General features: G+C 41.2%; 1 protein-coding gene across 3 annotated transcripts; it reads right to left on the reverse strand.

The window, feature by feature from the left end:
* Positions 1 to 4,335: 4,335 nt before the first annotated feature.
* On the reverse strand, positions 4,336 to 53,723 carry LOC121857171 (phenylacetaldehyde reductase-like). 3 transcript variants are annotated; one of them, XM_042353088.1, is made up of 9 exons: positions 53,333 to 53,723; positions 22,122 to 22,326; positions 19,914 to 20,071; positions 17,530 to 17,667; positions 16,482 to 16,669; positions 16,032 to 16,262; positions 14,132 to 14,242; positions 12,452 to 12,578; positions 4,336 to 7,705 (listed from the first exon to the last, which is right to left on the reverse strand). In XM_042353088.1, exons 1-9 carry the CDS (start codon positions 53,343 to 53,345, stop codon positions 7,590 to 7,592), a joined length of 1,287 nt encoding a protein of 428 aa, XP_042209022.1. In that variant the 5' UTR covers positions 53,346 to 53,723; the 3' UTR covers positions 4,336 to 7,589. The 3 variants fall into 3 exon arrangements, with proteins under 3 accessions (XP_042209022.1, XP_042209021.1, XP_042209020.1); XM_042353087.1 differs by lacking the exon at positions 19,914 to 20,071 and adding an exon at positions 19,476 to 19,666 and having other exon boundaries at positions 22,122 to 22,323; positions 53,333 to 53,722; XM_042353086.1 differs by lacking the exon at positions 19,914 to 20,071 and adding an exon at positions 19,476 to 19,666 and having other exon boundaries at positions 53,333 to 53,721.
* Positions 53,724 to 72,089: the final 18,366 nt, after the last annotated feature.

Raw genomic sequence — 72,089 nt, forward strand, 5'->3', positions numbered from 1 at the left:
TCGTCTATATGAGAAAGGAATATAATTAAAAATTTCCTTGGAGAGCAAGGCAGCCTTTGGGAGGGGCAAGCCAGGTAGGCAGGCAGACTCCACATCACAGGGAGAGGTGGGCAGGCAAGCTCCACGTCACAGGGAGAGGTGGGCAGGCAGGCTCCACGTCACAGGGAGAGGTGGGCAGGCAGGCTCCACGTCACAGGGAGAGGTGGGCAGGCAGGCTCCACGTCACAGGGAGAGGTGGGCAGGCAGGCTCACGTCACAGGAGAGGTGGGCAGGCAGGCTCCAGGGGGAGGTGGGCAGGCAGGCTCCACGTCTGGGCAGGCAGGCTCCGTCACAGGGAGAGGTGGCAGGCAGGCTCCACGTCTGGGAGAGGTGGGCAGGCAGGCTCCACACAGGAGAGGTGCAGGCAGGCTCCACGTCAGAGGGAGAGGTGGCAGGCTCCCACGTCACAGGGAGAGGTAGGCAGGCAGGCTCCACGTCAGAGGAGAGTAGGCAGGCAGGCTCCACGTCACAGGGAGAGGTGGGCAGGCAGGCTCCCGGAGGTGGCTCCAGAGAGGTGGGCAGGCAGGCTCCACGTCAGAGGGAGAGGTAGGCAGGTAAGCAGGCAGACAGGCTCCATATCACAGGGAGAGGTGGGCAGGCTGGCTCCACGTCACAGGGAGAGGTAGGCAGGCTGGCTCTATGTCACAGGGAGGAGGCAGGCAGGCAGGCTCTATGTCTGGGAGAGACAGGCAGGCAGGCAGACTCCACATCACAGGGAGAGTTGGGCAGGCAGGCTCCACGTCACAGGGAGAGGTAGGCAGGCTGGCTCTATGTCACAGGGAGAGGCAGGCAGGCAGGCAGACTCCACTGCGGAGGGAGAAGTAGGCAAGCAGGCAGGCTCCACATCACAGGGAGAGGCAGGCAGGCAGGCTCCACATCACAGGAAGAAGTAGACAGACAGGTTCCATGTCAGAGGGAGAGGTAGGCAGGCACCCCAGACCCTGCATTAAGCTTGACTGAATCTCTGGAGGTAACATGCATTACACACCCAGAACCACTGAGAGTTGACCGACCTCTGTGCCGGCAAGTGAGTGAGTAACATGCTCCTGGTGGCCAGAGCACTCCACACCAAATATTGCCTCAGTCACTCGAACATACATGAAGTGCTTCACTTACACACTTGAACACCCATGAATCAAATGCAGTGTTTATCTATTACATGTTAATACGAACTTTCCTGACAGATGACCAGGCCTGTCCTTTAGGGGGGGGGCGACCGCCTGGGGCCCCGCGGGACCCAGCACTAGACCCAGTGACCCCGGACACATTACCTGTTGACTGGTTAATCTGACCTGACGGCTTACGCCACCATTGCAACCGTGACCTTACCATCCATAGCGACAGTCCCATGAGGGTTGGTGGGGGGTGGGTTCCTCTGACCGCAAAATCTGACACTAGCTAGAGAAGGTACAGAAAAGGGCCTGCAGAATCATGCTCGGCGCAGAATACTCCGGCTACACCAACGCTCTCTCCATCCTGGAAATGCCATCCCTCAGTGACCTCCACCACCAAGCACTGGAAAGGTTTGGCCATGGACTACTGCACCACCCTCGCCATCGCCACCTCCTGCCACCCCCCACCCAACTCGCGCAGTCCGCCACTACAACAAAATTCAGCCCATAAGAGACCGCACCGATAGATATAAGAACAGCACCATCCCATCTATTCTTAAAATTATAAACAACTCCTGATTTATGTACTGTACAGCCCTGTAAATGTATTCAATGCATATTATATCATTATGTCTAAATCAAATGTAAGTCTGTATATTTTCAGCCACCGGCTGCAACTCTATTAATAAACCGTTTATTATTATTATTATTATTTTAGTGTGGGGCCCCGCAGTGACTGAGTTGCCCCAGGCCCCGCACCCTCCTAGGGACGGCCCTGCAGATGACATTAACAAATTCGGCTGTTTGTACATTTTGTTGGTACTGTACCTTGTCCAGGTGAGTACTGGGGTAGTCTGTGGTGGTGGTTGTTGGAGGATTTCAATGAGATCACATGAAGGGATGCAAAAACCTCTCTCATATTTCTGTGGGGTGGATTTGAGGGGCAGCTCCTAGCCTTTATTTGTCCTGCACCAAAATTAGTGTTACGTATTGAATATAAATAACCATACCATATTTCAGCCCTCTTTTTTCAGAACTGTAGCCATGAATACAAAACAAATGGGTGTGAATAAATACTGTACCTGTAACTTGTACTTTATACCTAAACCTGTATACATCTTTTTGTTGTCACTATGAGCTGAGGATTCTTGTGGTTATGAAAGGGAGCATCTTTTGGCTGTGGAAGAAGTTTTTGTTCCTCAGTGTAGAAGAGGCTGTGGAGGGTTTTTTTTGTGGGAGACTCTGTGTATATATCTTATCAATGCATTATCTGGTGTTGTTTTAGAGTTAAAAAAGTACTTGCTGCAACCTGTCATTGTGTCGGAGGCAAGTGACGTGAAGCATGTAATTAGTGTGCATCCGGACATAATGTTAACAAATATAAATGCGATTCAATGAAATTTGGTATGTGAATGTACACTCACTCCAAAAAAGAATCTTTATGATTTTGTGAGACAATACGACACAATAGGTAGAGGATTTTGACGACCCTACCGAGACAACAGGAGTCATGGTGTTCATTTTGAAATTCCCCAGGCCCTTCCGTAAAAGTGTCTTTTGGAACAAATGATCTCAGTAATATCTCTAAGTTGGATTGCCAATATTTTTTCTTGCAGCCAACTATTACTATGCCCCCTCCAATATTTAGAAAAGAGGTATATACAGTAATTATTATAAATCTGTCTGTGCTACAGTTTGTTAGTACTGTACTGGTACATCTGTGTGGCTGTTCGTGGCTACTATTTTCTTCAAAACTGTTATTCTGGAGAGCTGAAAATGTACAGACCAGTTTCCTTTTCTATAAATCTGAGAGTGAGCCAGAGTGACTTTTAACAGTCTCACCAGTGAGTAGATGTTGTGTAACTTTGTCATAAGTGCGTGTATGTGGTAGCCTGCATGCAGGAGTCTTCAGGTAGAATCCTACCCATGAAAAAGTTGAACTGGATGTGCAGTTTATTGTAGCCCCCACCCTCCCTGCTGCCACCCATTGTCCCATCAGTATTTTTTTTTCGAGTGAAAGGCACAGCAAGTGAAAAACAAAAACAAAAGTAAACTGTTTGAATTGTCCTGCAAACTTTGGAGAAAACTATTTAAGGCACTCCAGAATGTCAAGCCAGAAAAAGTGTACAGTACAGTACTAAGTCCTTGTTTAACGTTGCTCCCGACAACATTGTTTCGTTATAACTTTGCTACTCTTTAGAAACCCATGATTTTTTTACTGGGATTAGCCCACCCGGGCACAGGTCATTGACCCACATCGGGGCCTGGTGAGCGAAAATGTAATAATAATAACAATTCAGATAAGTAAAATTTATAATAAAAAATAAAAAATAATAAAATAATGATGATAACAATAATAATAATAATAATAATAATAATAATAATAATAATAAAGAACCATAAAGAAATACAAAAATAAAAAAAAGATCAAAAGTGAGAAACAATATACGTATGTTGTGTTGTCAATGGTAAGAGAAACAATTGAGACCCTGCAATTGTGTGTAAATGAGGCAGAAAGTCAGATCAGCAACCTGGGACTTGGTCACAATTTTCGTGATGCCATATGGCAGCAGGGTCTACCATTAGACAACACATTATGCTTCCAATATCTTCCCAGGCGGTAGTACCTCCCTGTTTGGTAGCTGCCTACTACCTACTACCTAAGAAGCCTCCTAGAAGTTTCCCTAAGAAACATTCTCAAACCAGAGCAAAAAACATTTTAGGCCCGTGGGCGCTGCTTGACCTGTCAGTTGCTTGGACACCGATGCCCGAGGAGGTGGGAAACAAACAGAGTTGACAATTGTTATTGGTGGGAATATTATAGGTAAATGCATAGTTAATATATGGTAATTTGTTTATCACTACATAAGTACTGTATTTTGGGTGTGCCCAGGTGTGCTAATCCCCATTAAAAAAAATAATAATAATAATAATTGCAGGGAAATTCGGACAATCGGCTTTTCCGGACAGGTGGTCCCCCCCCTTTTAGTCCGGATCTTCGAGGGTTCATTTTACAGCAATTCAGAGAGGGGAAGAGAAAAGTTGACCACATACATTAGTAGAATCTAAAATGTATGCAATATTTTATCAACCTATCAAAATTTATTAGTACAATACTGACATATATTAATATGCAACACAGTGTACAGTACTTTGTTTATTTCAGGATTAAAAATACAACAGGTTACAGACTCAGCCTTTACTGTCCTTGATGCATCACAAAGCCATCACAACCACTGCAAACCTTGGCCATCACTTCACTTTTTCAGCCTCTGCATTCTTGTAACATGCATAGAAATAACAATTCACTACTTGTAATACTATCTTTACTGGGGAGCTTCATATATTAATATCCATGTGATCACTTTTAGCTTCTTAATCTGGCTCCAGCCAAGCTTACACCAACTCTTAACAATGAACTTTTCTGGCCTTTGCATAATAATCATCCAGCTGCAATCTAAATTACATTCATTCAATACTTAATCATTCTAATGGAGGAGCAGAGGGATGAGTTATCAGATGGACGTTGTCATGAATTAACTCCTAAATCACATTTATATATCTTAGGGCCATCTATAATTACATTATCATTAGCATACCCTAGTGACAGTTGCTTCTATCACATATACACATTTGTAGCAGTAAATGAATAGTGGAGTGGAAATTTATCATTGTCTGCTGTACTCTAAGCTGGGAGAAGGGAAGTGAGAAGATAAATAGAACTTTGTGTATGCCAGTATAAAGACTTTATAATTAAAGATGGCCCTTTACCAGTTTGTGCATTTAACTAGTTTCTGCTGACTGAAGGGAATGATATTCATAATCAATCCTAAAATAAACCCATCAAGCATGGAGTATGATCCATTACAGTATCTGCCTTGAACATATACGTACTTTGATTGTATATCATATACTGACACTGTAGAATTGGCCCCACAAGATTTGGCAGTAATGGCAGGGTGAAGGTGGCCTTTACTTAAATACAGTATATATCAAAAACCTACCTACCTTTGGATATATATCATTGAAGCGACAAGTTTTGGCTTATGATGGAAGTTATAAAGGTTAACATTCTCTTAGTACAAGATAAACATCCACTTTACTTGTCCCTCACAGTTTAGCAACACTCAGCATCCCATAAGCCATCTTATCAAACATACCAGGAGGCTATATTTTTTTTTTTTTTACATATTTCTATTTTTGTAGTTACAAGTGTTATGAAGAGAAATGGGAACACGAGAAGAACTTTCAAGAGACTGCCTAGAAGTGTCTGTACACTCCCCGCAAACTATCTTTAACATAATGAAACAATGCATAAGGATAGGCCTAGTGTGCACTACCCATTTACGAGGAATAAATCTTCTGTATAAAATAAATGAAGGAATGCTAGCCAGTGGATGAAGTGAACAGCCTCAAAAGCTACACACATTAAGTCATGACTGACATTAAATGCATTAACTCAGTGTTACCTCCATCAAGGTACAATCCAGCCAACATGTATTCACCTTACTGATCCCACATTATGGTAGCAACAAACATGAGTCTCCATCATATCAAAGACTTATATTTGTGATTCTGGTAATGCTTAACATGGACCTGTCGGATTTTCCTTGTATTGTTTTTTTGGGGTTATGTTTTATGCAAATAATATAGAACTTCAATGATTTTAAAAACACTTTCACTCTAGAATATACAGTATAACATAAATTTTTCATTTCTATCACCCATCAGAGGGAACTCTTTCCAATTCTATGACTTTTAAATCTCAAATATTTACCATATCAGTGTCATGGTGAGAAAACTCCCTGGAGTTATAAAATAATTTGGACTTACAAGCTATTGCAGCAGCAGAGAAAATAATGCTCCAACATTTAGAGAAATAATGAAAATGTGCCTTCACTACAATTTCCTGTTATACAAGAATCAATGTTAGGGTTATAAGAATATTATAGCTGGTACAAAAGCTACCAGAGTTTCTACGTGTGTGTTTTTTTGTGCAAGATGCACACATTCTATTGCAGAAACTTTTCATCAGATAAGAATTTCATTCTACTGCAAACTAAATTGAGCAATAACAAAAATATCACATCATTTGACATTTCATACAAGTGCATACAAAATTAAGAAATAGTAAAAATATATACATTCATAAGAAAATGCTACTACAAATTGTAAGCATGGAGAACATTGTAAGGGTTTCTTGTCACCACCAATTACTTAATCACAGATAAAAGGTAAACCCCCAAAACCTCAACACCAAGAAACACATAGTAATTGTCTAGTGCCTGGACTATCCTCTTTGTAGTACTTGGTAAATAAAACTCCTGTGAAGAGAAAGAAGAGGAAGACAAGTTCCAGACATTTATGCTAAGTGAACTGCAAGTCATCTTGTTAATTTCTGAGCATCTAGATTTTGATGATTCACCTTGTTAGATAAATATTACCACTAATAACTTGACATTCCATCATGGAATACGATGGCAATTTGCAAAGTTTCATGACAAATATTTGCCTTAAATAATTCTAAAGATTTGCTGTAAACACAGTCATTAACCTTTCTTCCTTGATATAATACCTTCTAACCCCCACTGCTTATTCACTATTTGGATAATAAAGCCAATACTGTCTCACACTACTCCCTTAGCAGTGATAGTAATTCCAGCCAATCTTTGTTTAAGGATCTTGAGGAGTTTGAGTTATGGGAGTATTAAACAGGCTAATAGAATACGATAATCAAGCCTTCTGTGTATAAAAGTCTGTAATAAATATCAGATGCACTTGAGTAAGGCAGAGTAAATTAAATGCCAGTGTGGATGTGCAATTCCCAAAAGTTTTAAGGAGAACATCCCTCTTGTCTGGCCTGACTATTATCACATCAAGGTTTCAAAAAATCAAGGCACCTCAATTAATCAAATGGAATATCCTGTTTGAAGCTGCTAAAATTGTGACTTTAGGTAAGTTATTGTCAAATCATGAGGAAAATAAAATCTTATATTCTCAGCCTATTCATTTGCATTAGCGATTCCATGCTACTTTGAAAAGTCATTATAATCTGTCACTTCAATATTTTGTTCAAACTGCTGATTACTGTAGTAACACACAAATCCTCTCAGACTTCACACTGACTCAGTACAGTACATACATTTATAAGTAGATATGGTAAAAAATTAATACTGAACACAAACCTGATAAAAAAAAAATTAAAACTACACATGAAGTATTGAAGAACATAAAACACTGAGCACCTTTCAACAGACAAAACAATAATAGACTCCACATATAGACATTCTTCCCCAAAAGTTTTGTGACCACTCGCCTCTACTTATACGTTTGCACCATCCCCCCACACTCAGTCGGACTATCAAAACTCAAACTGATCCAGATACGAAATTTGGAGAGGTCAGAATAGTCTTCACTCTTACTCCTCCTTTTCAACTTTCATTTCTCAGACTCGGTTTCTTCCTTCTTTTCTTCCTTTGCAGCTTCTTCTTTGTCTTTATTGTCTTCCTTCTGTTCCGGTTTGTCCTCTTTTATTTCTTTACCCTCCTTCTTTTCTGCAATCATTAAGTTTGAGAGTGTTAGGTGTGGTTGATTACATTACTAATGATAACAGTATAAACTGCTTTCCTAAAAACTTCATTGTAGTAGTCTTCATGTGAACTGTTATGGTGAAAAAATATCAAGAGCCTCATTAAGATATACAGCACTATACCTGTACAAGCAATATCACGAGTTTATCATTACATCCCAGTGATCGTATAACAAAAATAAAACAAAAGTTAACCACGAGGGTCCACAAAAACAAAATAGGTATTAATTCACCTGAATAAGGTGACAATATATTGATTATCAAATTTCTGAGATCTTCTTGAGTTCCGTCCACATACCTGATTCAATCAAACTTCATTCTAATTTGTTCCATGAGTTCAAATTCACAAGATGCCTATACAAATGTGCACACTCATATACAAACATATTTTTTCCACATTCCCTAACACCTGATTCCAGCACAAAGGGGAAGAATTATACTGTACAGGACACAGGTTATCCTTCGCTACTTATATGAATTTGAGTCCCAGCAGGCACCTAGCTTATTCAGATACATTTGTGGCTACTACATTGTTTGCATGCCATGATGTCACACGGCTGTCGACATAAGGCAGGAACAATGAAATAGTTATTTTAAACTTAGCATAAATGTAACCAAGTTTAACTTGACAATCGGTGGTGAAGAGCATAAAGTAAACTTACAGTACAGATGCATGTGTTTAAAGTGAAATAGGCCTCCATATATGTGTTCACCTCCCATATAGAATAAACAACCATGCTCTTCAATTTTCTTAATCTAAAGTTTATATTACATCATTCTTGGGTAGTGAATGGTTAGGCAGTAAGTAAACTGTCACAAACCACTAGTCAAAATGCTGGTGAGAGAGTGTGAGGAGAATCAACCATCATGACAAACAAACAAAGACTATGGCGATGCATTGTTGGAGCGAAAAAAAATTCTTTTCGACTTTCCATTAGCAAGTGGATTTTTTGTATCCTTTTAAATATGTTAATAGATGATGATGATATAAATTGTGGTAAATAACCACAAAAAGTTGAGAGCAGCAAGTAAACACAGACATCAGTCGGATGGTTAAAACTGAGGCGAGTGCCATCGTGGCATTACCAATTTCATAACTAACTAGATTCAAAAACAACCAATTTTCAGGTAAATTTAGTTTCTTGGAAGTCAGAAAAATGGTCTGTTACTGTAATATTTAGTCTTAAAGGTTTCAAAAGTGAAATACTGTAATCATAATGCCTCTTACTCAGAAACTCTCTTTTCACTGTACAGTACCGTATTCTCATATGAGCTATAAAATAGACCGTGTACAAGAAAAGAGCATCTTCACTTGGCTTATACACTAATGTACACATTCTAGCAGTAAGTACTTTAAGATTTTTTTGGGGGTGTTTTGACATCTGGAGTACAAGCAAAATGTGACTACTGTACTTGGCTTGTGTAACAATTAAACTATAATAGGAATACTCTTCCAACAAACATTTTAAGATATGAATATGTAATGAGGAGAAGGGGAGATAAAAAAGGAGATGGAAGGATGAGATGAAGGAAGTACTACACTAGAACACAGGAGGACATCTTGGAGGCAACAGTGTGTCAGTGAATAACAGAAGAGGGTGGTATTGAGTGATTATGAACTATCACAGCAGTTAGAATAAATGGATGAAGGAGAGTGAAATGAGAATTTGTTTTTGATAGTTGAGAAGAATGGCTGCCAAAAGCACTTGGTCATTATTGTATCCGACTTTGATCTTTCTTTCTTTAAAAAAAGAGAAAAAAAGGAAAAAAAAGGAGGGGTGGGGGCACCTGGGATGTTGCCCGAAAAAACGAGAAAACAATCAAACGGAGCAACCTCTGAGTACCCTCTTTACTCGTATGTGCTTCACATAGTACCTAGAGATGGGATGGGGAAAGGAGCGGTGAACAGAAGATGCTGGTTAGAGAAATTTATGTCACACATTAACAGACAGACACAGAAAACAAGCAGGACAAACACTTAACACTGTGGTAATATCGTTGTGGTGATGCATAAAACAGATAAAAGGTATGGGGTATGTTACATAGAACCTGTGTATGTATGTCAGTTTTTTGCTGCCCACACCCACCAACTTAAACACATTGATAATAAATGCTCAATTCTGTTTGATTCACGTACTGAAAATGACCTCTGAATTATGTACCTGTAACTCTTTTTCTTATATTGTTGTATAAGAAAAAAGATTAGACAACATGAAAAATTGTATGAAGAAAAGGGATTTTACACTTGATATATATAAACACCATATATGGCAATGTCTGCCTTCATATCTAACAATGCTTCTTTAAAAACCTTAAATTGTCTCATCCCATTGATTTTATTCTCTGTAGTTATAGATACTAACTGTTTACTACACTAAATTGTATATCACCCAAAGTAAAACCATGAGGACCTGTGAAAAGAACAAATCATACAGAGAAAAATCTTAACCCATGGATACCATAACAGATGACAGGTCATTTCTTGAGGGAACATCTGCCTTTAATTAGAGGAGAAAACATGTATACGTAACTTGTGTATATAGGGAGTATTTCTATTTGTACTTTTACCTCATTCCTGTTACAGTACTTTCATAATTTTCCATTTCTTTCCCTTTATTTGAAACTTCTGATGATGATATGAAAAAGAGAGAGAGATTTGACCAACATAATCAAAGGAATAATACGGAGGACACACAGATAAGTGGTGAGACAACATTTACAATATGGACAGTAAAGACATGCAATTATAGTACAAAAAAGGAGAAAAGAAATCACAGTTATTCATCCAGCAGGACAGGTCAGCAGAAGGAGGGAACTGAGATGCACTGTACAATAACACACAGACACAGTTCAGCCAATGAATTTGAGGGGTGATACTCATGATACTTAGTGTTGATGAAACAGAAATACTCAGCAAGAATAAGAAAATTCATAGATAGTAGAACCTCTGAAATCTGGGAATCAGTTACAGCAGTACATTAATGCTTCAGAATTTCACTATTGAATGCAATTAAAGGTAAGTTCTAGTTATAAGATACTGTAGAAGTGTGTGCCAGCCTCCAAAAATCAGCCATGTTGTTTGTCATCAGACATCACAAATATAAAATTAAATTAAAAAAAGAACTTAAAGTTCTGTTTAAATTAAAATTACATTAACAATAAAAGGACCAAGTAAATTATAAGAAAAACTAATGTTACCCTGAGTGAGATGTCTACTACCTCTTAACTCGACTGGCATATTTGTGGACAAGTTACAGTGCAGTGTATTTCAGGAACTTAAAAAAAAAAAAGTGGTTCCAAGGGGAAGGGGTGTATAGGGAGAATGATCTTATTTGTAAAACCGGAAAATATAAAAATCTTGGATTCTAGTGGTTCCAACATTTATGGATTTCCGAGGCTGTACTGAAGACAAGTTGAATCTTAACTGCAGTACAGTACTGTACTGTACAACACATATACCCCCAGCTTCCCTTGAATGCCATTAAAGTGCCCAGCCTGGTGCCAGAGTCATGAAGAGAATAAATAATTACACCAACAATTAATCGCACGTATAAATAACTGAATACATACACCACATAAATGGTAATTTATATATTCACACCCACGCTGAGGTAACAGAGCCAGGCACCACTAGAAAAGAAAATTTTTAATTAATTCAGGAATTTCTGACAAATGGTATTTAAAATAAATACATTATGATAAATGATGTTCAGAAAAAATTATAATTCTGTCAGTTTCATCATGAAAAGTTCAGAGGAAAGTAAATGAATGAAGAAATTATATAGATGTGAATATTATTCAAAATGGCATATTATTAGGTTAAGTTAGGTTAAAGGATCAGTTGATAGCCATAAGGTAATAACATTCTGGGAATAAGTGAAGGGTGGACATAAAGGGAAAAAGTGAAATGATAACCCAGGTGTAGATGAAATGGAAATAAACCGAGGAAAGCATCCATGAAGCAGCAGTGCACATAAATGATTAGAAAGCATGGAATCAAGTGGTTTATGTGGATGCCACAGCAGTTAGACTCAGAGTGATGACAAGTGAAAGGATCTTCTGTACTTCCTCTTTATTCCAACCACCCTATATCATCATGGGAAAATCCTTGGAAGGTTTATAATAATAATAATAAAACGCCCTGATCACGTGTTAAACCATTTCTGTTGATATGTATCCAAGTACTGTACTAAGAATTATACAAACCTCCACTGTCATATGTTTATCATGTCTTCCCTGTCAATTTGGAAAGTACTGCATAGTATACACAGGAGATGGTCAAATGAATTCTGAGTTAGAGTCTGAGTTCCAACAGAACCTATAGTAACCCCAATTCCTTGGAGACAATGTTGAAAGTTTTGAGCTGAGAAGGTGTACAACAGAAAGATGACAGGCAGTGAAGATGACAAATACAGTAATGACAATGACCATTACAACAACTTACTCTACTGATGACCGAAGGTCGGTAGTAAAATTTGAATTTATGATTAATTTCATTATGCATTATGAAACAAAAATAACCTAATTATTGGAGAAAAAGAGATATTGGTTAAAGAATACTTTCTCAGTGTTAGATGTGGTGATGAACCTGGGAAAAAAAAATTACTGTATTATGTAAAGAAAGTTTTGTAACTTCTTTTAGAACTATATTTAATAGTAAAAAAATGTAATAAATTTAAAGGAAAACCTTCAACAAGGTCCCATTGTTTACCTTTATCTTCAGGCTCAAGTTCTTTCTTTTCTCCTTCCTCTTCAGGTTTATCTTCACTCTCTTTCTCCTCTTTCTTGTCTTCTTCAACTTCTCCATTTACAGCTGGCACCTCTGCTCGTGAACCAGCCTGCAAAGTTGTTATAAATGAAATAAACAATAAGTAGACAACATTAATTTGATCTGAAACAAGAGCAGTTTGAATGACAATGAACCTATGTTTGGTGCTACCCACAAAGACACTTCATAAAGCCAATGTAAAGTACAGACTGAAGAGTCTGGGTTGTCTTATGACCACTGTAAAAGTGTGAATTAATTCTGCACAATTGTGGATCCCTGTTGGCAGTCAGTAAGTGTAGCTGACATAGTACTTGCTAGGACTAATAGTCTCTGACTTTAGAAACCCTTTCTCCTGTATAGTTTGGAATTCTGATTAACAATAAAAGCAATATATTTCATGGCACCTCAGCTTACCCTTTCATCCAAAATGAAGCAAACATTTCTTTCTGTTTTAATCAGATTGACTCAAAAGTGTGAAAACTTAAATCATATGGGATTTAAATTTCTGTATTTAAAAATCAGTCAAATGTTTGCTTCATTTTACTTCTAAAGGGTCAGGTGCTTCTCTTGTTTCAGTTAGTGAAACTCTTACAATCACTCCAGGAACGTCAACACATAAATTACAATGAATTATAAAATGAGAATTGACCAGTTTTTATGGCTGTGAACAACAATTATATATACAGTATCACAGGGCTGAGCAAGTCTCTTAGATTTTTATGTAACTACTACTGTATTGGTTTTATATAGCTTAACTTGCACACAATAGGGAAAAAATTGACTGCATTATTTATATATATATATATACCCTGTATATATAACCATTTCTTCACGTTCTTGCATATTTTTATTGTTTGAAACTGCACGGAAAAATTATTACACTGGGTGGTTTCTCTCATCATTGTGCCCTAGGTTTAAATCTTGGCCCAGGACAAACATGGGAAGGGTGTTATCTAGTGTGATCCTACTAAACATCGCAAGTTTACTCTGGATACTCCACTTTCCGCCTTCTTTGTAATGATTATGGCTTATTTTAATCTTTAGGGTTCCCAATGTTCTCTATTTATTATAAACGTGATCCACATGATTCTTAGTCTTTACAAAATTACTGTTTTTTATGACACTACTTTGTTACGGTCTTCATTGTCCAGTGTTAGTACAAGAGTAAACCTGCAATGTTTGGTAGGGTTACACTGGATAATATCCTTCTTGCCTCTGTCCCTGTCCCATGGCACACAACTAAAATTCTACAAATATTATTCAGTTCAATGTTCATAAGCAGTTGAACTACTAAACTTGGTAATTAGTGTCACTGATATGGTGCTCTAGCTGAGGTAAGGAATCAGAGGGTGAGATGTCATAGAAAATAGTTCCTCTAGGATAATAATTTTTCACATAAGTTAATGTGCATCAACCTAATTTGTTTAGAATTTATATCCCCCACCTAAATTAGCTTAGAAAAAAAATTAACTAGGGTCAGAGTATCTGGTCTCTAAGACATAACACAGGGAAAGTGGTCAGGCTTGGCAAATGGAATAGCTGTACTGTACATATATTACTAGAGTACTTGCTTACAATGATATAAATGCACCACCACAATTTCATACAATATATAATACTCACTTGCTTGTATTTCTTTGCTTTGCGTGCAATGCCAAGATCAACGAGGGAGTAGACCATATCATTTATGGTACAGTCAATGGCTGTTGGTTCTACACCCAATACCTCTACCATCTGTAAACAAAAAGTTGAGGGTAAAATACTGTCTTTTGTCTCTGACACTGCAATTTTAAACTGCAATATTTAAAGAAAGGGATTAAAGAGTTTCTCTTTATGTCACCAGTGTGCTGAATACTGTACAGCTACATATACCCTGTATTTATAAACCCAAGAGGAGTTGTCATTCAGAACAAATATAAGGAAGTGCTTCATCAGGTGGTACACTTATGGAACAGTCTATCAGCAAAGCTGTGTAAATAATAATGGGACTGTACTGAGCTTAAAAATGATCCTGACCATTAGGTAAGTTGGTAAATACAGTATACTTCAGCAGAAAAGTGTACCTGTACACTGAGAGAGTTTAAATACACAAAGTGTATCCAGAAAAAATATACAGTCATACCCCGATTTATGGGGTTCCCGTTTACGCGTTTCCACATTTACGCGGTACCCCACCAGAACCGGAATTCCCACTTTACGCGGTGCATCTACTCATATATGCGGGAAGCGGCACGGGCAGGGTGCGCACAAGGTCGCCCAGTCATCAAAACATTACCAAGTTTTTCACCTGCCACCCACCACAGCCGGCCCAAGTCAGTGATAGTGAGGATATGGACTTTATGGACTTTAAGGGTTTTGACAAAGAGGCCCTGCAACCCTCTGTGGTGGATAGTGATACAATTGATACAAGTTATACAGGTGAGGGCCAATAATCTGCCCTCTGCCTTGGAACCAACCCCCATCCCCGTGTGCCCAGCCATCTTTTCTACTAATGTAAGTGTTAAAAAACCTAATATTATTGATATTTCTCTTAATTATTAATTGTGTGTGCATACCATCATAAAATTTTAATGTTATTTTTACTACAACGTAGGTATTGTGTCTGAAAAAGTGGAGTTTGGGGGTCGGCCCAGTCTCTATTTCAATTAATCCCATATGTTCTGTTGTTCCATTTACGCGTTTCCCATTTTACAAAGCCTCCACGGGTTCAATTGACCGCGTAAATCGGGGTATTACTGTAATCTTCAAAGTCATGCCAGACCTCAGGTTTATATCAAACTTCTTCCCATGTTCTTATTAGTAAACAATTATTTTCTCAGCTTATCGCCTTAGGTGTACTGTACTATCAGTGTGAGTAAAAAGATTCATTGGATTACAAAATTTCCCGATACCTGCACAATAAGATTTAGATCAAGGTACCGTATGTCATGGATATTGGATGTACTGTACTGTATATATTATTGTAGCTTTTGATGATAATTTTAGCCTATACTTACAAGGAATATGAATACGAAAATTTCCGAGGCAAGTGCTTGGTGGAAGTAATCATACTGTGTACTGTACAGTACTAAACAGTTTTGCACTACAGTATTAGCAAGGTCAGGAAAATACTACAGTACTGTATAGTATACTTAAATGTCAAAAGTAGTTACAAAATATCTATCAAGAATCATCACATTTACCACAACCTACAATCACTGCAAAACCTTAACATTCATCTGATAAAGAAACTTCTATGCTTGTTACTGATTTGTTCCAACTTTATTTCTTAGTTTCAATGTTTACATTGCAATCTAACATTTATATTTTTCTTAAGGTTCTGAAAAATTCAATCTAATTGGGGGGAGGGGGTCTTAAACTCATTCCTCAGAGGGATTCATAAATATATATACAGTACTGTATGTCATAATGGATATTGGAAATATATTCGAAACTATGAAATAGTAGTAAGTATAATCATTTCACCACAATGTATAACTCAATATAAAACATACAAGATCACTGCTCCTTCAGTGGTTCTTACCCTCTTATTATCAATCTTGATAGTTTTTCCAATGCGGGGCAAGATAGTATTTTTCATGCCCTTATTGAAGAGTCCAAGCAACCAACAGGCAAAGTAAGGGAATTGGCCAGTAGCAATAGAGTATCCCTGGGGCTTAAATTCCTTTGCTACTGCCATTGATATGTCTTTCACCCAAACAGAGTCTGTGCAGATGATGTGGCGATTGTTTACTGCTTCAGGCATTGTTAAGGCCTAAATAATTGAAAAAGAAGGTAATTTTAACAACAGATTACACTGATGGGATATTTCAATAATATATCTTTCAATAATGTATACTGTGGTATACTGTACTTTAAAAGTCTTTGAAAATACTACTCTAAACAGTACATGCTGTCTGATGCTTGGGTGAGAAATATTTATAAGTGGTTTTTCATAAAGAAAGGAAAAAGAAAAAAATAATAATATACAAACCTTTAGATGTGCCTTTGCTACATCACGTACATCACAAATTGGCATTTGTACGCGAGGAACACCGGGGTATACCTTATTTACTATCTGTACCATAAAACTGACAGATGTGGCATTCTTATGCCCTTCTGTAAGTGCTGGTCCCAGGATAAGAGTTGGGTTGATCACTGCTAATTCAAACTTCTGGTCATCTGAAATTATGATACAGTATTGTCTTAACAATTTTGAAAAAAAAGAAGATTTTGTTGAGTGAATAATAAAGTTGTTCAAAATGTTTACCATAACTTATCGATAGTTCATGGAACAGAGCCAAAAACTTTTGTACAGTCAACATAGACCGTTGTAGTGCTGCTTCCTTTGAGGAATTTCAGCTGCTACTCACTACTTATGCAGTGCTTTATTTATGGCAGTGCATTCTTTAGCAAATGATGTAACAACTTGCTATAACTTGTCTGCTTCCCTCTGCAGTCTATAATTATGTGGAAACATGTACAGTTTTTGTGTGTTTTGATACCCATTCCCCTATTGGCAACTGAGTCAAACCCTCTCCCCTTTAGTACCTCTCTCACCTTATTCCACCATCTCCTTCTTGGTCTTTCTGCTCACCCTCCTACCATTCACCTCTGAATCATACAATATCATTTGCTTCCCATTCTCTAAATACATCCATACCACCTTAACAAACCCTGATCAGCTCTGTATAACCCAACTTCCTCTTCTGCTGTCTTTTCTGATACAGTAATTGTGTTCCTTATTTTTTTTTCTTATTCAACCCACATGTTACTCTCAAGCATATTTCTAATGTTTTCAGTTTTCTCCTTCTCTTTGCTCTAAAGGCCATGATTCATACCAACAAAATATAATTGGCTCAAATTTTCCCTTTTGTTTACTTTACTATAATATTACAGCAGTTGCTCTTCTCGCTCATAATAGATACAGTGTACATTTTACAGTACGAGTATGTTTAAAATCTAAACGTGTCTTACCTAAATTCCTTACTTATCTCATTTAAAATCCATAATTATCTTACTTGTTATTAATATACACTCACCTGGTAGTTCTTTAACAAAGTCCCATGCTGCCTTTTCTGCAATGGCTTTAGACTTTGTGTATGCATCAATAGTGGGAGACTCCGCATCAGTCCAGCTTTCTTCATTGTACTCTTTATCGGGCTCTGGGACAGGTTCACCTAGATCAAGAGATGATTAAGTTGCGGCAACTGTTAAAATTTACGGTAATTCTATACACTGCAATAATATTACTGTAATTGGAATTAAAATTGCAGTTCAGTACTAAGCAATAGATGAATTCATTAAATACTGATAAAGTGATATGGATAATAGGTAATGACTAAGAAAATTAAAAGATTCATCAATAAATCATGAATATTTATACGAAAGTCAGGATCATCATCATCACCATAAAAAGTCATTTTCCACATTTGGGTGAGTTAGCTGTGATAACCTAAATGCATTTCTCCCAGTTGAATAGTCTCTTGCAGCCTCTATATCTGGAACTCTTTATAAAATCAGTAGCTCTACCAGTAACATCAGGAGCACTCTACATGAAATCAGGAATCCTCTTAACAGAATCTGGAGCTCCTCAATAAAGTCAGGAGACCCTCAATAAAACTGGGAATTCCCTCAATAAAATCAAATACCCCTTTCATAATACCAGGAATCCCCACAGCGAAATTAGGAGCCAACTCAATCAAATTTTGGAATCCAGCAATAATTCATTTGATCCCAAGCATGCTCCAGTTATCTGTCATCATACAGACTGACTACAGAATTCATCTCTACTACTGCAGCTACTGACCGTCTTCACATAAAGAATTATTAAAATATACTGTATATTTCAATAACCTCTGCACATTAATGGCAACAATTCCTAAATTTTACTCATGAATAATAATTTACCCACATAAAGTTTGATGACTTCGTAAGTAAATAGTATACTCATACAGTACACTAACAGTAAAGGGAAAGATTGAGTTCATGAATAGTAAAAATATAGTTTAAATTTAGCACAATATTTGACAGGCAGCAGCGGATATAAAAGAATGTGTTATACTCAACGGGCTGCAGTGCGAGAGTAGGTGATGAACACTCCGTAAAGGGATCATGGCTCTCCTCTCCCTTGGATACATTTCTATGTATGTATACTGCTGAGGGCATGAGATCTATTTGGTAATTCTTCTATTACATCAAAACTTACTTTACTGTAGTTCTTATTACTGTACAATACTATAATATGACTTGAATGATTGAAGAAAAAACGTTGGTAAAGCTACAGCCATATTTGTTTGGGGATGGATTTAGGAATCTGCATAGTATACACTCTTCAAATTTTTAATGTGATATTTTTCTTGAATTGTGAAGGAAACTGTGATGAGAAATACCTGTAGCTTGAATATAATTCACAGTAAGTATATACTGTAATATCAATTAAATTTGTATTGTACTGTACAGTATCAAAAAACTTGTCCATGCACAATTATCAAAATACTAAGTCACTGTCCTTGCAAATTCTAGCAATAACACATGCAACTTTGGAAAAAACATTTACATCATATTTAAATTTCCATAAAGCATAAGTTTTATATGATTGCAATTACCGTATAAGTATGAAGGTAATGAGGTACAAAACAGTTATACAGCACAGGATAAGGCATAATAAACAAGATCACATACAATGTACACCATAAGAACGACATTAACTCTATGAGTACCCCTGCATATAAACTTACAATAAATGAGGAAACAGTATCAATAACTGCAATCTAGGCCAGATTAAAGCAAGGGCTATATTTCATGGGCCTTATAATAAAGGGATTGCCAAAAATGAAAATAAGTTTTGTCTAAATTCTGTTATTGTACTGTATTTTCCTTTTGTGACACTAAAATTCATTATATTTACTGGGGCTACAACCCAAGTGCCCAATAATTTATTTTTTTAATCTGGCAAAGACTGCACTATACACCATGAGAAATGTACCGCAAACAGATGCAAAAGAAGAGGTGAGGACAACTCGCTTGACAGTGTTGGCATGAGCAGCAGCAGCTTTGAGGAGTCTTAAGCTTCCATCTTTAGCTGGTCCGATCAATTCCTCTTCTGCCACAACCTTGTTGGTCACATCAGGGAAAGGACTTGCAACATGCATGATGCCCGAGCAACCTTCTACAGCCCTACAAAACAGTAACATACAAAAGGGACTAGAAATAAAAGCTACATCCTAAAAAATCAAGGGAGGTAAAAAAAATAAAATACAAATACTGTACTGTACTGTAGATGAAAAATTCTGAAAATAGAGGACAACATAATATAAAATAACAATGATGTACACATAAACTACCAAGTTCCTGTAAGGCTGCAAAGCATAGCTAGTTTTCATGCATACAATAATTATTAAGTAGAGTTAAAGTGGTGGAGTACCAAAGACAGCATTAGCACAGCTGGTTAAAACAACTCTGGTGATGGTCTTGGCAGCAGCACAGGCAGTCAGGAACTTTTTAGTGGCTTCTGACAAACCCTCAGCTTGGGTCCCCTTCAGAGTGGCAGTATGGACAACTTTTGTACAGTCCAACACAGCCCTTGATTAAAAATAATTAGGTTCATTATAACCTTGAAAATGCTGGCAGTTTAGATGCTTCCAAAAACTATTTATGTAAATTGGTTATGACAGCTTAGATGCTATTAAAATTATGGATGTTACTTGATTATGTACAGCTTACATGCAACCTAAACTTGTATGTTAATTGGTGATGACAGCAGCTTTGATGTGACCTAAACTAAACTTATTTAACTCACACTTATACCTGTAGCACCTTTGGACTCTGAATACCGGTATGCTATACAGTACATGTACTACTTCTAGTGTAAATTCAACTGACTTAAAATAATGTGAGTAAAACAAATTCGTCTCTGACGTAGTATAAAGAAGCTTGACAAAAAGTGGGCAAAACTGCATCGTCTTTATTAATGTCTACAGCATCTCTAACAACTCAAGGATATCATATACAGCATACAACAAATTAGTTCCTGCTAAAAGAACTTGTGATCTGCACCCTAAAACTAGCCTGAAACACACCACATCCCACTAGAAAAAACAGCAAAATCACAAAATCTTTATTAATATCTAGACTATTCCTAAAGCTCTTGGAAGTCATAAAATAAACAACTTGGTTCTTCTCTGGTCAAAACAGCCTCTATACTGCCTCCTCAAACGAGTTAACTTTAGGCTTAAAACACACCAAGTTTTGCATCTCATATCTCCCATCTGGCATTTAACAAGTGACACATGGCATATACTAGTAAAATAGAGTTACACTCCTGACAGACAGCATGACACACCAGATCTGCACCACTGTCATCCATCCTTACTGTACTGTACAGTACATCCATCCCTCACATGAGTTTCAATCTTTCAAGGACAGCAACAATAACATTTCAAATAAATTTTGAAGTGTAATTTAAAATCAACAACTGGAAAAAGGAAAAAAAACAGTTGATTACACAGTACTGTACTGTAATATTTAATTTGAAAGTACAGTAATGTATGTTTGAAATTCTAAATACAGAATGTTCCCAAGAAATTTTCATCTACTCACAAAGACCTGTATAGTTACAGACAAAAGTTATCTCCCATGGTGAAACTGAGTCATGGGAAAGAGTCTCCGGTTACTTAACCTGACTCTCAATTGGTGCTGGTGTGCCTTTTTATCTCATTAAGGGTTGATGCTGCTTCATATTGGGAAGGAGCAAACTTTTAACCCCAACTGTACTGAAACACACTATTGTATGTAGTCGTGAACAAAGTTTGCTCCCTCCTAAATTGAAGCAGTACAAAGTATTGACCCCAAATAAAATGAAGCAGCACACTCACACAAGACAACAGTCGGGGTAAGGGTGCTTTCACACTGAGGTTGGATTAGACATATCCTGATGTAAATTGTCTGATTGGGTGAGTCAAGTTTACAACACATATCTCACACTAGATTCAAATCACATCTAATTCAAATCTTTCAAATTTTATCCTCGAGGAAGACAGTTTCCTTCTCCCTAGGAAGAAAGTGAGTCGTGTAACAGGTGCCTGTATCAACTAGGCCGAAGAAATCGTAATACCCAGAGTGGTGTTGCATATCATCTGTCTACAGACAATTTGCATCCTTTGTCAGTTCAGAGACTCATTCCTGTGACCCACCACAATGGGGGGGACATTTGTTCAACCTGTACTCAGATTACCACCAACATGTTCTTAAAATAGAAAACACTACAAAGCTCCACCCCTCTGATGTGTAAAAAAAATTATAAATAAACCTACAAGTATTTAGAGATGTGTTTGATGTGAAACTACAAAATTTATGTTCATCAAAAAAGTAGAAAATTCATATATAGAGAACAAATTCTTTTACTTTAAATACGACTAATTTATTTGCAAATAAAATGTATAAAGTACTGAAGAAATAAGTTGACAAAATACAAATTTTGTTACAGTACCATCTATTACTGATGAGAAGTTACAGCCATCTGCACACATTCACAGAAACACACAATCTCCCACTAAATTTACAACATACAAAGAATAAACAAACAAATGCCCAAATTAAAGCACCATAATGTATACATCACAGTATCACTTACTTGTCCCATCCTTCATCTTTGGTTAAGTCGGCTGCAACCAATTCAAGAGGAAACTTAGCATCAGGGACGAGGTTCTTCAGGGGTTCGAGTTTGGCTTCATTTTCCAGGCTACGGACGGTTCCTCGGACCTTGTAGCCCTCCTCCAGGAGCAGCTTGGCGACATGTGACCCCAAGTAGCCACTCACTCCCGTTACAAGGACCACTGCTGGGGAGAGGAAAAGTCTCTTAGATGTTGAGTTTTTACAGATGAGGTGAAAGATGAGTAGATTTCTGTTGGTGTTGCCAATTTAACAGATGATATGGGGGCAATACTGGCATAACCCTCAAACACCGGAATAAATTACAACAAGCAATTCAACACCAAAATAAAATAAAAATATATATATATAAAACTAAAACAATAAAACAATGACCTGGCGTAACCTAATCTATGCTTATATTAAGCATGATTGGCCAGCACTTCTGATTCGTAGACTTATAAGTCACAAATAAAAATTTCCACAAAACATGAGTTTCACATTTAAAATCAGCACAAAAAAATGGTATCTTTAATGGAAGCTTCAAAATTTGGAATACAGTCCAAATTCTTAATAAGATCCAAATTTTTCACGCATTGTACTGCCACAAGTACTGTCATCCTGTTTGGTCTACTTACCAAGATTAGAATACTTAGAGGTTAATAAGCACATCAAAAGACAAGTGTACAGTCGTGGGCAATAGTTCGCTCCCCGTTGGTTGAAACCGAGTCACGGAAATGAGTCTCTGAACTTACGTACCCTGGGTGCTCCATTTGGGGAGAGAGCGAACTTTTGACCCCAATTGTACATATTTGGTGTTGTGGCTTGCCCCCCCACTTGAGTTTCCAGCCTTAAGTTAAAGAAGTTATCAGTGCTGAAAAATGTCAGAACTACATTCTTTGATGTACAAATTGTAAACTCGTGGAATAACCTGCACGATAATGTTGTGACAGTACCCAATATGAGCTCCTGCACCAATACTTGTCAGCACTCACCAACCGACATAAACAAAACAATTACATAACAAACGTTTTTAAAAATTACTAAGTTTAGCAAAATATTGGGGAAAATAACATTTTACCGAAATAGTTTCCAAAATTCTATATTTCGTATTTCATAATTCATGATATTCAGTGTTAATGATCACCATATTTCCAGATATAGTATTAACGAAAATATTTTAAATATTTTAGAGATAGTGAGTAATGCCATCCTGAATTTTATCCACCGTAATTAAAGCACAAATAATTCAATCCTTCTATATATTCAAATCAGGGACAAAACGACTTGCCAAATCACGCATATTCATCAGAAAATCTAACGTATATAAATAATTAAAAAAAATAGTACATTATTCGGCAGACATTTATACATGATGGCCCATTACTCCTCACTGTTAATGGGATATATTTTGTGAGAAGCTGCGTGCAGTGTTATATTTCCAGGGTGCAGTCGAGGATTAATACTGTACAGCTATAAATTCCTAAGTTTTACTATTAACAAACTAAGCCGTCTTCAGTACAGCACATATACTGTATAGGTAGCCATGGCAATTAAGAAAATCCCCCCCCCCACCTCGTGAGTTCTGACGTCACGGAGTGTTTACACTTGTCCAAATATGGTGACGCTTCAATTATGTCAGTGACCCCCATAATATGTAATGTTTTACCTCACCTCTGCCAAATACACCCAAACGCCTGCCAGCTACCGTTTTTTTGGCAGTCCACTCACACATCCGGTTTATATATATATATTTATATATATTTATATATATATATATATATATATATATATATATATATATATATATATATATATATATATATATATATATATATATATATATATATAGCTGCATGATTCTGATAATACCCCAATATATTAGTCTCAGTACATTATCGACGACATATTTCCTGGTCTGAGTATCTCTCTTCGTCGTAAGTGAAGTAGATAAGATGTACTATCATATCAGTAACAGAAGACACAGGACGTATTACCAGTTGACAATCTGACTAGGCGAAATGTCAGGGTTAATTACGCTCTGCTAAACGACATCTCTGTGCCCATGATTCTCAAAGGTTAACGTAGTGCAAACTGTCTAATGTATCCTCGTAACTATCAATGTTAAAAATGGATTAAGTTTATACACGAATTGACCAGTTTTATACACCGAGCCTCTCGTTTATACTCAAATATCCCTGTGTATACATAAATGGTGATGAAGGAGGGAGGGAGAAAAACGGAAATAAGAGGAGGTTTATTCGGCATTAGTTAAGAGACAAACTCGACCTAGCGCTTCACTATCCTGGCGACCAACAATTAACCAGCGCTCCTCTATCTTCCCCACTCTCACTCACACCTCCCCTCTTCTCAGCTTACCTCTCCCTTACCTCTCCTAAGCACCACTACTTTCCTCTTACTTCTCCACCTGTACACGTGACCCTGCACCGCCCACAGGTAATTCAACACGGACAAAAAAGGAAAATTCTTAAAAATGCTTAAAACTTTTTGTTCGTTTTACTTGGGGTAATTGAACCATGGTCGAGTACTACAGCTCTCAGTTATGTGCTGGGGGGTGTTAAGAGAAGGAGGGGGAGAAGGAAGAGAAGGATGGGGAGAAGGAGAAGGGGGAGGAGGAAGAAGAGAAGGAGGGTGGAATGGAAAAAAGAGGAAGTGGATGAGGCATATGAAGGATGGAAGGAAAGAGAGGAAGGAGAAAAGTGGAATAGGTTAAGGAGATAAGAGTAAAAAAAGAGGAGAGAAGGAAGGTAAGATGGAAGGGAAGGTGGGAGGGTGAGAGAAGGAAGAAAGGGTGAAGGAAGGAAATTAGAAAGGAAGGTTAGTGAGAGGAAGAAGCAAGAAGGGTGAGAGAGGAAAGAAGGAAGTAGGGTGAAGGAGAGAAGGAAGAAGGAAAATTAAGTATTACGCCCTCTCACTCTCACCCAAAAATATAAGACTGCTTTCTCTCCCTCTCACTCACCGAAAACACAAAAGGTTCCTGACACAATGTTAAAAAGGTCTTATATTTAACATTTATTAAATTTCGAAAGTTAAAAAGTTAAATTGACCAATATCATGGCCCAATATACCCCCCCCCAAAAGTAATTTCCCTAAAAAAGTTCTCCAATCTCCCTAAAATTTAAATGTGATCCCCCTAAAAAGGTAGAAATTTACCTCCATTTAAAAACCAAAACAAAACCTTTCCTTTAAACATAACAAAAACAAAGGAAGATTCTGTTCTATAACCCCAGAGGTCAGGTCAGGTCAAAGGTTAATGGGTCCTTAACGGCTGTTGTTTGGGGAGTGAAACGTGTTTTTTTTTACCCTGGCTGGTGTTATATGACCTTGATGGTGTTATGGTTACGAGAGAGAGAGAGAGAGAGAGAGAGAGAGAGAGAGAGAGAGAGAGAGAGAGAGAGAGAGAGAGAGAGAGAGAGAGAGAGAGGCCTTCACACACACACACATACACACACACACATGCACAAAGCGAAATCGATAACCCCTTCACTCCCCTTCCCAATTACCTCCAGGTATGGGAGTGGTGGGGTAAGGGGGGGGGAGGGAGTGGAGGGTAATAATGGCAAATAATGGGTAATGACTCTCACCACCCATCCAGACTCTCTCTCTCACTACATCGTCAGGAGGTACAGTATTTATACCACACGGTCTCCCCGAGGCTTTGATTAGGTCCTCTCATTTAAACCTGGTTCTATATTAACCATTTTTCCTTTATGCCTGCCGTGGGAGAGGGAGGTGGGAGAGGGTGGGAGAGGGGTGGGTGAGTGGTGGGTGAGAAAGGTGGAAAAGTAGTGGGAGACGAATGTGGGAGAGTACCTGGGAGGGGAATGTGGTTGCAAAGTCTGGGAGAGGGAGGCGGGAATGGCACCTGGGAGAGACACCTGCGAGAGACGTGGGAGAGGGAGGGAATAACTACGCAGCACTGAGTTACCGTCTGGTAGCCCCGCCTCCCGTTGTCATGGTAACCTGTCTGCTGACCCTCTCTCATTCCCTACCTGTCACACGCTCTCTCTATCCGCCTGTCTATCTGTCTGTCTGTCTGTCTATCCGGCTGTCTGCCTGTCTCCCTCTCTATCCGGCTGTCTGTCTGTCTCCCTCTCTATCCGGATGTCTGTCTGTCTGTCTTTCTCTCTCTCTCATTCCCTCATTATCTCCCCTTACCTCTCACACACATCCTCTCCCCCTCTCTTATCCCCTCTTTTAGCCATTTCACTTCCCCCTAACTTCGTTCCTTTCCTCCCCTTTTCTCTTTCTCTCCCTTCCCCTACCCTTCCCTCCCCTATCCTACCCTTCCCTCCCCTCTCCTACACCCCCCCCCTCATCACCATCCCTCCACAACAGCAGTTTGGTAATTACCTGAGGGGTCATATTCCTCAGGTCTCTTGGGAGGTGAGGGGGGAAAAAAGGGAGTGGGGGAAACACCGGTGCGGGGAAAAAATATGGTTGAAGGGAAAAAATGAGGGGGAAAGGGGAAGTGAGAGGAAAAGGGAGGAGAGGTGAGGGGGGAGAGAGGTGAGGGGAGAAGGTGAGTTGAGGGGGCATGGGGAGGAGAGGGGGAAAAATATGAAGGAGGAAAGAGAAGGGGAAAATATGGGAAAGGGAGGCAAGGGAGACAGAGAGACAACGGAAGGGGAAATAAAAGGGGAAGGAAGAGAAAGGAAATGAGAGAGGTGGATGTGAGGGGAAAGACAGAAGGCAGAAAAAGGCGAAAGGCTGAGGGGAGACTCTGTAGCCTCGAGGAAAATGAGGAATAGGAGAAGGAGGAGGAGGAGGAGGAGGACGGAGAGGTGGAGAGGAAGAGGAGAAAAAAAATCTACTGTATAATGAAAGCAGGAAGGACACTCAAGTGAAGAAGAAAAAGGGAAACAAGAGGGGATGAAGAGGGGACAACAGCAAGATAAAGAGGGGAAGAAGCAACACCAAAAGAAGACCAGAAAAGACAAAATGACGAACAGAGGGGAAAAAGAACACGGAGAATAACGAGAGAAAGAATTAGCAACTGAATAAAGAGGGGAAAGGAGCAAGAATACGAGAAGACAGGATGAAGCAACAATAATAAAAGGAGATGAGGCAACAGGAGATAAAATGAGGGGAAGTGAGGGGAGGGAGAGTGTGTGTATGGCATATACGTGTCTAGCATTACCAATGAGGGGAGAGACGCCATACTGTACAACATGGACAATCTGCTGCTATGCCTTGTGTTGGCTATACTGCTATGGTACTGTTGCTATACTGCTATGGTACTGTTGCTATACTGCTATGGTACTGTTGCTATACTGCTATGGTACTGTTGCTATACTGCTATGGTATTGTTGCTATACTGCTATGGTACTGTTGCTATACTGCTATGGTACTGTTGCTATACTGCTATGGTACTGTTGCTATACTGCTATGGTACTGTTGCTATACTGCTATGGTACTGTTGCTATACTGAAATACTATTGTTTTACTGCTATGGTACTGTTGTTATACTGTTAATGTACTGTTGCTATATCCTCAAACTCCTATTATAAAGTTGCTCTCTCTCTCTCTCTCTCAAGCTCTCTCTCTCTCATCATTTCCTACTTTTGCTTTATTTCAATAATTAACCTTAATCATCTATTTCCTTAATTACCCTTACAGCTTCTTCCATTATCCTCTAATTCTTCTTCCTCCTCCGTTATCAATTATCTACTGTTCCCTTTGTTTATTGTCGTAAGTCTTTTAAAGGAAGGAAGAAGATGAGTGAGGGGGAAGGGGAGAGGAAAAAGAGAGGAGGAAGGGAGTGGCAGGAGGGAGAGGAAGGGAGTGACAGAAGGAAGGGAGTGGCAGCATCTGGAGTAGGAAGAGGAGGAGGAGTAAGATAAGGAGGAGGAGAGGGAAGCAGGGGAGGGGAGGGGAGGAGGAGGAGTAAGATAAGGAGGAGGAGAGGGAAGCAGGGGAGGGGAGGGGAGGAGGAGGGAATACCTAACTGTAATTAGCCAGGTGACGGCAGGTGTGTATAACGGTGGTCGACCTGCTAATTAATGCACAAACTCGGCCAGGTAACGTAACCATTTAAGTGAACCAAATATAACGATTTTATTATTTTTTCATAATGTAAAAAAATCTTATTTATTATACGTTCATTTTTTCGTTTTAGGGGCGGGGTGGAGGTGGAGGGTGGTGGGTGTGGAGGTGTGGAGGTGGGGGTGAGGTGGGGGTGTGGAGGTGGTGTGGTGGTGCCAGTGGTCTTGTGGTCTTACTGTCTCGGTCCCACTCCAAAGACCAGGACAACACGCTCTTGAAACTTAGACCCAGCCAGTGTGATTCCTTCAAGGGCTGCCGGGAGGACTGGGGGGGGGGGGTGATTATTGACACTGTTCGAGGTTATATCACGTGTTCAAATCCATGTAAACTAATATAATATAGAACCTGGTTTATGTGCACCTTTTTTTGATAATTATTGAATCACCTAGAGATTAGCCCCCCTAACTAGTTTATTTCACCTGATGATTAAACACCCTAAACCTAACCTAACCAAACTTAACCTAACCTAACTTAACCTAACCTGAGCTAACCTAACCTAACCCATCAGACAGCATTAGGGTAGTTTATCAGGTGACCTAAGCTAGGGGTGCCTAATCTTCAGGTGATCCCAATTATTTTTCCATTAAACAATTATTCTACCTCGTGTTTACAATTATATCTTAGTTTACAATACCTGTGATCACAACAGTTAACCCAATTACACAGGTAATTGGCAGGTGCACCTACAAAGAATATTTCCCTTATTACCTTCCCCAGCCACCCATTAGTTCCCATTAGGTCCTATTACCCATTAATTATGTCCATAAGGGGAAGCCTCGGTTCCTGCCTCTCCCACCGGATTACCTTAATGTTAGCTATTTTGGTCAGGTCAAGTCAGGTCAGGGAAGTTAGGTCAGGATAGGTTAGGTCAAGTAAGGTTAGGTTAGATTAAGTAAGGTAAGGTAAGGTCAGGTCAGGTCAGGTCAGATAAGGTAAGGTTAGGTCAGATAAGGTAAGGTTAGGTTAGGTAAGGTAAGGTTAGGTTAGGTCAGATAAGGTCAGGTTAGGTAAGCTGAGGTCAGGTCAGGTCAAGTTATGTCATATTGAGCTTATAATAATACCAACAATAATAATAAAAACAGATAAATAATACATGCATACATACATAAAATAAATAAATACCTTAACCTCCAGATTAACGTTCAAGTGACTAAGGAAAATGGCTAACAATATGGAGGTGTCACGAGGGGTGTCATAAGGGGAGCCATAGGAGGTGTCATAGGGGGAGCCATAGGAGGTGTCATAGGGAGGTCTGGGGGAGTGTCATGGCTCTGGGGGGTCCGCAGAGGTGTCATGGGGAGGTCTGGGGGAGTCATGAGGTGTCTGGGGGTCCAGAGGTGGGGAGGTCTGGGAGTGTCATGGCTCTGGGGGGGGAGGTGTCATGGGGAGGTCTGGGGGGATGGCTCTGGGGGTCCGCAGAGGTGTCAGGGAGGTCTGGGGAGAGTCATGGCTCTGGGGGTCCGCAGAGGTGTCATGGGAGGTCTGGGGGGTCATGGCTCTGGGGGGTTGCAGAGGTGTGGGAGGTCTGGGGGTGTCATGGCTCTGGGGTCCTGGGGAGGTCTGGGGGATGGCTCTGGGGGTCGCAGAGGTGTCATGGGAGGTCTTGGCTCTGGGGGGGAGTGGGGTGTCTGTGTGAGTTGCAGAGGTGTCATGGGGAGGTCTGGAGTGTCATGGCTCTGGGGGTTGAGGTGTCATGGGAGGTCTGGGGGTGTCATGGCTCTGTGTCAGGTCTGGGGACCAGAGGTGTCATGGGGAGGTCTGGGGTGTCATGGTTCTGGGGGAGTTGCAGAGGTGTCATGGGGAGGTCTGGGGAGTGTCATGGCTCTGGGGGGTCCTGGAGGTGTCATGGGGAGGTCTTGGGGAGTGTCATGGCTATGGGGGAGTTGCAGAGGTGTCATGGAGAGGTCTGAGAGAGAGAGAGAGAGAGAGAGAGAGAGAGAGATGAACAGTACAAACAGAAACGACTCACCCCATCCCTCCTCCCCCCTGAATGACTGGATAAACACAAGCATGTCTGCAGTCAAGGTCAACCACGTTCCCTTCATCCTCCCTCACTCTCTCATCATTACCCTTCAGTACAGGTATATATACTGAACCTACTCTATGCAGGTATATAATGCACAGTACATAGACAGTAAAGGTATACAAAGATAAAGAAACAAATTGGAGCAAAGGACAGACCATAACGGAGCCCCACCTTCACCATATCCTTATTTCCAGCGAAGGTCCCAAGCCCCCCCCCCATCCTTCCCCCACGCAACAGGTCCTTCCGGGAACCACCTGACCAACGCGATCGGATTATTCGGATTTTCAAAACCGGGTGGGATCGTATTACGCGAAATCTGAATTCCTTCCCTTCATCGGATTATTCAGACTTGAAAATCTCCAATCGGATTATTTGGATAAAAATTGGACGGATTGAGATATTATGGAAAGACTTATAAGAGCTGGTTAGGTGGGGGGAAATGTTTTAAGTTTTATTATATTTTGGGGGTGAAGGGAGGAGGGGAAGGGGAGAGGGGGGTGAAGGGAAGATAGGAGAGGAAGGGTGGAGGGGAAAAAGGTGGAAGGGGAGAAAGTAGGGGAGGAGGAATGGGAGTTAGAAGAAGGAAGAGTAAGGGAAAATATATCAATTAAAAGATGAGGAAGGGGAAAGCATATGAAAGAAAGGAGGAGGAGAAGAATAAGGGAGAGAAGGGGAGAAGAAGAGGAATACAACAATAACAAGAACGGATTAAAATATATCCGCCTGACATCTAACTTGAACGAAATATACTGAAACATAATAAAATAAAAGAAAATCAACTAATATTTAACTCAGTGAACGATATTTTACGCTCAAAGTCACATTCTAACGCTCATTTTCAATTTGTTTATATCTATGTAGTTTATTATTGTTGTTGTTATTATTTATTTTAGTAAGTGCATCTCTATCTTTTTTCTCTCTGTTACCCTAAACCCTTTCTCTCTCTCTCTCTCTTACCCTTCACCCCCCCCCTTTCTCTCTCACCCTTACCCTTCACCACCTCTCTCTCTTTCACCCTACTCTCTCTCTCTCTCACACAGGAAATAACAAAGAGTGTGGGAGGCTAACGATGACGACCAGCAGTGGCGACATAGCACCATTGAGATAAAGACTATATTACCGGATGTGTGTGTGTGTGTGTGTGTGTGTGTGTGTGTGTGTGTGTGTGTGTGTGTGCCCCCCCTCCCCTAGATAACATTTGTTGAGGTTGGTGCTTATCTTTTGGTGCGTCGTTACGGTGCATCTTTACTCTAAGCATCACCACTACCGTTCACCACCACCACCACCAGCATTACCACACCACTAGGAGCGTTCACTACCATCACCACCACTAGGAATTTTCACTATCATCCTCACCACCATTCATCATCACAAGCGTTCACCATCATCACCACCGTTCACCATCATCACCGTTCACCAGCGCCATCACGAGCGTTCACCAGCGCCTACAAGTATACGTTCTTTTTATGGTGGTGGGTTTTGTTCACATTTGGCGCACCTTAATGGACGTTATATAGCCTGTGGCACTCTGAGGCTGCTGAGAGAGAGAGAGAGAGAGAGAGAGAGAGACTTATTTCTTACCTCTCATATCCCTCTCTCTCTCTCTTCCTCCATCCTTCATCACGTTTATTCCTTTATCCAACTATCCTTTCACGTATTCCCTCTCTCTCCCCTTAGTCCCTCTCTCCCCTTAGTCCCTCTCTCTCCCCAGTCCCTCCCTCTCTCTCTCCGCTTAGGCCCTCTCTCTCCCCCAGTCCCTCTCTCTCTCTCCCCTCAATCCCTCCCTCTCCCCTCACTTTTTTCCGCTTCCTTCCAACTCCTCTTTCTCCCTCCTTCTTCTTACTTCTCTATTCTTCCTACTTCTCCCTCCTCTCCAGTCTTTCTCTACAACACCTTCCTTCCCTCTTCCTCCTCTCTCTCACACCTTCCTTCCCACTTCTCTCTCTCACTACACCTTCCTACTCCCTCTCCCCTCTCACTACACCTTCCTTCTCCCTTCCCACTCCCCCTTCCCTTCCCACTTTCCCCTCTCTCACTACACCTTCCTACTCCCTCCTCTTCCCTCTCTAACCTCCCTCTCACCCAAATAATCTACTCTCCACGATATAATCTTATCAACCCGTATCTCAATTATAAGTGATTTCTTAATTTATTCATTCCTATGCACGTTTTTCATCTAATTATCTTGATAACTTTCACAATCTTAATAATTTTGGACATGGTAACTTTGATAAACGACAAATAATTAATTATACTTTATTTTGTTATTTCCTTCTCCTCCCCATCAACCCATTCCCTCCCCTCACCCCATTTCTCCTTCTCCCTCGCTACGCCACCAACTGCATCACATTAGGTAAAGTTTTTTGGCCAGATTAAACCTGTGGAAGTCCCCCCTCCTACCCTTCTTTATGGTGCTTTTTACAGCAAGGGAACCCAGTTGACGGGGGTACAGCTGCGTAGGTGAACCTGGTATGTCTGGAAAGGGGCGTAAATCTGTCTGGATGGGCGTATATGAGAGGAGACGGGCGTAGATGAGTGTAGACAGGGGTAGAATGAGAGGAGACGGGTGTAGATGTGAGACGGGCGTAAGATGAGAGTAGACGGGCGTAGATAACAAAAAAAACGATGCTGTTGAGTCACAGTCTGACAGATGGTAGACTATAAGAAGATAATGTACAGTATGTGTAGGGGATGGTAGACGGGTATAGAAGGGTAGTAGATAAAGTTAAGAATGTAACTGGACGAAAGCACATGTTGCAAGAGGAACTGAGTCAGACTGAGATAACACTGATAAGATGTGATATAAGACCTCCACGTGTACACAGTCCTTATTGTGTAAAAGTGATTTGGGTTCCTCGTTAAGTAAAGAATTTTATGATGCTCGTATAAATTGATTTAAAAAGCATAATTAAACACAGTGGCTAAAAAAATAATTAAATTGGGATGGAAATAACACTGAGACTCTGCCTTAACTTGATAGGTTTAATTAGTATCAGGTAGGTAATTTTTTTTTTTGTAACAGATCCATAACACAACACAGTCACAGTATAACATGTTCACAATATAACACATACATTATACAACACACCCACAATGTAACACAGCCACAACAATAACAACACAACAACAAACCCACAACAACAACAAACCCACAACAACAACAAACCCACAACAACAACAACACACCCACAACAATACATACAACGTTCCAACAAAATGTCAGAGGTGAGGTGTTAATATCTTCAACAAGCCACTTCTAATATCCTGTTAAAATAATCCTCCACAAACACGGACACATTCCCCCCTCCTTGGACACTCTAGAAAAAACATGCCAACCTAACCCCCCTCTTTCCCCACCATCCTCCCCACTCATAAACCTGTCATTCTTTCCCCACCACCAAACTGTCATCCCCCCACCCAACCCCGCCATCTTTCCCCACCAGCTCCACACCCCAATCCCCACCACATATCTCTACCCCAGTCCCCCCCCTCCCCACCACCCCAAACATTCCCATCCACCACTACGCCCACCCACTTGGTCATAAGTGTTAAGTCGTGATGATATTTACTTAAGCAAGGTCACGTACAGGGGTAAGTGTGTGACCTGATGGACGAGTCTCTCACACACACACACACACACACACACACACACACACACACACACACACACACACACACACACACACACACAGTGAAATACATCTTATAAATAATATGTTAATAATTTTACTCTGGTTGTCTTAGTGATAAAATGTGAAGGTGAGGGGGAGGGGGTGGGAGGTGGGGTAGGAGGTGGAGGAGGAGGGTGGGGAGGTGGAGGTGGGGGGAGGTGTGGAGTGAGGGAGGGTGAGGGGGAGGGGTGAGGGGGGAGGGTGAGTGGGGGAGGGTGGAGGTAGGGAGGTGGAGGGGGGGGTGTATAGGTGGGGAGGGAGGTGGGGGAGGGGTGAAGGTGGGGAGGGGTGAAGGTAGGGTGAAGGAGGGAGAGGAGGGAAGGGTGAAGGTAGGGGAGAGAATAGGAAAAGGTGCACGTAGGGAGGAAGAGGAGGAGGAGGAGTTAGAGAAACGATGCACGTAAATTGGGAGGAGGGGGGACTGGGGGAGGGCTGATCATAGAGGTGGGGGGAGGCTGAACGTAAATAAGAGGGCGAGGAATGTAAGTCAAGGGAATGAACGTAAGTAGAGGGTGGGAGGTGGTGAACAAGACGCCATCCACGCCCACAACACGGTTCCTGCTGGGTGGGCGGGTGGGTGAACATGGACCAATATACAACGCAGAGTCTCGGTTTGTTATGGTTGTGTCATCAGATCACTGCCAGGAGTTATTGTGCCCCGCCCCGCCCCGCCCCGCCCCGCCCCGCCCCGCCCCGCCCCCGTCTTCAACACGTCAAAAATACATACATACATAAACACATACGTTAATGCATTCCATACATCTATACACCAAAAACATAAACATAAGCCAAGATACACACACACACACACACACACACACACACACATACATGACTTTGGTTCCAGAGTTCAGCCACAACACGACAGCTGACTCCCTCACATACCAGCACGTACATATGACCCGGAATTATTACTTATCACTAACGAGAATAAAATACAAAAGAGGTTACAACACATTATCCTGATTATCAGCTAAAAAAAGTTAATAGTTAATATTTCATCACATAATTGGTAACTTGTATTTAACAGTATTGATTATATTTAGCATTTAAGTGGATAAGTTTAGTAAATAGTAATCTAGGTGGTACAGGGTGTGTGTGTGTGTGTGTGTGTGTGTGTGTGTGTGTGTGTGTGTGTGTGTGTGTGTGTGTGTGTGTCTATGTGTGTGTGTGTGTGTGTGCTAGATAATGTGGTGCGCAGCGTCATCATACCTTGCACGTATATATACTGCACATTGTCATGGTGACGAGGCAAAAACAAAACAAAAGCTATAATAATAATAACACACTTCTTAAAAAAACACAAAACAAATTAATAAAAGCGTTTAGTCTTCTTCATTCATATGCATCATATCCTCCTGACGCAAGGTTGTCCGGGCAGGTGTTATCACGTCAAGCAGTCGGCGTCTAGTGTGCTACTCTACCCCCTTGGCAGGATGTTGGTCCACCTGTTTCACCATCGATAAGTTTATACACGATAATGTACTCCCTTTTATCGCCGAGTGTAGTACCCAACCACTCCACTCAGGCCAGGAAGGTACATTTGCTTATGAGGCCAACATTCCATCACTGTGCGCTCTCTCTCGCTCCTTCCACCACTACTATCACTACCTTCCTCATTCCCTCTCCCTTCCTCACCTTACTCCACTACTACCTCTCTCTCCCTCTCTCTTCTCTCTCCCCCTCCTACCCTCCCTCCCCCCCTCCCAAAGACGTAGGAAATAGAAGGAAGAGAAGAAGTGGAGGGGGAGGGAGAGGGGGGAAGGAAGAAGAGAGGGGGAGGGAGGGGATAATTCCACCTAGGACACCGATGGAACAAGCCCAGGGGTCGAATCCAACACAAGGGACAATCTATAATCTTGCTGAAGAGGGTAGTAAGAGAGCGAGGAGGGGGAGGAGGGTAGTAAGACAGCTAGACGTAGAGGAGAAAGCTAACCTAACCTAACCTAATCCAACTAATCCTTCAGCCAATCGAGCCAAGAATAGTCCAAACGTTTGATTAGCTGGAAAATAAAAATACTCCAATCTCTTATGACAATCTCATTTTTTCCCCCAGGACTATACTAAAATTCTTTCTACTCACATACTGGAAAATTAAATCGTATTATCATTGTTGTAATTCCCAGGATGAATGAATGAGGTTACCCCCGTGCGTCCTGGGAGAAGCTATTATTAGACTCGTCTTCTTTTTTTTCTCCAAGGACGAAAGAAAAGAACTGTAACCTCATTTATACTTCCTAGGAAGAAAAAAAAATGTTTAAATCGCCTTCATTTTTCCCCAGCACAAAAGAAAACGCTTAGCACTTACATACTGGGGAAAAAATTGTAAGAGCCTCATTTTTATCCCAGGATGGAATAGAACTTACTATGCGTATTATAAAAATAAGTTATTTTTTTCCCCAGGAGCAAAGAAAGAGTCTACGAAATGTTGACTGGGGAAAAAAATATTGTTATTAGTGTTTTTTCAAGGATGTGATAAAAGATTCACCATTTGTGCTGTGAAAAAAATTCACCGTGGGAGGAGGGGAGTGGTGAGGACGTGGGGGGGTGGTGGTAGCGAGGATTTGGTGGTTGTGGTGGTAGTGAGGACGTGGGGGTGGTAGTGAGGACGTGGTGGGTGGTGGTAGCGAGGACGTGATGGGTGGTGGTAAGGACCTGGGGGGGTAGGGAGGATCAGGTTATATCCAACTACTTGTTTACAGTGTTGGCTGACAACATAATGATCACCGGACACCAGGGAGGTAAGTGCCTCTATCACCATTATTTACTTTTCTGGTGGTCTGAAGCTGGGTGGTGGTGGTGGTGGTGGTGGTGGTGGTGGTGGTGGTGGTGGTGGTGGTGGTGGTGGTGGTGGTGGTGGGGGTGGGGTGTGGTGGTGGTGGTGGTGGGGGTGGTGGTGGTGGGGGTGGTGGTGGTGGGGGTGGTGGTGGTGGGGTGGTGGTGGTGGTGGTGGTGGTGGGGGTGGGTGGTGGTGGTGGGATGGCAGAGGTGGTGGTAGTGGTGTGGTAGTAGTGGAGGTGGCAGAGGTGGTGGTAGTGGAGGTGGTAGTAGTGGAGGTGGCAGAGGTGGTGGTAGTGGAGGTGGTGGTAGTGGAGGTGGCAGAGGTGGTGGTAGCGGAGGTGGTGATAATAGAGATTACTATTAATTATATTATAATTATTATGAAAGATAATTTTCAAGATGATTGTAGCAGAGAAAGAGACAGATAAAAGAGAATAAGAGAGAGAGAGAGAGAGAGAGATAAAGACACAAGAGACAGAAAAAGAGAAAGCAAGAGAGACAAACAGATAAAAAGAGAAGAATGAGAGAAATAAAGACAGATAAAGAGACAATGAGAGAGACATACAGATAAAGAGAGAATTAGAGAGATATAGAGAAGAGAGACAAAGATAAAGAGGTTACGAGAGGTGGTGTGTGAGAGAACAGGATATGAAAGATGAAAGACAATGATGGAGATGAATGAGGGACAGGTGGTGACCGTCCACTACCGGCCACACCAACACTGGTCATCTCCAACACTGGCCATCTCCAACACTGGTCATCTCCAACACTGGTCATCTCCAACACTGGTCATCTTCAACACTGGTCATCTCCAACACTGGTCATCCCCAACACTGGTCATCTCCAACACTGGTCATCTCCAACACTGGTCATCTTCAGCACTGGTCATCTCAACACTGGTCATCACAGCACTGGTCATCTCCAACACTGGCCATCTCCAACACTATTATCCAACCACTGGTCATCTCCAACACTGGTCATCTTCAACACTGGTCATCTCCAACACTGGTCATCCCCAACACTGGTCATCTCCAACACTGGTCATCTCCAACACTGGTCATATCCAACACTGGTCATCTCCAACACTGGCCATCTCCAACACTGGCCATCCCCAACACTGGTCATCCCCAACACTGGTCATCCCCAACACTGGTCATCCCCAACACTAACCACCCCAAACACTGACCACCCCAAACACTGACCACCCCCAACGCTGACCACCTAACCACCTCCAACACTAATCACACCTCCAACACTAATCACCCCCAACACAGAAGAATCGACTACAAATAAAGAATAACAAATAATATGGTTAATAAAACAAGTCACTCGGTATAAAATAATAAAAATTAAAACAACAATAATAATAACAATAACAACAACAACAATAATACTAATACTACTACTAATAATAATCCTTTAATTAGTGATAATATTTAGGTAATTATCAACAGTTAAAAAGAATACAAATTATACGACTCTGCAAAAGGTATCTTATATAAACCCGGTAGTTGACTCACTTAATTATATAATAACAATAATAAAAACAATTAGTTGCTGTTTAGGTCAATCAAGAGACAATTAAAGAGGTTATTGTTTGTTTGGTATGTGTAATTAGTATGTGTCTGTCTGTTTGTCTGTCTCTTTTTCTTTTGCCTTTCTCCTTCATTATTTAGTTCATTTCCTTTCCTTTCCTCCTCTCTTTGTTTTTCTCTCTCTCTTCCTTCATTCCCTTTCCTTCTTTCTCCTTCATTCTTTAGTTCCTTCCCTTCCCTTCCTCCTCTCTTTGTCTGTCTCTCTCTTCCTTCATTCCCTTTCCTTCTTTCTCCTTCATTCTTTAGTTCCTTCCCTTCCTCCTCTCTTTGTTTGTGTCTCTCTTCCTTCATTCCCTTTCCTTCTTTCTCATCTCCTTCACTCTCCTTCCTTACCTCCCCTCCATCTCCTCCTTCATCCTTCACTCCCCCTCTACCTTCACCCTTCATTCCTCCTTCCTGTTGCTTCCTCCCGTTCCTCTGTCTCGCTCCCTCCCGTGAGTCATGCGTGTGAGGGTAGAGGGAGGGAGGGGTGAGGGTGGGAGGGAAGGGGTGAGGGTGGGAGGGAAGGGGTGAGGTGTGTGTGTGAAGGGAGAATGCACGCCCCGCCCCACTGGCTGCATGAGATATCGAGGAGGGAGGGGGAACGGAGGGTGAGGGGAGAGGTGTGCATGGCGGTCACACCTTGCCTGCATGAGGGGGGAGGCAACAAGTTTAGAGAGTGGGAAGGGGAGGGTGGTAGAGGAAAGTTATCGAAGGAAGAAGTGAAGGAAAGAGAGGGAAGAGGAGAGGAGTGGCGAGGTGGAAGTGAAGGAAAAAGAAGGAAGAGGAAGAGAGGGAAGAGGAGAGAGGAGAGAGGCGAGTGCATGACGGCCCCTGCATGTTAGATCGATATTACACAGTGGAGTTAAAACCAGCTGGTCGACCACCACTCACTGTATTGATTGTGTGATTATTTAAACACCACCCCTCAACCCCTCCCCCACTCTACCCCCTCACGCCTCACTCTCACACACCCTCCCCTCACACCACCCCTCACTTCTCACACCCCTCACTCTACCCTCCCTCACGCTCCTCACCTCACACACCCCCCCACTCTACCCCTCCCTCACGCCTCACTTCACACAATCTCCCCCACGCCCCACACCACCCTCACTTCTCACACCCCCTCACTCTACCCCTCCTCACGCTCACTTCTCACACACACCCCCCTCACTTCACCCCCTCCCCACGCCTCACTTCACACACCCCCTCACTCTACTCCCCCTCCCTCACGCCTCACTTCTCACACACCTCACTCTACCTCCCTCACCTACCCACCCCTTCCTCACCTCCTCCCTCCCCCATCACTACTGACACAACTCTCACAAGTCACACCTTTTTCTGTCTGTCTGTCTGTCTGCCCGTCTGTCTGTCTGTCTGTCTGCCTGTCTGTCTGTCTGCCTGCCTGCCTGCCTCTCAGCTCTATAATACCCCCCTCGGTCTGAACTTTTAATCGCCTAATCTCCAGAAATATTAACGTTCCACCCCCTAATTCAGCTCTTCTCCTTCTCACCCTTTCACCCTCTAATCCCCCTCTCTCTCTACCCCCACCACCTTTCACCCTTAAAAAAATCACCTGTCAGCCGCTAATAATTAATTAATGGTTGACAGTTTACATTCGACCCCTGATGACGTCATACTAGTGGGTTGTCTCCCCCTGATGACGCTCACATACTAGTGGGTTGTCTCCCCCATGATGACGGCATACCAGTGAGTTTGTCTCCTGATGACGTAATACCAGTAAGTTGTCTTCCCCTGATGACGTCATACCTGTGAGCTGTCTCCCCTTTATGACATCATACCAGTGAGTTGTCTCCCCTGATGACGTAATACCAGTAAGTGTTGCTCCCCTGATGACGTCATACCTGTGAGCTGTCTCCCCTTTATGACATCATATACCTGTGAGTTGTCTCCCCTGATGATTTTCATACCAGTAAGTGTTGTCTTCCCCTGATGACGTCATACCTGTGAGCTGTCTCTTTATGACATCATACCCAGAGTTGTCTCCCCTGATGACGTAATAGTGTTGTTCTCCCCTGATGGTCATACCTGTGAGCTGTCTCCTTATGACATCATACCTGTGAGTTGTCTCCCCTGATGACGTCATACTGGTGGCTTGCTCACCCCAAATGATGTATGAATTAAATTAACGTATTTTTTTTTCTTTCTTATCTACCTATTGATCCAAATCCATCTACCCATCAATTTTCTGTAGGGTGGAATAGGCACACACACACACACACACACACACACACACACACACACACACACACACACACACACACACACACACACACACACACACACACACACACACACAGACACACACACGTCACATCATATAGTAATAACTACAGACTCGACGATATTGCCCTCTGATGAGTTTATACAACACCTCCACCTGATAAGAGAGAGAGAGAGAGAGAGAGAGAGAGAGGAGAGAGAGAGAGAGAGAGAGAGAGAGAGAGAGAGAGAGAGAGAGAGAGAGAGAGAGAGAGAGAGAGAGAGAGAGAGAGAGCATCAAAGGTCACAGTCCAGGTTCTTGACGGATGTATCAACGTGAATACATTTAAGAAATTTCCAGGAGGTGAATAAACCCAAAACCTTCTAACTGGAAGAGGAGGAGGAGGAGGAGGAGGAGGAGGAGGAGGAGGAGGAGGAGGAGGAGGTGGTAGCTGAGAAGATGGGACAAAGTTGACGAAATGATGGAGAGAGAGAGAGAGAGAGAGAGAGAGAGAGAGAGAGAGAGAGAGAGAGAGAGAGAGAGAGAGAGAGAGAGAGGTCCCCCTCCCCCATCCCTTCTTCCACTTATCTCTCTCCCCTCACTCTTCTCTCTTATCTTCATTCTTTTCCTTCCCCAAGTTCCAACCCTCAAGTACGATCCAAACCACACGTACACACTCATATACACACACACACACACGCAATGCACACACCATATACACACACACATGCCACACGTACACCTGCTATCCACACGAAGACACTTACACACACTCACACCATGTACCTCAGCAAAAGTTGGTTCACATTCCCTACATACGGACTAGGCACACAAAGAGATACACACGCACGCACACATGACTACATACGCACACGCAATGTTCTAGTCGTCATTGAGCCCTTTATGTCATCCACACACACACACACACCCACCACCCGATACGCACGCACGCACTCCTGACTTACAAAAATGTGCTGAGTCATTGGCTTTACGCCGCACCCATTAACACACGTGGACGAATACGAACACACCTCTCCTAACCACTCGTCTATCTGTACGTTGAACACATTCCCTTTAATCACCGTATCAAACTACCATATCAACATTCACTCTATAATGTATAACTAACCAACATTCACTACACATTATTACCATTACTATTACCATTACTATTACCATTACTACCAAATTTCACTATTACCATCACTATTACCATTACTACCAATTCACTATTACCATCACTACCACCACTATTACCATTACTACCAATCACTATTACTCATCACTATTACCATTACTAATTACACCACTATTACCATCACTACCACCACTATTACCATTACTACCACCACTATTACCACACTACACTTCACCATTACCACTCACTACTCACCACTATTACCATTACTACCACCCCACCTCATTACCATCAATTATTACCAATACTACCACCACTATTACCATCACCACCACCACTATCAATTCATTACCACCACCACCATCACCACACACACCACCATTACCATCACCATCACTCAATTATCACTAATACTACCACCACTATTACCACATCACTATTACCATCACTACCACCACTATTACCATTACTACCACCACTATTACCATCACTATTACCATTACTACTATTATTCACCTTTCAACTCTACGCATATAATCAAACCCAAATAATAAAACACTATGGTAATATAAAACTATCCAATGATTATGTTAAACCCCCACATGCGAGGTATACCAATCCGTCAGGTCAGTAAAGGCGGGTATCAGGCCACACAAGGAGTATAAAGGTCACTATGTACATACAGGCTCGACTTAACACCACGTATATAAAAACCTAATCATATACTGAATATTCGGATTAGATAAAATTGCACTTCCAATCTTATCAATAGTTGGGGGTTAAGCCTGATTCTCTTCCTGCCCTCCCCATCTTCCCCCACCTGAGTACATTTTTAGAGTACACTTGATTTATGCTCTTGAATACGATGATTTGGTTCCTTGAGCCGATGACTTAACACCTCGAGTAACACACACACACACTACACTCCTCCCCTTTTTCAATCTAGTCAGACGGCGAGAGAACTGTCGAGGGGAAGCCTGTTGAGTCATCCTGCCCGGGTGAGGGGGAGGAGGAGGTGGAGGGGGGAGGTGGGAGGGGGAGGGAGGGGGGGGAGGGGAGGGGAGGGGAGGGAGGGAGGAGGAGGAGGAGGAGGAGGAGGAGGAGGAGGAGGGAGGAGGAGGAGGAGAGACAGGAGAGAGAGGAGAGAGAGAGAGAGAGAGAGAGAGAGAGAGAGAGAGAGAGAGAGAGAGAGAGAGAGAGGAAACACACGAACGCAAAAAAAAATAAACAAGACAAGACACAGTGAAGAGACGAGAGGAATGACAATGTAAAAAGAAGACAAGATTGTCATCGTACATTTGGCCAAAGATGGAGGATGATGAGGGGTATGGAGGATGATGAGGGTGTGTGGAGGATGATGATGGGTGTGGAGGGGTGTGTGGATGATGGAGGATGATGGAGGGGTATGGAGGATGATGGAGGGGTGTGGGAGGGTATGGAGGGGTGTGGGAGGGGTGGGTGGAGGGGTAAGTGGAGGGGTGGGAGGGGGGTGTGGAGGATGATGGAGGGTAAGTGGGGGGTACAGGACGAATATGAATGAGAGGGGAATAGTGAGGGTTAAGAAAGGGAGGAAGAGGATGGAGGATGAAGGGTGAAGAGAAGGAGTTGAGGGAAGGAGAAATAAGGGGAGTGAGGAGTATGGAGGGAAGGAAGGAGTGCAGGGATAAATAAATAAAATGATAAAATATTCAACTGTTCGGAGATGGTAGGAAGGAGAAGGAGGAGCAGGAGGAGGAGAAGGGAGAAGAAAGAGGAGGAGGAGGGAGGAGAAGAAAGAGGAGGGAGGAGGAGGAGGAGGAGGAGGAGGAGGAGGAGGAGGAGAAGAAAGAGCAGGAGGGGAGGAGAAGAAAGAGGAGGAGCAGGAGGAGGGAGGGAGGAGGAAAAGAGGAGGAGCAGGAGGAGGGAGGAGAAGAAAGAGGAGGAGGAGAAGAAAGAGGAGGAGCAGGAGGAGAAGAAGAAAGAGGAAGAGAAGGAGGAAGGGGAGGAAGAGAAGAAAGAGGAAGAGAAGAAGACGAAGAAGAAGAAGAAGAAGAAGAAGAAGAAGAAAGAGGAGGAGGAGGAGAAGAAGAAGGAGGAGGCAGCACAGTTTCCCGACAATTGGTGAGGCAATACAGGGTGGGAGTCACCTATTAGGGCAGGTGTACGAGGAGGTGAGGAGGAGGAAGAGAAGGAAGAGGAGGAGAAGAGTAAGGAGTAAGGAGGAGGAAGAGGGGAGAGAGAATAGACTGGCTAAGGGTGATGAATAAAAGGCTCTACTTCATTAGGGGTGATGAAGGAGGAGGGGAGGAGGGGGGTGAGGAGGAGGAGGAGGAGGAGGGGGAGGAGGGGCAGAGGGACATGAAAGAATAAGAGGGGAGAATAAAGGGAGATTAGAAGAGGAGGAGGGAAGAAGAGAGACACAGAGGGGGGGGAGGGGTGAAGGAGGGAGGAGGGGGAAGGAAGGAGGGAGGAGGAAAAGGAGTGAAGGAAGGAGGGGGAAGGAAGGAGGGAGGGGGAAAAGGAGTGAAGGAAGGAGGGGGAAGGAAGGAGGGAGGGAAAGAGGAGAGGTGACGAAGGAAGGAAGGAGAGGGAAGGGAAGGAAGGAAGGAGGGGTGAAGGAGGAAAAAGGAGTAAAGGAGGGAGGAGAGGAGAGGGAAGGGAAGGAAGGAGGAGGGGTGACGAAGAAGAAAGTCCAAAATATAATTAAATGGTAAAAAATATATGATTAAGGATCACTTTTCTGTACTTCACCACCTGAGTCTTCCTCTTCCTTGCCTTATCCTCTCTTCTTCCTTCCCTTCCTTCATCCCCTCCTCCTCCTTGCCCAGAGTATAAAGTATAATCTCTCTCGCTCTCATTATTATTACTATTATTATTATAACTATTACCATTATTAATATCACTATTCCCATTACTATTATTATTACCATTACTATTCCCACTACTACTATTACTATTCCCATTCCCATTACTATTATTATTACCATTACTATTCCCACTACTACTATTACTATTCCCATTACTATTACCATTACTAGTATACAGAGGAAGCGCCCACTGCTAAACGTCTTGGAGCGGGTCAAGTTTATTTAGCCTCCCAAGATGGCGTCCCGCAGGCAGTTGGCAACAAGGAGACGCTGCTCGTTTTGTATACATGTTGAGGGGGGAAGGGAGGGAGGGGGAAGGAGGAGGGGAGGAGGGGGGAGGGGGGGGAGAGGGGAGGGGGAGAGGAGGAAGGAAGGAAGGGAGAGAGAGATGTTGATTCCTCCATCACAAACACACGAGGGAGGAGGAAGGGAAGAAATGAGGGAGGAGGAAGGGAGGAGGGAGGAGGAAGGGAAGGAAGGAGGGAGGAGGGAGGAAGGAGGGAGGGAAGGGAGGAAGATAAAGGACTGTCTCATTGGAAGTGGACAGACCAAGGGAGGGGACCTAGCGAGGGAGAGTGACGAGAGGGAAGAAAGGGAAGGAGGGGAGGGAGGGAAGAAAAGGCGAAGGAGGGGAGGGGGGGGAAATATAAAAGAGAAACGGAAAGGAAAAAAGATCAAACGACAGAAAAAGGAAAAAGAGAAAGATATGAGAGAGAGAGAGAGAGAGAGAGAGAGAGAGAGAGAGAGAGAGAGAGAGAGAGAGAGAGAGGTAGGTCACATTTTCCCCTGGGCAAGAGCCGATATATTCAGCCAGCCATGTTCCCTCATTTTTCATCCTGGCAATTTATAACTCCGGGTTCCAATACTTCGATGTGCTATAATTCCAGGGTTCCAGTGGTCGTTTATAATTCCGGGTTCCAGAGAGGTCGTTTATAATTCCGGGTTCCAAAGAGGTCGTTTATAATTCCGAGGTCCAAAGAGGTCGTTTATAATTCCGGCTTCCAAAGAGGTCGTTTATAATTCCGGGTTCCAGAGAGGTCGTTTATAATTCAGGGTTCCAAAGAGGTCGTTTATAATTCAGGGTTCCAGAGAGGTCGTTTATAATTCCGGGTTTCAGAGAGGTCGTTTATAATTCCGGGTTCCAGAGAAGTCGTTTATAACTCCAAATTCTAGACTGGTTGTCCCTAAATCCGATTTGCCAAGAGGATCGTATAATTCAAGGGGTCCAATACACATATAAATCAGGGTTCCATACTGGTTGAAATATAAACGACACTGCCACTATGGTCAGGCAGAAGTATCCAGGTTTCACAGTGGAGTGGCGCTAAAAAATGGGTTCCATAATGGTGATCGATAATTCCGGGTGTCGGTGTGGTGAAAAGTGACCCTTAATGGCGCCCTTTTCTAGTTGTGACTCTTACAGCTTTCACTACTTGAGGTAAAAGGGGAGGTAGGAGAGGGAGGGGGGAACAGAGAGGAGGAATGAAGATAGATGAGGAGAGAAAGAGGAGAGTGAGGGAAGGCAAGAAAGGGAGAAGAAAAGGAAGGGTAGAAAAAGAGAGTGAGAATAGGAGGGAGAGAAAGAGGGGATGGGAGGAGAGGAGAGAGAAACTAGCCCGCGCAGACACACACACACATACACACACACACCAATAAATATAAATAAAACACAAAAACGATTAAACACACTTACACCATGTAGGCCAGCTTCACATACAGTACATACATGCACACCAAATACACATACATCAAAACACACGTATAAGGTAAAGACATCATCAATCACAGAATACAAACACAACTCTGTATACATGACATACAGACCTGATAATGTCCTGATATATACGTCTGTGTGTGGAGAGAGAGAAGGGAGGGAGGGATGAAGGGAGGGAGAGGGAGGGGAGGGAGAGGGAGGGAGGGGAGGAGAGGAGGGGAGGAGGGAGAGGGGAGGGAGGGAGAAAGGGAGGGTCGCAGGGAAAGTTAACATCAGCATAAACAGTTCCAAGGAAGACGTATTTTCCAACAAGCACAAGGTGACTCTCTCTCACACACAAGCAACAAGCAAGCACACAAGATCTGATAACTTCAATAACTCCAGTATATATACCTCCGTCGCTCGTACGCCAATTGTAAACACTAACTGGTAATAACAGAAGACACACACACACGTACATAGTACATACATACATACACACCTGGGAGTAGACACGAGCTGGGAATACCTGGTACACATAGGTATAATTAGCTTATCATCATCTAACCCAGCTAAGCCTAACTTAATCTAGCCCTAACCCAACCTTACACTGTCCTAAACTAACCTTACACTAACATGACCTAACTTACCCTAATATAGCTTAACCTACTTCAAATATTACCTAACCTACCCTAATAACTGTAGCTTAACTTACCTTAACATAACCCAACCTACCTCGACATATCCTAACCGACCCTAACATAACCCAACCTAACCTACCCTACCCTGCCGTACAATTACCTAACCTACCCCTAACATAACCTTCCTTAACCTACCCTTTCCTACAATTACCTAACCTACCCTAAACAAAACCTAACTTAACCAAACCTGAACACTTTCACGGTATTTGTACGAAAACTCGGATCCGATCCCGGGTTTCGATTCCGGGTCCGGTTTCGGGGTTTAATTTGGCCCCCTTGGTTGTACACGTCACAAGGTGTAGCAGCAGTAGTTGTATGATTCTGCCTGACAGCCAACATGGGAGGTGGAATTAGTGTGTTTGAGATAGGAGAAGATGATAGGGAGGAGGGAGAGGGGAGGAAGGGGGGAGGAGAGGGAGAGAACGTTGAGAGGAGAAGGAAAGAAGGAAGGAGAGGGGTGGGAAACGTTGAGAGGAGAAGGAAAGGAGGAGGGGTGAAGGAAGGAGAGGACGGAAGAAGCAGAGGGGAGGATGGGGAGGTGAAAAGAGGAGGAGAATGAGAATAGTAAGGAGAAAGATGAGACAGGAGATAAAAGGAAGGATGGATAAGGAAGATACAAGGACGAGGAGAGGATAATGAAACATGAAGTAAGGGAGGAGGAGGAGGAGGAGGAGGAGGAGGAGGAAGAAGAAGAATATGAAGGACAGAAATAAATAGATAGATAAGTAGATAAAAATAAATAGACAGACACACTTAAAGAGATCTACGTCCACTTTCTTAAGTAACCCTCAAGTATTAAGTAAGTTAACTTCGTGTCAATTACCCTTAAGGAACCTGCTAATGATACGACACCTGACAAACGACGTCCAGGATGACACAGCGCTAGACAGTGTCATTAGTAATCTGGCTTGACAATAGTGTGGCATGTCCGGGTGAGGAGGGGGGGTGGGGGAAGAGGGAGGGAGTAGAAGGAGGAAAGGGAGATGGGCAGGAGGAAGGGGGAAGGGAGGAAGAGAAGGGGTGAGGAGGAAAAGGAGGAGGAGGAGAAGAAAAATGGGAAAGAAGGAGGGGGAAGAGAAAGAAAATGAGAAGAAAGGAGAGGAGGAGAATTGCCACCATCACCATTCATTCATCACACTATTAACATTACTTACTAACCACTACTGCTACCACTACCACAATCCAAGGAACTACCACCATCCACTGCGACAAACCACCAGTAACCACCCTCGAACATACTATACCACCATCACCTTATTACCACCACCATCTTACTACCACCACCACCACCATTTCCTCCCTACCACCATCGCCTCACTACCACCACCATCGCCACTCTACTACTACCACCACACTACCAGCATCTGACCCATAAGAGACCACTTCAATCATAAATGTCTCTCCGTCTGTCAACACCATCATCCCGTCCCGTCATAAATTGGGTGGAATAAACGGCTAAATCACTCCAATAAAATAAATAAAACACACGAAAATAAATTCAACCTAAAAAATTCATATGATACTCCAGTGAATTTAAGATATTTATGAGGATATTTTAGTGAGATAGCTCTCTCTCTCTCTCTCTCTCTCTCAGTAATACAAGCATGTTTTTTTCCCTATCTCTAATTTACCTCTTAAACCAATGACATATTTTTCCCCTGCCACAAGAGTAAGAAATATTCCCTGCCCTTTAAAAATCCAACAATTTATTCCCTAATTCAAAAGGTCAGTTATGTACCTCCCTCCCCCCTGCCCGCCCTTTCCCACCCTCACCTCCTGCCCTACCCTCTCACTTCCTGCTCTTCCCCTCACCTGCCCTCCCCACCACCCTCTCCGCAGTAGACAGCGTAGAGATGGCGACAGTGCGTGTGTGTGTGGGGAGGGCAGCAGCCCTGTTAGCGATGAGTCATGCTTATGTACCACCTCAACTCCCCCCTTCCCTCCTTACGACCCCCACCTTGTCTCACCAGCCTCACTACTCCCCACTGTCTCACCTCCTCCTTCCCTCACTACCCCCACTGTCTCACCCTCCTTCCCTCACTACCCTCACTGTCTCACCCTCCTTCCCTCACTACCCCTCGTCTCACCTCCTCTCACTACCACCCACTGTCTCACCCTCCTTCCCTCACTACCCTCTCTGTCTCACCCTCTCTTCCTCACTACCCCACTGTCTCACCTCCTTCCCTCACTACTCCCCACTGTCTCATCCTCCTTCCCTCACTACCCCTCTCTGTCTCATCCTCCTTCCCTCACTGTCTCACCCTCCTTCCCTCACTACCCCTCTGTCTCACCCTCCTTCCCTCACTACCCCCACTGTCTCACCCTCCTTCCCCACTACCCCACTGTCTCACCTCCTTCCCCTCCACCACTGTCTCACCCTCCTCCCTCCTACTCCCCTCACTGTCTCACCCTCCTCCTCACTACCCCCCACTGTCTCACCCTCCTTCCTCACTACCCCTCACTGTCTCACCTCCTCCCCACTACCACCCACTGTCTCACCTCCTTCCTCACTACCCCCTGTCTCACCTTCCTCACTACCCCCACTGTCCACCTCCTTCCTCACTACCCCCACTGTCTCCTCCTTCCTCACTACTCTCTTCTCATCCTCCTTCTCACTGTTCACCTCCTTCCCTCACTACCCCTGTCTCACCTCCTTCCTCACTACCCCTCACTCCTACCTGGCTTTCCCCTTTATACCACCACTCTGACCCCCCCTCCTCCTATATAGTGGGGTACCCTCATCTCAATCACGCACTCACTCACACCTTTTTCTCTCGAGAGGTTAACCACATCCCCATTACTCTAGTGGTAGCATTTTGTCCAGAGGGATTTGGCAAGGTCAAGTTTTGTCCAGTATATTATTTGGCGATTGAATTTTGTCCGATTTCAGTATTTAGTGGCTGAATTTTGTCCACTAACACTTTCTTGGGAATTCTGTCTGGTTCATTATTTGACTGGATGAATTCTATCTAGTCTGAACACTAAGCTGGATGCATTTTGTCCAGTTTAATATATATGTAGTGATAATTGTGTCCAGCGGGGTGTCTGTCAACTGTCCACAGACACAACTAGAAGCTCTGAAAACAGCTGGGAGACAGACAAAAAAAAAGACGAAACAAAACAAACACTGGCAACTGCAGGCAGACCGGAAGGGGTATATCAGCGAGGTTTTTCAGGTGTTGGTTGGTTGGCTGCCTCATGATTACTCAAACCGTCACGCAACGACGCAAGGAATGACGCAGTGACGCAAATAATGGCACAACGACGCAAGTAATGACGCAATGTGTGACGCAAGAGGATAGGGAATGATTGAAAATGGAAAGGGGGGTAATGAAAAGTGAAGAAAATGATAAGGAGTGACGCAGTGACGCAAAGAATGACGCAAGAGGGTAGAGAGTGATGGTAAAATGGAGTGAATGAGAATAATGAAGAGTGAAGGAGTGTGAAAAAGTTTAGAGTAAAAATGAAGGTGAAACGTGATGGAGATTGATGGAATAAAAAAAAACTCATTCATGAAGACGGACACAAGTAAACCTAACCTAACTTTACCTGACCAGACATAACCTAACCTAAAACTATGTAACCAAACTTAACTATAAAATATCTTGTACTATCCCTGGGTTAGGTTATGTTTGGTTAGGTTAGGCTATGTTGGGTAATGTTAGGTAATGTTAGGTTATGTTTGGTTAGGTTATGTTTAGTTTGGTTAGGCTAGGTTATGTTTAGTTTGGTTAGGTTAGGTTGATCAAATTTCTCTGTTGAGTTACATGTGACTCCAGCAACAACAGCCTAACGTTTGATGTCTTCTTAGATAAAAATCCTGTTTAGCTCCGCCATTTTAGATCTTGATATATTTTGACAGGATCTTCACTATTATGTTTGTCTTAATGCGGAGAATATTGCGAATCTGAGAGGAGAGGCGAGGAAATAGAGAGGAAATTGGATATCATTGATGAAACAAGCAGACTGCAGGAATCAAATGAACATAACTTATAATAATGTAACAGACCTCGGGTAGTTTTGGCAAGGTTAGGTTAGTTAAGTTAATGGTGTTCAAATTCGTATTTCCTTACTCCCCCACCATTTTTTTTATTATATGGATGAACAAAAACACATCAGTGAATATCCTTACCAAAAAAAAATATAAAATAAAATGGCGGAGCTAACCTGAGCATTTACAGGTACATAAAACAAACGGCCTGAATTCGTTGGAAATACCCTATGCAATGAGGATTTTTTAATTTCAATACATATTAAATTGAAGCATAAAAATATCAAAATAGAATTAAGAATATAACCAAACTATCATAACTTCATATATATATATATATATAAAATGACTCACGGTTATTTCTGAATCAATGTTCGGTTAAAGTCTCAGAGTATCATGGGCAAAAAAAAATATATATCGATTAAATATAACCTCAAATTTAACACCGCAGAAAGTATCATTACCTTCAAGTCTTATTACGAAAATCTCACGTACTTTCATTTATCAGACCCAGGGGAGAGATTCTCTTTCATTAAGCCTCAATCTCAAATTAAGCTTTACTTTCCTTAAATCCTTTCAACTCGCGGCAACTTTTTTCCCTTTCACCTAAAATTAAACTATAAATTCAATTCATTCAAGACAACCCCCCCCCCCTTTTTTTTACACGCCCGGGGAACAAAAAACTGAACTCAATAGATTCACAATAACTTTACGATCGTCATTTGTTTAGGATTTATCGAACCAGCCACACAAAGACGGGTGAATGTTCCATTTATATTATTGTATTGTCTATTCTCCTTTGGTTTCCTTTGATTTGTGAATTTAGTAATATTCTTTAAATCTAATTTGAACCTTTCAAATTTCTGATTAACGTTTTCTTCCTGATATTAATAAAAGTAATATCCAAGTCTTAACTTACCATAACTTACGCACGTCATTAACTAGGCTTTCTAACTTACGCAAATGATACTATTGCCTCTAGCTAACGCATAACCTACGCACATACCTGACTACTTAAATTCCCTAAATAACTTATGAGGTCGTTTCTGGAGGACAAAGATAACAAGACCTAACACTATAATATTAACACCCCCATAAACCACACTACTATAACCTATTCATATAGTAGTAAAAAACATCGCTGATATAAGTTAAAAACATTTTCACTAATTAGCACTGTAACTTAGGACATGTTTTCTCTATCGCATTTATGTCATTATTAACGCCTTTCTCATTAACTCAACTTCAGTGTAATCAGCTCGTGTAAATAACCCAATATCAGCACTGAATGTTTCCTTTAATTCAACATAATAAACATTTTACTATATTTTTTGTGATGTTTCTTATTTTTTTTATCTTAGCTTCCTTTATTAACAAACATGTTTTATTTTTAACCCCGATGCCCCTGGTTAAAAATAATATAGTTTCAGGTACGATTTCGTCTTTTGGTGCACCTGAACACATTATCTTTAGCCCAGCTGCTCACAGGTACAAAAACATCTTACTCCACAAAGGCGTTAAAATGGGGTAAAAAATCAATTCAGTAACACCCAAGTAACTTTAGTTCAAGAAGTATCATCGTCATTCTAGATTATCGATTTTGACTCAACACTTCATTGTTTAAAGAGAAAATAAAGTTAAGAGTTAAAGAGCTCTTGGCCTCTGGGGTGAACCATACGGGCTGTGTTCTAGGAATTACCAAGTTATTCGAGTGCGTCACGGTCATGTTGAAGTGATTCACAACACTCCTGGTGACGGCGCTCTGGCACTGAGTGGTGTAATGCTCCCTAGATCGATTAATAATGATATTAATAAACATGAGAATATGGAAAAAGGTAATACATGACACATACAGTACACACACTTATTAAAACTAGTCTATGTATCCCCCTAAAACAAGACATTTTCATTGTAAACTTTATAACCAGTCGAGTACTTTCTTTATCTTGATTGAGCGAGAGATAAAACTAGGAGTTACTTTCTGAACCCATTTCACTAATAAGTGATCACTAAATGACCAAAGGCAAAACTACCTTGTTACCAAAGCAAAAAACTCAACAGTTTCCCTCTTCTAACTACAATAACAGGAAGTTTTTGCAAGAGCTGCCACTTCTTCCTTAATACTGTGGACCTAACCGCTTCCTAGCCAAGCCGGTGTGGAACCTGCGACCCGGCAACAGTATTTCTACAAATACCATCCCAAGTTCTTGTTGTAGAAACTTAAAATTTTACTCATCACTTCAACACCATTAATTAAATAGTTTTACGTAATGTACAAATACAGAAAAGTTATATAGACATTTTTCGACGTTTCTTTGTTTGCGCGCCAACCTGTTGTGCTGCCACGCCCTGAAGTCGGCAGGGCCACGAGGCTGCCAGGAAGTTGGCAACAGACTGTTTCTCAAAATTTTCGCCTTTCCTGACTCAAAGAGTGCAAACTATCTACTCAGGCTTACAGCAGAACACAATACTGAGCAGCTTACCTTCTTCAGACATGGTGTTTCAGTGGGAAAGAGGGGTAAAATGCAGAGATATGCAGCTGGAGCTGTATTCAGTAGTCACAGTATGGGCGGGAAGTGGTTGGCGCGCGCGGGCTGGCTCCTGGTTGGTCCGCGCCTTAGCCAGGGAGACTGCAAGTTACAAGTCTGCTTAGGGCGTGGTTTTCAAAAGTTCACCAAATATGAAGCACCTCAGTCCTTTCCAAACGACAGAAATGCTCCTAAATCGCACCCACTTTACACTATCACCACGATATTTAGCAGCAGAGCTAGCAACGGTTACGGTGCGCTAGTTTTCCGTATCAGCTGTGGTGAGTGTCTGAGGTGAGGAAGCGAGACTACACTCCTCCCTGAGCGCGCCGACATGACAGTCACTCCGCGCAACATTGATCTGCTAGGCCCGGCGCATTCGACGACCCGCCCCGCCATGGACACACGCCCAGCTGCTGATGCCGCTCCTTAGCAACCAAAATATATTTATACTATTTGGGCTTATAGCTCATTCTGAGACACGAAAAAATATATATCATGCGAATTATTATAGTTTGGAATAAAATAGCTAATAAATAGTAATTTTCTAATCAGATTAGTGACCATATGGCCGTAACACCTGACTGAATTTGAATAGCATACGTTTGTGCCAATAAACAGACGAACGCAAACGCTTCCAGACCACCAATTTCCCACCCAAATGTTTGCACCCATTGGACAGTGGCAGTTTTTAAACGACCTCATTCAGCAATTGGAAACTGAGAATCATGGGTGCGATTATGGTGTGACGAGCGGTTTTACCAGCCGACCAAGACCCTAAAGAGCTATGAAGGCCCCTTACTTCTCCAGCTGTGTCAAATTCCTGGGTCCTGTGGGTGCTGTGAGGGAGACATTGTGCACGGGACACGCGGCTTTACACCAGGGAAACGACATATTGGAAATAATAGTGGAATGAAGAACGACACTACTTATTGGAAAATTCACATCGTTACCTAAAAGTTATACCAACAAACGCACGAAAAGAATAATATAAAGCACAGTACAAAATGTTTGACTGACAGGCAATGAAAACCAACTCACCGACAGACAAGGGCGAGGCATATACAGGTTCAGAATACAACTAGATATATTTATAGCGAGTCAGGTGTAAATATAATAAAGTTTTGTGAGTTAAGTTGACAAGAGTGAGGCCTCAAGAGCGTCAACATTGAATTACCTAGACACCAACCAGCCATCCTCAACACCACCATTATCACCATCAATATCATTATTACCACCACTACCACCATATTCCCCACCACCCAACTAGAATACAACACTGATCCACTCACACCTGTGTTCGGATACGCATATATACAGTGTGTGTGTGTGTGTGCAATGACCTTATCGCTTGTAAAATTATAACACACATCGCACAAAAAACGAACTATTTACTCAAATAAGCGGATTAAGTGGGTAGTCCGCCTCTTGCCGCCAGTTATTGATCACTGTGTGGTCGGGTATTACCACCAACATTAATATTCAACATGGCCGCTCGGGGACTCACCCATCCACCCACTAGTATGATCTGTTGGGATCCACAATGGGGTTCGTAGTGTGTGTGGTTCGAACCTTTCCCGGAGAAGTGAAACGTGCGTGTGTGTGTATGTGTGTAGGGGTAGCTAGTAATCACACACATCACCTGTTTTAGTATTTGTATATTAAGAAACACTGAACTAAGTGCTTTTATCAATACCACACCTACATAACCAAGTACAAATACATATACTGCACAGTGTAATCTAAGATCAGATACCACGTACAGTATAACACCCCCCGCTCCCCCCACAAACACTCCCTTAAACATTAATTAATCACAAACACTCCAGGCGTGTGGGTAAGAGTTAGTTTAAACAATCGATCGTAATTAACAGCTACAAGTAGTGAGTTTATCTATGCTGGTATCTATACTATGACCTGAGTGCCGGGGGTGATTAGGTAGAGGTAGGGGAGGGCGGAAAGAGGGACCTGGTATATAAAACCTGGAATGACCATCCTCCTCTTCCTCCTACTCATCTTCTCCCTCCTATTCACCTTCTCTCTCTTTTTCTTCTTTCTCCTTCCTCCTCTTCTTCCCCTTCCTTCTCCTCCTCCATCAGTCTCTTCACATGCACCTGCCTCCCCCCCCCCGAGATCCTGTACTCGCTAGGGTTCTCCCCAGACTGATCCCGTGTGACCGTACCGCACTCACTGAGAGAATACAATAACATGATGGCAGCTATCCTGATAGTATTTCCACTGTAGATGTAGGTAACGTACAGGTGTAGGATAGTTGAAGGTGAGGTACAGGTGTAGGATAGTTGAAGGTGAGGTACAGGTGTAGGGTAGTTGTAGGTAACGTACAGGTGTAGGATAGTTGAAGGTGAGGTACAGGTGTAGGATAGTTGAAGGTGAGGTACAGGTGTAGGATAGTTGAAGGTGAGGTACAGGTGTAGGGTAGTTGTAGGTGAGGTACAGGTGTAGGGTAGTTGTAGGTGAGGTACAGGTGTGGGGTAGTTGTAGGTGAGGTACAGGTGTAGGGTAGTTGTTGGTGAGTGGAGTGTAGGGTAGTTGTAGGTGAGGCCACAGGTGTAGAGGTAGTTGTAGGTGAGGCTGAGTGTAGGGAGTAGTTGTAGGTGAGGTACAGGTGTGGGGTAGTTGTAGGTGAGGTACAGGTGTTGGAGAGGTGTAAGTAAGTACAGGTGTCTGGATCCCCTTCATGCACGTGCCTCTCTCTCTCTCTCTCTCTCTCTCTCTCTCTCTCTCTCTCTCTCTCTCTCTCTCTCTGTTTTCCGTCTGTCTATTTGTTTTCTCTACTTTCACTCTCTCCTGCAAAGAAAAATCCCCAACTTACAAAACACACACACACACACACTGCTAAAATAATCACCTTAAATAACCACTATACAGTACAACAAGGGCGGTGACAACAACAGGCCTGGCAAGCAGTATGGAAATTTGTCAAACTTTTCTTCTCGAGAGTGGAAAAAAAACAAAAAAAACATCGTATCTGGTTATGACGTGAGATGGTGAGATAAGTACTTGAAGTTTCTCTATTGGGGAGAAACTGAGAGATGTAGGAGGGAGAAGTGTCTATATTCTCTTTATATTTATTGTCTGTGTCTATATACGTGTTTCATATATATAAATAATCTTCCATTTGGGTATTTATGATTATTATTGTTTTCTATTTTATTCTTTATGTATACAGAGAAAAAAAATTCAGCCACCCAGATACAACAGCTATGAAACAAATGACTAACGCGATAAATGAAGTAAAATTGAGCAACATTCACGACAGCTATGAAACAAAAGACTAACGCGATAAACATGTGAAAATGAGTAACCCTGACAGAAGCTAAAACAAATGACTAACGCGATAGACGAAGTGAAATTGAGCAACATTCACGGCAGCTATGAAAACAAAAGACTAACGTGATAAAGAAAGTGACACTAAGCCACCCTGACAAAAACTACGAAACAAATGACTAACGCAATAAATTAAGTGAAACTTAGCCACAAACCCAAAGTGAAACTAAGAAATTATTGACTCAGACTAACTTACAAGGAACCTGAGCTACTACTCTAACTTTACGGAAACTAAACCAGACTCTAATATCTATTTTGCGTTTGTCAGTTTTTCCTGGTAAGTTGTAAGAGCCACTAATGAACCCCACAACTACGATCCCTAAACCCGAACCCAAGAGCCAAATTTTGAACTCATGAACTCTGATTATCATTATACTTTATACCTATATTAATTATGATTATGATTATCCAGATACAAAACAATATAATATGATTAACTTGGAGTTTGGAGATACAATATTGGCTTTTAATTATTCCAAGAATTCAAGTTAATCCCGTCTGGTATTAGGGATTCGAGTATGAGGGGTTCGGGTTTGGGATTCGGGTATGAGGGGTTCGGGTTTGGGATTCGGGTATGAGGGGTTCGGGTTTGGGATTCGGGTATGCGGGGTTCGGGTTTGGGATTCGGGTATGAGGGGTTCGGGTTTGAGATTCGGGTATGAGGGGTTCGGGTTAGGGATTCGGGTATGCGGGGTTCGGGTTTGAGATTCGGGTATGAGGGGTTCGGGCTTGGGATTCGGGTTAGGGGTCAAGGGTTTATTAGAGGGGCTAAGACTTGTCTGTTTTCCGTAAGTCAATAACGACATCAAAGATCTGTGTTGACATCTTTACAACGTCCGCCATCTTCTCCGCTACACCAGACGCCATTAAGTGCGCCATTAAATGTTCCGATAACCATAATTTTGTTTTTACTGGACGCCATAACTCATAATCTTACCGAAATACTTCACAAAATACAACGATAAATGATTATTACCCGGACATACACTATTTTTCTCCTTCGTGGCGGGAAATAATTAATGATAATTTTAGAGTAAAAATAATTACAAAATCTTTCATAACTTTTTTTTTAAATTCAACATAGCAGTAACTTGTTTTTAGTGAAACGTATAAATTAGTTGTAATTTATTTTTAATTCGAAAATTAGTAAAATCTAATAACTTTTTAAAACACGAAAAACCTTGTAAAGTAAACAAATAATTAATGCCTAAATAAGAAATCAAATCAATCGTTAGTCATCTGTTTTAAAATTAATATTATCAGTATCAAGATAGTTCCTTAAATAAGTTCATAGCAAACAAAAATAACGTACAAAATTTGTTAAAGAATAATAACCTAAAGAGGAAAGGAAATATAAAAATTTACTTTTATATTATAGAATAACAGAAAATATGACTTGTTTTTTTTGTACAGTATTTCAAATAAAAAACTAATGGGGGAAGAAATGGGTAAGTACATCAAGTAAGAGCAATGTGATCCTGGGAGTATAATACAGGGTGTCCATAAATGAATTACCCTGATTAAAACATGAGAGCATACTGTTTTTTAGGGTAATCATTTATGGATACCCTGTATATTAGGCCTTATAGGTATAATAGCTTTTTAAAAAACAGTAATGAAACAACTTACATACGCTGACTGGATCCCTAATGTATGATAAGCTAATTCCGATGTACGATAGTTTACGCTTCAGAGTACGATAACTATTGAAAAACGATATTGTAACTTTTCGAGTATGATAATTTAATCCATGCGCATAACAAATTAGCCTCGACGTACGATATCTAAGGCCTACGAGTATGATAATTTAACCCTTGTGTATGATAATTATGATAAACTAAGAGAGAATATCTTAATTTCTCTATCAATCGAGTATGGCTAATGACGCAACTCCCACCGCAACGATACTTACAAACCTTCAAGTACGATAACTTCTTGAATACGATGCCTTAACCTACTCATACATTATTATTACCATGAATACGATAATCTACCCCTAAATACGATACCTTAACTCAGCCGTACGCTAGTCTGCGTTTTTACTGTAAACATCTTCAGTTATGTCGTCCATGTAGGAGCTAAATAATGAGTACATCGTACCGCATGACCTTGCCAGTACCGTGGTCTGACTGTAGTACCAAGAGCGGAAAAAACTGGAACTAGTATTTACCATCTATTGAGGGGTACGCTCTTGGGGTTCCAAGATGGCATGATACTAGTTTATTCTGTTTTAAAGTTACTTCAAGGGTTCAGAGTTGACATGACATAATTTCTATTATGACGTCACTTCCGAGTTGATATGACACCATTTTATTCTAATAAGTTTATAGCTAAATAAAACAATACTCAACCATCCAAGGAAATTTATTTAGAACAAAATATCAAGAACGAGTTACTAGCTGGATTATATTACATTTATAACACGGATCCCTCACGAGCGAAGAACATCCACCCCTCCAGTCAGGAATGGCGGGAAACTGAGCCGCGTGAACGTAATTAAACACCCCCCCCCCTTAAATAAAAACATCAACTAGACTTTAGCTTAATATCAATACCAGCAACTGATTAACTGGCTCACTCAATATTTACTTTTAATAAACGTGATAAAAAATTTATCTTCGCATTAGAAAAAAAAATGGATAATTCCTTTTAAATCAAAATCGAGCTCTTAAGATTAATAACTCATATGCTTTTTTTTCTAATAGATAGCTGAATGGTTGAGAGAGTTAGATATCTAGCTAACCAAAACAAAACTTGGAAATAACGAGAAATTAATACCTCCTAACAACAAAAAAGAAAAATAATTATAAATATCGATAAATATAAACAATTAACCCTCTCTCGTAAACAACAAAGCGAATTCCCCCAAAAACTCACTCACTCATCTGTGTTTTAATTAGTATAAAAAAAATATTGTTCATCTACAACTTTCATCTCCTGGGCGACACAAAACCCTCGACTAATGGTAAGACTATAACTGGTTTATCGTCATCATCATCAAGACAGCTGGGGGAGGGAGGTGTTGGGTGGTGATGGGTGATGATGGGGTGGAGGCGGTGTTGGTGGTGATGGGGTGGTGTTGGTGGTGATGGAGTGGTGGTGAGTGAAGATGGGTGGTGATGGGTGATGATAGTGATGATGGGGTGATGGTGGGTGGTGGTAGGTGATAGTAGGTGGTGATGGTGGGTGATGATAGTGATGATGGTGGGTGGTGATGGTGGGTGGTGATGGTGGGTGGTGATGGGTGATGGGGTGGTGGTGGGTGATGATAGTGATGATGGGGTGATGGTGGGTGGTGAGGTGATAGTAGGTGGTGATGGTGGGTGGTGATGGGTGATGGGGTGGGGTGGGTGATGATGGGGGGGTGATGGTGGGTTATGATGGGTGATGATAATGATGATCAAAAGTGACAGGTATGATAGTGATTGATAGGTGATGCCTGCAGTGCATGATAAATAAAATACCATTAGCATTATATACACGCAAGCATATACAACACGGTAGACTTATTTCCATTATGGGCCCTGATCAAGGCAGTAACATCATCATAACAGCCATGTGTGTGTGTGTGTGTCTTTGTGTGTATGTGTGTATGTCTGTGTATGTAGGTCTGTGTGTGTGTGTGTGTGTGTGTGTGTTTGTGTGTATGTATGTGTGTATGTAGGTCTGTGTGTGTGTGTGTGTGTGTGTGTGTGTGTTTGTGTATGTATGTATGTGTGTGTATGTAGGTCTGTGTGTGTGTGTGTGTGTGTGTGTGTGTCTTTGTGTGTATGTATGTATGCCCTGTAGCCCTTTCTTGTGTGTGTTGTGTGTGTGTGTGTGTGTGTGTGTGTGTGTGTGTGTGTGTGTGTGTGTGTGTGTGTCGGTCCATTCTAATATAGCGGAAAAAAAAGAACAAAGAACAAAAATAATTGTTTACTAAATTTATGACATTTCCTCTTTAGTTTTTATGCCATAATGACGCCTGGTGGAGGAGGGGGAGGCGGAAGCGTCTGTCTGTCTATTAAAAAAAAAGTAGCCATTAATTTTATTTTATTTCTTATTTTTGGATAGAATTGGGGTCAAAAAGTCATGGTCATATTGTAAGGTCAAAAGCCAAGGTCATATTGTTAGGTCAAAAGCTAAGGTCATATTGTAAGGTCAAGTCAAGGTTATATTGCAAAGTCAAAAGTCAAGGTCATATTGTAAGGTCAATAGCCAAGGTCATATTGTAAGGTCAAAAATCAAGGTCAAACGCCAAGGCCATATTGTAAGGTTAAAAGTCAAGGTCAAAAGGCAAGGTCATATTGCTCTCTGTCGTCAACATAAAATCAAGAAAGTTTTGAACTGATTTGATCCAAACTTGGAAAAATTTATCAAAGTTTCCCCCTCCAAAATCCTACGACGATTCACCTCAAAATAATAATAATAATAACAACAATAATAATAATAATAATAATAATAATAATAATAACAACAACAATAATAATAATAATAATAATAATAATAATAATAATAATAATAATAATAACAACAACAATAATAATAATAATAATAATAATAATAATAATAATAATAATAATAATAATAACAACAATAATAATAATTCAAGGTCACCATCAGGTCAAATTTCTACCTATTGTCACATAATTAACAAAAGTATAAAACAAAATATAACCAAAAAGTTGAAGCTATATTATTTTACTCTTCCTGTTATAAAAAAAAAAAAAATAAACCGGATTATACCCCAAAAAACCGGTCTTAATTTCAAGGACAACCTCAAACAAGTATGACACGTGGATCTGAATGTGGGTCGAGGGGTCAAGAAATCGGTTAGAGGTCAAGAAATAGGTCAGAGGTCAAGGTGTAGTAAGTGAAACAATACTTTTTATAGTGGCAGGTAAGTGTATGGTGGAGGTGATGACGCAGCAGAATATTAATCACTTGTTATATATTTTTTACACTGAGACGCAAACAACAAAATCACGACTATTATAACGAAGACATGAGACAAACAAATAAATACTTGAGATAACGAAAACAAACAAATAAAAAAAAAACACTTAACAAAGCCATAATGATATAACAAACAAACAACCGACACAACAAAAACATAAAACACTTGATAAAGCAAAGACAGGAAATAACAAACAAACACATAAAACGACATAAAACAACAAACACTAAACATAAACACAACCAGATAAACCAAATCGATGCCCAAGAAACGAGAAGATTTGTAGCCACATAAAGCAACAGGCGAGAGAGAGAGAGCCATTACGATGATACAAGGGTAAATTCCTGGACCAGCATCTCCCCTGGCAGGATACCAGTGCAGGTAATTGCTTCAGGAACAAGGTCAGAGGATGCTGCACCTGCTCACCTTGACGGAGTAATGAGATGGAGGAGGGGAGGTAGGGAGGACAGGGAGGGAAATGGATAGGTGGGTAGAAGGAGAGGATGGAGGGAAGTCGGGTGGGTAGATGGGTAGGAGGAGAGGATGGAGGGAGGAGAGGAAGGAGGAGAATGTTTAAGGTACACCTGGTTTACCTATATCCTATATCTATCTATCTATCTATCTATTTATCTATCTATCTATCTATCTATCTATCTATCTATCTATCTATCTGTAAGGAAAGTGAAAAGATAGCCCAGAACAATGTGCTTACTCTGGAGTCTGTCTGGTGGAGTCATTATGGTTGATGGGTTTAAAGTTTTTGTTCACTGCACTGCATGGAGGAGAGAGAGAGAAACTAACTGGCTCAATGCCCCAATACATGAACAAACACTCCAGTTGGTAGTTAATTAAAGGCCAATTACTGTACACTTTTATAATGAGTTTTATCTCTCCCTTTATAATGAGTAGTGGGGGTGAGCTTAAGACACACTACTACTGTGGGGTGTTGAGATTACTGCTTTCACTATGTATGTGTGTATCAGTGTATGTATGTGTGTGTGTGTAATGTGTGTATGTGTGTGTGTGTGTGTGTATATATGCCCTTGAAGAACACAAATACCATTCTCGTCGGCACTTGGCAGATGTGCTCGTGCTGAACAACAGAGAAGCTCGTCTAGTTTTGCAAGAGGACAAAGTTCAAGGTCAGAGAGAGAGAGAGAGAGAGAGAGAGACCCGCCTTTAGGTACACCAAACAGCTGGCCTCAACAGACAGTACAAGACGCATCAATCACTTTCCTCCCACCTACACACCTTTTCTCCCTCCCACACACTTCCCTTCCCTCTCCCATTCTATTCCACCCTCCCATCCTCTCTTTTTAACCCCCCCCCCACATTCTACATCTCTCTTCCTCCTTCTACTTCCCTCTCTCACACTCCCCCCCTTCCAGTTCTTACCTCCCTCTCCCACATTCCACACTCCTTCCCCTCTCCTCTTCCTCCTCCCCCCTCTCTCACCCACATTCCATCCCTCATCTTCTTACCTCCCCCTTCCCTCTTCCACTCCCCCCTTCTCCTAAAATCTACCTTCTCCATTCCCCTTTCACATTCCTTACTATGCAATACACTGTTATACACAATATACAAGTCTGTGTAGTCGGAGTTACGCAAACATCAAATTCCCTAAAAGTATGTATATGCTGTGTATGTATCATTGTATGTATATGCTGTGTATGTATCAGTGTATGTATATGCTGTGTAGTAACTCAGGCATGGCAGTACTATAAAAATTACACCCGTCTACATATTTAAACTTTTTCGGCTAAATAAACTTTTTCAATTTTAAAACTGTCTCTGAATAAAATTCCCACTTAACTTGAGATAGGAAAACGCAAACTGAATTCACAATACCATGCTGTAAATCCGTCTTTCAATCCAAGTATCAATATTAGGTTTACAAGAACGCGCTTTGATAATGTAAACTTCGTCAATATTCTGTGATATTTTGACCCCATTTCTATATTTTCTTTCAACCTGGAGATATAAGAACGCATCTTCTTGTCAGGATTAACATCATTACGTGACGTTCATGCTTGTAAATCCGTCTTAATCCGTTTATTAGAGATTTGATTTCACAAGAACGCATCTAGATCGTCACCCGCTTTTGGTCGCCATACTTGGTGTTATAGGTCAAAGACTGAGTATGATAAATTAATCTCCAGAGTACGATGACTTAATCCTTGAAATACAATGACAATCCCTTCAATACAGTAAATAAAGTCTTTAGAGTACAATAACAACCATTTGATTACAACGGCAATATCTAAAGTACGGTAAACTAGAACCTTGAGTACAACGAACTTTAAAAAAAAAAAAAAAAACACGAAAACAAGAGCATCAACACCAGTAAACAAAAAACAAATCAATTAACAATAACACTTCTCTCTCTCTCACTACCAACTTGTTTTACGAACTTAACATACTTGTCTTGTTATTTTGTAAGTGTATTTTTAGCTGTGTTTACTTAATGTTTACTTAACCCAACACCCAGCCTTCGTGACCTGATTGATGAATGTTTATTGTACGTGAGGAGGGATAAGGATATTTTATCTGTGAATTACGTGAATATTAGACACCTTTAGTTTATTTCACCTTATGTTTAAACACCTTTACGTTACCTGTGGGGATTTGGTTAGGTTAGGTTAGGGTAGGTTACGTTACGTTAGGTTTTTCGTTTTCTGTATAAAAAAAAAAATTCATTTATTTTTCCACCATCTTCATTTCATATCATGTTTATTCTTTTTTTTTTCACTTGACACTTTTTCTTATATCAATTCGTTATTTTTTTTTACTTAACATCATTTAATCATTATACTAAGTTAATTTAATTTTGTTTTCCTTAATTCTTTTTATTTTTCTTTAATTTCTTCTCGAGGCTCAGGACGTCGACACTCGTCTTGAGCAGTGACGACCTCAGGCTGATGACGCTATCTACTGTTACTGCCATTGTTGTTGTTGTTGTTACTGTTGCTATTGTTACTGTTTCTACTACTGTTGTTACTGTTTACTGCTCCTGTTACTGTTGCTGCTACTGTTGTTACTGTTTACTGCTCCTGTTACTGCTATTGTTACTGTTGCTGCTACTGTTGTTACTGCTATTGTTACTGTTGCTGCTACTGTTGTTACTGTTTTCTGCTCCTGTTACTGCTATTATTACTGTTGCTGCTACTGTTGTTACTGCTATTGTTACTGTTGCTGCTACTGTTGTTACTGTTTTCTGCTCCTGTTACTGCTATTGTTACTTTTGCTGCTACTGTTATTGTAATTGTTACTTTTGCTGCTCCTGTTAATGTTGCTATTGTTACTGTTGATATTGTTACTGTTGCTACTATTACTGTTTCTGCTTCTGTTGTTGTTACTGTTTGCTGCTACTGCTGCTATTACCACTGTTACTGTTGCTACTGTTACTGTGCTACTGTTGCTCTTACTCTTAATGTTGCTATTACTGTTACTGCTGCTACTGTTAATATAAGTTACTGCTACTGTCTTTATTCCTGCTACTGTTACTGTTACTATGGGAGAGGTACCTGTTGTTGCTTCCCTGTTGTTGATATCTCTGTTGCTGATATTAGAGTAACAGTAGAGTTTCCCGTTGTTACTTTACTGTTGCCGACATCCATTAACGAAGGTAGAACAAAGGTATGTTACTTGACTGTCATTATCGTCTCTGTTTGTTACTGTTACTGTTGCTGTCACTGTTGTTGCCTGCAGAGAGAGGGAGGGGGAAGTGCTGTTAAAGCTGTTTGTGTATAGCTGCAGACGCCCGGGAAGCTGACTTTGCTGTTAGCTTTGCCACAACAGCATGAGGAGAATGCTTATGCATGTATGTATGTATGTATGTACTATGTATGTATGAAAAGATGCATGCCTTTATGTATGTATGTATGTATGTATGTATGTATGTATGTATGTATGTATGTATGTATGTAGTCAGTTAAATGCCAAATACAAACGTATATAAAAAAATATTAGATTAAACGGAAATAAAACACCAATAAAAAAGTAAAAAAATAAAATAAATATAATAACAATACTATAAGGTTGTTTGGTCCTCCATATTGTGCTTTTGTTTATGATGGCGTCTTTTGTTTCGTGTCTTGCTTTTGTTGTTTGATTTTGTTTGGCCTTTTAGAACGCTACAACAAATTCCCCAGCCAGAAACTTTTGGTGTGTGTGTGTGTGTGTGTGTGTGTGTGTGTGTGTGTGTGTGTGTGTGTGTGTGTCTCAACCTGGTAAAGAACTCCAAGTAAAAAAAAATACTCCCCAAAACTTTCTTCTTTTTCCTTTCCTTCTGCACAAGACTCTCTCTCTCTCGCTCTCTTATCTTGTGGTCAGGAGTGTGGCTCTTTCTTTCGCAGCACTTTCTTTCTTTCTATCTATCTATCTATCTATCTCTCTTCTTCTCTCTCTACCCCTTAACTTTCTCCTTCCTTCCTTCTTTACTTTCTTTCTCCTGTCTCTTGTCTCTCAGTGGCCGCTCTAAAGAGAAAGTTACAGACAAACACACAGACAGGGAAAGCATGGAGATGGGGGCCAATCACCTTCTGCATAGAAAGTGATTCTCCTCGACACACTTGAAGGCGCGAGAGTGTGTCAGTGTGTGAGTGTGAGTGTGTGTGTGAGAGTGTGTGTGTGTGAGTGTGTGTGTGTGTGAGTGTGTGTGTGTGTGTGATATAGGATATAGGATGTCGACGATACTGATAATTTCAAGATAAAAAACACACACACACACACACACACACACACACACACACACACTCACACACACACACACACACACACACATACACACACACACACACACACACACACACACACACACACACACACACACACACACACACACACACTCTTCATGCATGTACGTCTCCTCCCAACACTTAACTCCAGCAAGGTGTCATTATATATATCTTATTAATATTTACAACACATAATATCATTCTCCTCAACATTATACAGACATTATCCAGGTCATTATCCTAACTCATCATACATTATTAAACACAAGAATGAATAAATAGAAAGATAATGACGTAATAAGAAGATAAATTAGATTAAAAACATAGAAAATATTATTACTTTAAATGTAATAATTAAAAATAAATAAATCCCCTCAGCTACAGACATCACTACCAGTCAGGTCATGAGAGGCGGATATTGAAGGGATTAAAAACACACATATAACTTATACTGTGTTTTATAGTGACATAATATATACGATTATTTTATTTTATTAATCCCTTAAGTACGATGATTTAACCCTTAAGTACGATGATTTAACCCTTGAGTACGATGGTCTCTCTCTCTCTCTCTCTCTCTCTCTCTCTCTCTCTCTCTCTCTCTCTCTCTCTCACCAGCATCAGAACAAAGACCACTGTTATGGTTCATTTACTCTCCCCATTAAAGATTACTCAATTATCGGTTTTCTCACTACACCTCATCGGAAAACAGGAATAAATGAGAAACATGAATTAAAGGAGAAAATATAATAAGAAAACAATAAGAAAAATAAGACCTGTCACAAAAATAAACAAATAAGTAAATAAGGAAGAAAATGTGATAAGAAAATGGTAACAAAACAATAACTGACAGAAAACTAAATAAATAAGAAAATAGAGAAGAAAAAGCGATAAGAAATGGAAACTGAAAGAAAAATAGAGAAATAATTAAATAAAAATAAAAATATGATACGGAAATAAATAAACACTATCGAAAGAACGTAAGAAAATAAGGAGTCTGCAATAGGCCGGTTGGTCTGAGCATGGCAGCTCCTGTCGAGAGTTACTACCACTCTCTATCATCCATGAATCTATCCAGCCTCCTTTTAAAACTTTCCAGAGTTCCCGCACTTACTACAAGGTTGCTAAGCTTGTTCCACTCGTCCACCACCCTATTTGTGAACCAGTTCCTTCCTACCTCCCTCCTAAACAGATAAACAAATAAGAGAAAATACCTGATAAAACATACATAGTAGATAAAGGTAATAAATATACATGTAAACAATAAAAAAATAATAATAATAAATAACGAAGATGCAATAAAACAATGAAGCAATAAAATGGACAATATAGAAAAGGAAATAATGATAGAGGGATATACATAAAGGTGGATAAAGATGAGACATAGAGGAGATACAATAACTAGAGGTAAATAAATGGAATCAACCTGTGGAATATTACTGTAATTATTCATATTACAGGTAAGGTAAATTAGTGAGTGTGATTAGTGATGATTTACCTGTGTGTTTGTTATGTCAAAGGTCATAGGTTATATTAGCCCCTCTCACTTCCTGCTGGTGACCCTGAACACACACACACACACACACACACACACACACACACACACACACGCGCGCACACACACACACACCTATACCAATACGTTCACACACCTGAAATTAAATATGTTTCAATTTCACGATACTGACCTTAACACATCGATTACCTGTCTCAATGCATCGAAACACATTCTCTACATGATCTTAAAACGTTCTGAATACATACCGTACTCAACACGTTCTCAACACAATCACTAACAGGTAGCCAACGTGTTCTTCGTCACCAGTACCTCCCCCCAGATGTCTCCACTGTGTATCATAATCAATATTCATCACCACCCACCCCCACGAGTACTACCCCCACCACCCCACGAGTACTAACCCCTCCACTGAGTACTACCCCCCACCACCCCACGAGTAGAGTGCTTAAATTAATGTCACCTGAAGATAAGCCAATCCCAGCTTGTTTTACTTGATGATTAAACGCCCTAACGCTATCTGAAGGGGATTAGGTTAGGTTTTGCTAGGTAAGGTTAGGTTAGGTTACGATAGGTTAGGTTTAGAACATATTACGTTAGGTTATATAATTTAGGCTATATTATGTTAGGTTATGTTAGGTTACAATTGGTTAGAGTAGGTTAGGTTATGTTAGCATCAGGTTGTTGGCTCATCAGGTGAAATAAAGCTAGGGTTCCTAATCACCAGGTCATCCCGTTAATGAGGAATACCTGAAGGAGAGCCACAGGTATATATCATCCTCTAGAGACCTCCCTTATTATTGGTTATTGGCAACGCAAGCTGGAACCAATCAGAATTAAGCTCCTATATACGGTATATGGCTATGATCGATGGCTATTGGTGGATATGTGTGTGTGTGGGCGGAGGGAGGGGGAGGAGCTTTAATCCCAATACATTTTTTTTTTTTTAGATTTACGTGTCTCTCTCTCTCTCTCTCTCTCTCTCTCTCTCTCTCTCTCTCTCTCTCATCAAAGGATCAACAGGGCGGTGTACACGTCAGTTCCCCCTCCACCCCATAGCTAACTAACTCACCTCACCTGGCGGCCAACTAACTCACCTCACCTGGCGGCCAACTAACTCACCTCACCTGGCGGCTAACGAACTCACCTCACCTGGCGGCCAACACAACAGTTTAAAACTTTAGTCATTACACGGCAGTTTGATTAAGAACTTGTACGGTAGTTATAAAGTCTTGTTATCCGAACCCTCACCTATCCGAACTCTCACATTTCCGTACCTTCACTTATTCGAGCTCTCGTATATCCGAAATCTCATTTATCCGAACTTTAACTTATCCAAACTCTCACTTATCCGATTAATCATTTACCCGAATATTTGGTTATCCGGATCCTCATTTATCCGCACATTTGGGGCCTTCAATCCCTCTTTTATGAGGATGTTTGGGTATGTAGACCCTCATTTGCCCTTACATTTAGTTATCCGAATCTTTGTGTATCCGAATAAATAGTTATCCGTCTATTCGGGCGTTTGATTATTCGGACGAACGCTCAGGTGGCCAAACATTTCATCTATTCGAATGTTTAGATATCCAAAAATATAATTACCCGAACAGTAAATATGTGAACGTTTAATCCATTTATCTGAATATTCATATATGCCTCGACCTACGAATGTGTTATTGTGTTATAGGGAATTATATGTAACTAGGGATATCACGTAATCGCTAATAAATAAAACGGATATTTCACGTAATCCCTAAAATATACAGTAGACATTTCACGTAATCCCCTTAGGAATAGAATCCCTATAACACACATAGCCTATATACCTACAATATATACCTTCAACTCTGGTTCAAACCTGTTCCAGCACTGGCCACTCTCCCGGTATTGAATCCAAAACCATTCACTAGAAACTTCAAAAACCTGTCGAATTTACACACAAATCAGAAACGCCATCGGAAAAAAAAAACCTTTCCCATTATCCACGTTGAGTGAAATTGGGACAAAAAAAAAGAGGGAACTGGAACAAATGTGGGTGAGGTGTGTGAACAGTTCCGACTCATTGGTGTACAAAACCTATTGAGTGTGATTGTTGGTGATTTGTTTATATATGTACAGTGATGTTATTACCGAGTCCAGTCCGGTTATTACTGAGTCCAGTCTGTGTATTATTGTCTCTCGGTACTCAAGGACATAGGAAATGGCTTAATGTATTCCGACCGAGCACCAAGGACTCAACACAGACACACACACACACACACACACACACACACACACACACATACATACACACACACATATATACAGACTACAACCCCCACACCACCACATCATCTCCCCCTTAGTGTGGAGTATGGTAACCTCAACACACACCCTCACCCTTGGGAGGTATTCGTCACAGGGTTAGCACACTCAGGGGCCAACTTTACGTCAACCCGAGACGTCCCAAAATACATATCAGACAGGTTTATTGATTTACCTGTGGAGTCTGTGAGGTGTTCTGAAACGATGATGTGTTTGGTCTGTGTTAGTTATTTCATTTATTTGTGTTATTATTATTTCATATTTATTATTTATTGTCGGGTTTTTTCTCCATATTATCTAATTTTCGCCTTTATTGAATATTTGTTGATTATTTTGTTCTTTCAATTTTATTTTTTTGTTCAGATTTATTTTATAATAGATTATTCTTAAAACATTAAAAAATAAATAAATACATAAATAAAAAGCAAAAACCTAAAATAAATTAAAAAATAAAAATCTAAAACCTTAAATAAATAAATAAAAAACCTAAAACCTAAAATAAATAAATTAATAAATAAAAACAAAAACCTAAAATAAATTAATAAAAAAATTAATAATAAAACATAATTTACCATAAACTTTCCATATAGGTAGAAATATAATTGATTTGAATATACGTGTAGGCCTAAGTACGCGTGCACCGGATCTATATGACGAGGGTATATGATGAAAGGTATGTGTGTGTGTGTGTGTGTGTGTGTGTGTGTGTGTGTGTATGTGTGTGTGTGTGTGTAGGTTGTGGATATTTGTACTTATCATCAGTCATTTCCTGTCTTTGTGTATGACTGTTGCGATTCTGTGTAAGGTGTCCTCAGTCACCAAGGTGTTTGTGTTTCTTGAGGTGCTGTGTGTGTGTGTGTGTGTGTGTGTGTGTGTGTGTGTGTGTGTGTGTGTACCCTACCAGCACCAGCAAACGACGAGCAAACCATCCTTGAAATCCTATACCACAGTTAGCCAGTCAGATACACCACAACACCTACAGTTAACCAGTCAGATACACCACAACACCTACAGTTAACCAGTCAGATACACCACAACACCCACAGTTAACCAGTCAGATACACCACAACACCCACAGTTAACCAGTCAGATACACCACAACACCCACAGTTAACCAGTCAGATACACCACAACACCCACAGTTAACCAGTCAGATACACCACAACACCCACAGTTAACCAGTCAGATACACCACAGCACCCACAGTTAACCAGTCAGATACACCACAACACCCACAGTTAACCAGTCAGATACACCACAACACCCACAGTTAACCAGTCAGATACACCACAACACCCACAGTTAACTCGGGCAAAAATTCTAACTTACGAGCCTTTGAGATTCTGAGTTTAGGAATACACTAGGGCCCGTACACACCCCCACCTCACTCCCCTGATCATTACTATTCCCTAAGGGCAGCCCTACGTTCCCCTGCCCTCAGAAACGAATATCTATGGGTCCCTTAGGTCAGCGGTATAGCCCTTATGACCGAAGGATACAGGATGCGTAGGATACATAACGATATTTCTTGTGGTGGAGAGAGGAAGGATGTGCTGCAACAATGGTGGGGGGAAGGTGAGATGGTGGTATAGGATCTTTAGTTTCTCAGTGTGTGTGTGTGTGTGTGTGTGTAAAAATCTAGAGCTACATATACATCCCCAATTAAAACTCAAAACTAAATAAATCCAAATTAAAAAAAAAACACGATCTTAACTCAAAAAAATTAGTACCGACAGAAATACCTAACATACCCTGACCTAAACTAACCTAACCTAAACTAACCTAACCTAAACTAACCTAACCTAAACTAAACTAAACTAACCTAACCTAAACTAACCTAACCTAACTTAAAAAAAAATTGGTTTCCTT

This window comes from Homarus americanus, unplaced genomic scaffold (genome assembly GCF_018991925.1).
Source record: "Homarus americanus isolate GMGI-L3 unplaced genomic scaffold, GMGI_Hamer_2.0 scaffold20465, whole genome shotgun sequence".
NCBI classification, from domain to species: Eukaryota; Metazoa; Arthropoda; class Malacostraca; order Decapoda; family Nephropidae; genus Homarus; species Homarus americanus.

Excerpts from the sequence above, each read along its gene's own strand:
- LOC121857171 (XM_042353086.1), bottom strand. Across the intron at positions 19,667-22,121 it reads AAAGATGAAGGATGGGACAA|GGCTGTAGAAGGTTGCTCGG; the intron begins GTAAGTGATACT and ends ACTGTTTTGTAG. Across the intron at positions 7,706-12,451 it reads ACTTGAGCCTGAAGATAAAG|AAAAGAAGGAGGGTAAAGAA; the intron begins GTAAACAATGGG and ends TAATGATTGCAG.